The 72,089-nt window shown below is 42.3% G+C and overlaps 1 protein-coding gene across 1 annotated transcript; it reads right to left on the bottom strand.

Annotated features, from left to right (window-relative positions):
• Nucleotides 1-28,773: 28,773 nt before the first annotated feature.
• On the bottom strand, nucleotides 28,774-69,585 carry KCNE4 (potassium voltage-gated channel subfamily E regulatory subunit 4). Its single transcript, XM_079924812.1, has 4 exons — nucleotides 69,398-69,585; nucleotides 64,793-64,862; nucleotides 31,895-31,999; nucleotides 28,774-31,347 (listed from the first exon to the last, which is right to left on the bottom strand). The coding sequence occupies exon 4, from the start codon at nucleotides 31,319-31,321 to the stop codon at nucleotides 30,809-30,811; it is 513 nt and encodes a 170-aa protein (XP_079780938.1). The 5' UTR covers nucleotides 31,322-31,347; nucleotides 31,895-31,999; nucleotides 64,793-64,862; nucleotides 69,398-69,585; the 3' UTR covers nucleotides 28,774-30,808.
• Nucleotides 69,586-72,089: the final 2,504 nt, after the last annotated feature.

The following is a 72,089-nucleotide window of genomic DNA, read 5'->3' as shown; positions in this document are numbered from 1 at the left end:
GGTAAGAAGATCCGAGAGTTAAAGGCTGGCCAGTAATGCTTATTTGATGCTTCTATTGCGGTATTCAATCTTTCAAAAGAACCTTTTACCTCAATTTTTGTGCACCCCAACTGTAGTCTGGATTTTCGGTTATCCAGCCTTGCCTTGAGGGAAATGGGCAACTGTTTGGGAACTCACAGATTTACAGCCTTGGAGTCCTGGACCTACGTTTGTCTAAAGAGTCCAGCGCTAAATGGACACTCAGGGAGTAGGAGTCCTCTCACGTACGGTGTGTGTTGTAACCAAAGTACTTCCTGGGTCCCTCAGGCTTGCACTGGGTCATCACATATCCTGTTTCCAGCAACGCCTTGGAGACAGAGAGGCCAAGGTTGTGGCAATATTCCAAGCAAGAGAAAATGTAGGCTGAAACTAGGGCAGAGGAATGAAAAGAAAGCATTGGACAGAGAAATATTGTGAATAGAAAATCAAGAGACTTTTTGGTGGATTGGGGTAGTGAATAAGGAGGACAGTAAGAATAAGCAAGTGTTTTTCATTTGGGTTACAGGGATGATGGTAACGCTACCAATCAAGATAGAAATTGTAAGAGGAGGTGGAGGAGATAGGTAAGAGGATGAAGAGAGATGTGGTGATTTGGGTTTATGGCATGTTGACCTTGTTGACTCTCTCTCTCCAGGTAGATCTGGATGTCCCTGGGGGCAGGGACACGGATGTGGATCTATAGCTTATGAGAAGGAAGACTGAGGGTCACACAGATGGTTGAAGATAAGGAGCCTCTAGGTAAAATGTATCTTTTTTAATATAATATATACAAACCACATTTTTAATATCTCTAAAGAGTAATTTGGTCATCATAATGTGATGTTGTCTTTAAGTTTACTGCATATTTTTCTTTCCAAAAAAGTCGATCTTAAAAAAGGGGGTTGAAAAAAATTAACCATGAATCTGGTTCATGTTTCTCCAAAGTCTGCTTTCAGCTCTGGCTGTGCATACAGATCCCTGATCAGCCCTAACAACAAGAATAAGTGGGTGCAGCTCTTATCAGCTTTCTCACCTATAATGAGATGCTGAGTCCCAAGAAAATACAACTCAGCAAAAGAAATTGGATCTGCCAGAGGATGTGTGAAGACAGGAAGTAAGTTTCATCGTGCCCACTTAACAGGACAAATCATTCTGTAGATAAATGATGTCTATCTTCTCTAAGCCAGACACATTTTAAGATACCGGCAGTTTTCCTCTCAAGCCAATATTTTTCAATTTTCATAACACAAAATTTGTTTTAAGTACACTTCTTTCTTGTTTCTAACTTAGGGTACCCGGCGAAGGAATTCATCTTTCTGGGCCTTACCCCTTCAGCAAAAGATGAAGGTACTAGGGAAAGTGATCTGGGCAGTCTCTTCTCATCCTAATGTCCTAGTATTAAAAGTTAATGTCAAAAGGGTATCTCTTTAATAAATGGATCACTGCAGTTTTATTATCCATTCAGAGCCTGCTTTCCTTTTACTATGTAACCGAGATGTCAGATGATACCTCTATGTGTCTTGATATCTATATAAGATTGCAACAAAATCTCAATTCCAAACCCTGTGAACATCCTAACCCATCTTCCATAATTTCTGCAAACTCCTGGGAGAGCTTTGGTCTCATGAGAACTTCTGGCATTAACCTTGACTTTCTCAGTTGATGAATCAACTTGCCATTTTATATCTGCCCCCTACCCATTGATCAAGATGTGAAACTCAACCTTTTCCTCCATTTCCTCAATTCCTAAAGGGAAATGGGGAGGTGACTTTACTACAGATTTGAAAGGAATACAAGGAGTGTAAACAGAAAACTAAACAGTCCATGTGAAAATTAGGCATCTCCACTCTCCACTTGAGAAGTCACCTGCCTACTGGGCATTTCCACTGGCCAGTTCACCTCTGTGGTACCCAGTCTCACTCTGAGAGTCTCACTCTGTTCCTCTGAGAGCAGAACAATTTTTAATTTTCTTTTTCTGAGCACTTTTAACTGTCTCTTTTATCACTTTCGCTCCATTTTATTTACCTCAGGCTCTTTCTCACCTGCTATCCCAAATGTCTTAGTAGACAGAAAACAAAGACAGTTTTCTCCCTAAGAAGAAGTCAACTGCCAACTGCTAAAAGAATATATTTTTCACACAAACTCTCCCAACACACACAATGGTAATGGCAACCCTGCTGCTATATTAAGAGCTGTCATATTTCCGTAGCTCCCACACTCATTCCAAGAAGCTCTCATTGTCTGGTTCACAAAATGTCCCTGGCCAGATGTTCAACATCAAACATAAGAACCTTGCAAGTTCTAACAAGCCAGAAAAGGGTTGACGTTTCCCTCCATGGAAAATAGCACTGGCCTTCAACAGGACAGACATTCCCGATTGGTAAGCTACAGCTTACTCTTGGGCTGGGAGTCTTTGTGGGGGGAAGTTGTAGGATGTTTACAAATTAAAGCCCATTTCTAAAACCGTTCAAATACTTCCAAAAATTAAAGTTATATCTGAAAACCATGAGTATGGTTCTTTCTATAAATTTCTAACGTCAGTAACTATGATTCTGGTGCATACAGGGGGCTGTACCAAATAATATCTCCCCTTGACCAACCTGGCAAATCATCCCAGTTAAACTGGTTATTACTTTAGTCACTTATTTATCACCAGGGGTGAGTCTTATTTTGGGAGTGTATGTAATTTTATAAAATTTACCTTGTTTTCCACAAATTTTTTCGACAAGGAGCCGTATATGATTTTTGTCCTTGTTATTGTTACCTAGTGTTGCATGTTCCCATATGAAGTATCATTGATTTTATTTTCTTAATTGTTTTTTCTCGACTTTTTAATCAATAATCTAAATTGGTTTTTGATGTCAACAAATTAGCTCAATTCTGATTCTTGATGGAACTTCAAAAGCATTTTCTAGACACACAAATAACCCCTACACCTTAAAACAAATAATATTTAAACATAATTTCAATAAATAGATTTTAAAGTGTATTATAGACTTCTACAACTTCAGAATATCAATTTTCAAAATATATTTGAACATACATGAATGTATGCAAAAGTGAAATTTCAGAATGTTGATTACAGAATTAAGTGAAAATTTATGTCTCAGTACTTGCTATTTTGCTTACATAGACTTTGTTTTCAAATTTTTTGATTCAATTTAGTTTTTAATGTTCTTAAAAATGCAGTCAACCTAAGAACTTTTTTGAAAAGCCAATTTTTCTGCAACCAAAGAAGGGCTATAATCCTCTTAAGTATCTTGCATTTAAGTAGATTTAGATTTTTATGACATTTATTTTCTCATCATAATGGACAGGACTTTGATTAAAGCCAGAAGGCCATCAGACTCAAAAAACAAACATAGAAGTCCAAGAAATGTGTGAGGCCCTATTTAAGCAATCTACTGAGGATTATCTTAAACTTGAATTTGTGAGACCTGATCTTTCTCCTCCTCTTCTCAGATGACTTGTTTTCATGCTCAAGTTAGCAAGAGAAGCAATGGTGCCAAGTAAACTGAGCCCGGCACCTTGCAAAAACATCCATCTCACAGAGAAAAGGATTTGAACATTTCTAAGCAATTCCAAGTGCAAAGAAAAGAGCAAAGTCCTTTTATGAAATCGGTCTCAGCAGTACAGACAAAATTCAAGAAGCTACTAGTTACAACATCTCACAGTGAACGGCTAATGCCAAAACCCCACATGGTACTACTCATCCCTTATTTAACCAGCCAGTCTGAAAACTCTCTGTGTGTTTGGAAAATAATTCTAAGAGTAAGCTCCCTGACATAATGGCATATGGCACAGAGATAACTATAATTTAAAATAGGATTAAATGCAAAGAATTTCATTACCAGATGATGGATTTATAGGTGTTAGTGGGTTGGAGCACAAGACAGACAACAGTTTGAGTGGGACTGAGGTTTTAAAGCATTGAAGGTGAGTTGGAAGCTACAAAACTGCCCACGAGGTCATTTAGAAGCCTTCCACCCAGCAGAGAAGGTGCATTCAACATAACACAGGCACTGACTGAAGGAAAAAAGAACAATGCCATCCTTATGCCCCCCCATTGGAGACTGTGCAGTAGGTTGAATCTAATGTATCAAATGGTGGCGATAGTAATATGGACCCTGTATGAATCCTATGAGGACTGACTGAGGCCATGTCTAACAAGCACCTGCCATACAGTAACTATAAAGAAAAGGAGGTGGTGGGAGGAAGAGCAGGGGAAATGGGAGTGGAAGAAGGAGAAGAGGCTTGATATTGTGGAAATGATTATCCGGGTTTCTATTCCATCAGTGGTACTCTGGGAATACGCATTGCTCTGTAGCATGGTTACTGATTTAGAGGTTGAGCTTGTCTGCTAAAGTGGACAGGAATCACTGCCTCCTAGAAGGATGCCTAGTGCATGGTAGCTGTTCAGAGGATATTACTGAACAGGTGGCAAATGACAGCCCAGACATGCTCAGTGATGCCCGGCAGCACATGGCCATCCAACCAGCGTTGCTGGAAGATCTCGATTCCTGGGTCCTGGCTGCCGCACACACTCCTTCTGTCAACCAAGGAGATGGGCTCCGATGAGACACTCTTGCAAATATCAGCTCTGCCTCTTTAAATTTTCCTGGCCTTTTTAAGTCTCTGGATAGCTGCCACTTTATGCAAGAGAGAACTGAAGTGAAACGTATCCTCCAGTAACTTTAGAAGAGGTTGTGAGAGGTTTCTGGCTAATTGTAGTGCTCAGTAACTTCTGTTAATGGTGCCTTTCCCATCAGACGTGCTGTGAGTAATGGGATATGGCAGCCTTCGTTTCATTACCCAGTCTGAGGACGCCCAAGAGTAGTGCCAAGAGTCGCTCAGTCTCCAGCCAGCTGCCCTTCCCTCCCCAGTATCCACTTTGCAGACATGGAGGAAAGGCTTCCAGCTCTTCTAAGTTTGATCTCTCTTGGATGGCAGTTGGGAGGAAATCATGGCAGTACAGAGTAGCGGTTAGGGACATGGGGATGGAGCTGAGATTCAAATAATGTCTCCACTGCATATGAGCTGAGCGGCTTTGGGCAGTATTACTGACTGAATTGTGTCCCCTCAAAAATTCTCATGTTGAAGCCCTAGCCTTCCAATATGACTGGATTTGCAAATAGGGCCTTTAAAGTGGTAATTAAGGTTAAATAAGGTCATAAGAATGGAGCCCTAATCCAACGTGACTGATGGCCTTACAAGAAGAGGAAAAGACATCAGAGATGGGAGCGCACAGAGAAAAGGCCGTGTGAGGACACAGAAGGTGGCCATCTGCAAGCCAAGGAGAGAGGCCTCAGGAGAAGCAAAACCTGCAACACTTTGACTTTCAGCCTCCAGAACTGTAAGAAAATTAATTTCTGTTGTTGAAACGCCCCAGTCTGGTTTGTTTTGTTTTGTTTTGTTCTTTTGTCGTGGCAGCCTGAGCAGACCAAGACAGGTAGATTTTCAATCTCAGTCTCAGGTGTCCTCTACAAATGAAGATAATCACAGACTCTACCTCAGTGGGCTAGTGTGAGGATCGCAGGAGATGAGGTCTGTAAAATGCTGGGCCAGTACCTGACACAGAGAAAGGGCTCCACGCTCGTGAGGCATTGATTTTACTCATACAACTCATCCATTTTTAAAATGCATCATATGAGGTCCAGAGAAGTTAAGTCACAACTCAAAGCTGTTAGCTATTTGACAAGCCCGGCTTGGAAGCCAGGACCCTCAGGGTCAGGACTTAAGGGAATGGGACTGATGGCCATGTCATCAGTATCTAATGTTATCTAGTTTATCCCCAGTACAACAGCACCCTACATTTCTCATTCCTAACAGCAGTGTAGGGTAGTGGTTAGGGACACAGGATGAGGGTTCTGACCAAGGGCAAGGCGCTGTTCCAGGGGCTGGGAATTAAGAGGTGAATGAGACAGACAAGTTCCCTGCTGTCACAGGGTGAAATTCTGCCAGCAGGGGGCAGATGTTGACTAGCATCACAGAAGCATGAACATTTCAGAGAAGGATAACTAAGGTACCCTGCTGGAGAGTGACTGCCGAGAGGGTGACAGCGAAGGCCTCTCGGAGGAGAAGTCTCTCCAGCTGAGACCTAAAAAATGAGAAAGAACCAGGCCAGACAAGAGCTAGGGGAAGGGAGTTTAGGCTCCAGGAACAGGACGTACAGAGTCTCTAAAGCAGAAACAAGCTGAGACACTTCAGAAATAGTAAGAAGGAATTGTGATCGTTAGCTTGTCTTCAACATAGCTTATTGATCTTCTTCTAGCTAGAAACCTGGTTTACTCACAGATTGATGTCCAAGAGGTGTTCATTATCATGAGAGAAAAGAAGAAGAATCCATGCATCCTTTTCCAATGTAACTGAAACCCAAAGTGAGGGCTGATTTCAAAGGGAAAAATCAAAAGAAAGGGAAGGTGGTGGCAGGAATTGGCCAGTGTGAGCAGAGACAGAAACCGTGCAAATACACATAGTGCCTCGGAGCTGGGGAGGGACTACCTGCCTCATTTTGAAGACGAGGAGACAGGCCATGAGGGTTCAAGGACCTGATTAAAAGCACACGTAAGACAGTAGCAGAACCAGGACTGGAACGCAGGCTTCCCAACTCTTCAGGCAAACAAGAGGCTCATTTCCCCCTTCCGGTCAATATTTCCCTAAGGGTCTGTGTGGTGCAAAGCTGGGGTAGAGTGACTCAAGCCAGAGACTGATGCCTACACTTCAGGGGCTTATGACAAGAGCAAGGTTTAGAGGAACCAAGTAAGTTTCCTAAGGTTGCACAAGTATAAAGTAGTAGGACGTGCTTAAAACTATAGTCTGTCTGCTTTCAAGACCTGAATTCTTAATTATGTGTTCAGCAAGGTGGTTTTTTGGTACCTGTCAATCATACACACAGGCTTGTTCCTGATGCTTAGAGGAAGTCACAGCTGTGACTTAAGGATGAAAATCAACAAAGGCAAACTCTCCTGAAATTATAGGCTCTTGGTAAACTAAGCCAAAATCCAAAACACCTTAGGAAGTCACCAAGACTGAAGGACTCTCACTCAGCCTTTCCAATTCAGCTCCCCAGGAAGAAGCCTCTTTTGATCTTTTCCTTTGCATCTTCCATTTTCCCCCAGCCATGATGATTACCTGTCCCTCGTGCTGCTCCAGCCCCTTGCACCTGCCTTCATTCTATATGTATTAGAAATTCTTATTCTAACATAATAGACATTAGAAAATTACTCTGAGTTAGAAATAAAATAAAACATCTCTTGGGAAATCCAAGAAAATCAAAACTTCTGACATGAAGCAAAAGCCATTGGAACCCAACATTCTGACAGCTCTCCACCACAGGCCGAGGCTGTGAATATGCCTTCTCATTGTGTCTCTTCACTTTTTAACATTCACAACCCTGTGAATGTTAAAACAACATTCTGATGGGCACAACATTGTGCCCATCAGAAACAAGGTGAAGGGCGGCTTAGGAAAAAGTATGACTAAAGGGCATTGGTAACCCTGAGACCAAAAACTCTCTGCAGACTCTGATCCAAAAGTCAGACCATTTTTGTTCCTACTAAGAAATAAAGATCCAGATGTAAGCACCTTTAGATTCATACTTTAAAATCCTCAAGAACCATGCTCTGTTTCCACAGCTCTATTTTACATGCTTGTTTTATGAGCCTCTTGATGCAAATCTAAACCTTGAACGTTCTTCCACAAACCATTAATATTTGAAATATAATTCAAGGAACAGGCTGTGTGGCAATCAAGTGCTAGCATCCAGAACTGATGAAAACCAAAGGAGGGCTTGAGCGTTTAGAAGAAGTGCCTGCAGGCTGGGGCTGTAGGAGCAAACTCCTCCCGTCACCATGGTAACACACAAGAGGTAGCACAGCCCCAAGATCGCATTCCCTCCTTTCTCCTCTAAAACTGAAGATCATTTAAGGTTACCTAGAAAGGAATAAAAACGAAAAAATAAAGGAGAGAAGCCAGGAAGGAAAATTTTAAGGTGTATATGATTCCCTAGACATTGACACCCATCGTAGAAACTCATAGCTCCCTAAGAAAATTTCCATCTATTTTTCCTCATTTGTGGATTCTCTCTCAGGTGAAAAGGTCAACTACTCTTTCCATGCTTGCTCAACCTTGGATTTGTGTGCCAATATCAACTAACCAATATCTATTTTGTTGAGTACATTGTGTTTACAGAGCACTATGTGGAATTGTAAAAGATGGAGAAAATACATTGTCACAGCATCAGGGTGAGAAATTTTGATTTATTAAGTTTAATTTTCTAAATTGAGAAATAAAATAAACACTCTTGAAATCATTTAAGGATGTTCCTGTTGTAGATAATCTCCAAAGAGGGTTTCATCATTTCCTTCCCTTTCTACATGCATGTTGCTCCACTCTTCAAGAGGGGGAGTCTATTTCCCCTACCCTTCTAACTGGGCTAGCTTTGTGACTTGCTTTTGATCAATATAGCAGAAGTGATATTCTGGGGCTTCTGAGTCCAAGCTTTAAGAGGAAACATAGCTTCTGCTCACTCTCTATGAGGAGCCAGACATCATGTATCAAATAAGTCCAATTACTCTCAAACCACCATGCTAGCCAGAGAGAGAGAGACCCTACTAGCTCCAAGCTATTCCAGCCATCTCAAGCAATGCACCAGATTTAGGAACAAAGAAGCCACCCTGGATGTTCTGGCCCTAGTAGACCCACAAGAAGAACCACACAGCAGAGCCCAGCCCGAATTGCAGAAACTTGAGAATTAAAGAATTGTTGTCGTTTTAAGCTACAAAGTTTTGGGATTCACATGGGGTGATTTGGAAAACAGCAAGAGATAACTGAACCAACTCCAAAGCAACATAGAAACCTGATATCTGGTAATGCATTTAAATGTTATAAAAGGGGTTTATTTGGAGACTGGGGGCTTAAATGTCATTCACTGTTCTAAAAATTTGCATGTGTTAATTCATTTAAACTTCACAATGACCTATATGAAGAACATACCGTTATTATTCCCATTTTACAGGCACAGGGAGGTTGCCTGTCCAAGCAGTTAGTGATAAATTTAAGATTCAAAAGCAAATAGTTGCAGGCTCCAGATCCATGGACATAACCACTGCACTCTGTAGTCGCTCACAGTAGAGGAGACTTTGGGGTTGAATTGGCAGGTAACGCAGTACAAAAATTGCCAAAATGAGAGGACTGCTCCAGGCAAGAGGAATAGCATAAGTCTTGGGTCAGACATAGGAATGTATAAGACATATAGACAGAATGAGAGGGCTGGTTTAGGAAGAACAGAGAAATCTACATAAAGAGGCATTGATAAGAGTCTCAACCAACCGGTAACAGTCTGAAAGTCAAGCTAAGGATATCTAGCTAAGACTTTGCCCTGTTGTGATTGGCCATCTGTCTGGAGGCATGACACTGGTGTTCTGCCTTTTACTTGTTTGGTGTTTTAGAGCAGGGTTTCTCAAACTTTGCTGCACATTAGCAGAAAATTTCCCAGCAGAAAAACCTGGGAAAATTTTAAAGCTCTCAATGTCCAGGCTTCACTCCAGACCACCTACGCCAAAATCCTTGGGAGTAGACCCAGATATCAATAGTTTTTTTAACCTCCCCAGATGATCCCAGGAACGTAGACTAGTTTGAGAACTAGAACTAGACCCAGATATCAATAGTTTTTTTAACCTCCCCAGATGATCCCAGGAACGTAGACTAGTTTGAGAACTAGATCCCAGGAACGTAGACTAGTTTGAGAACTAGTCTTAGAACTAGATCCCAGGAACGTAGACTAGTTTGAGAACGTAGACTACTTTGAGAATGTAGACTAGTTTGAGAACTAGTTTGAGAACTAGACTAGTTTGAGAACTAGAACTAGTTTGAGAACTATCTACACTTTTCCACTCTAGGAGTAAATGACTCAAATGGCAATGATGCCTTGAACTTCTCAGCAGTCTAAGAACACCCTGTCTAATATATGCCATCTCAGAATGCCCATTGTGGGGACTTTACGTGTGACAGTGGACCTGAACCTTGAGGATTTTTCAGCTCACCTAAAAGCTTCCATCTGTTACTGGCACGGTGGATGACTGATTATCCATTTTGATTACGCCTTATTACAGTAGTAACATAATTAATGAAAATCACCACATTTTGTTTTTTTTTAAAGAACGGTGATAAAAATTAATCATGCTACAGCAGGTGCCCAACACCTACCTCCTGAACAGACTGAACAAGAGAGCACAATATTCACTGTAATCTCTTCTCGACTGATTTGACTTGACTTTCAAATAGAACCCAGTGGAGGTAAGAAGAAAAGAGGAAAAACCATTCATCTCCTCCAGAACAAAGAAGAGAAAGGATAAGTAGAACCCAGGATATTTGCAACAGAGGAAGCATTAGACACCCACACACTCAAAACCTGACCCCACCATTCCCCTCTCAGAACCGAACGTGTTTAGAAATAATATATTGGGGAACTGGATTGCTGACATGGCCAGTCGAGTAGATGTACCTTCCTTTCCTCTTGCTCAGTTCCCATAAAATGCAGAAAAGATTATTTTAATAAAAAGAAAATCATAATAGCAGTAGAAAACAATAAAGAATATCATTAGTAGATCAAAAATTTCTAGGAATGTATTAAAGAAGGAAGACTGGTGATATTAGACTGAGGATAAAAAAAGACTAGAGAAAATCAAAGCACTGTGTAAGAGAACACTGTTCTGGACTTGTTCTAAGAGTGCTCTAACTTCGATCAATGGCTGTAAAGAGTAAGAGGAAGCCAGACATCAATGGGGTAATTAATTGAATAAGTGCATCTAAGTTAGGCATTATTATCCTTCATCCCATTTCCATGCACATGTAATGAAACGTGTATGCAGATAATAAAAATTTATAGCACAGTGAATATTTGTCAGTAATCACAATAGAGTGAACAGGTAAAATTTCCCTATTAAAAGACAAAAAGCCCCATATTGAGTTAAAAATATCCATTTTCCATTTACAAAAAACACACCCTGAGAAAAATGAAACAACAAGACGTGGGATAGGGAAGGTGGGAGGGAGACGCAAGAGGGAGGAGATATGGGGATATATGTATATGTATAGCTGATTCACTTTGTTATAAAGCAGAAACTAACACACCATTGTAAAGCAATTATATTCCAATAAAGATGTTAAAAAATTAATAATAAAAAGAAAGATACTATTTTTTTCTCTAGAGCTACCATATCTATTAAGTACATATGGAGTTGCAGTCCACAGATGGAGTCTTGTTTTGGTGTGATCAGACCTAGTGATGTAACTCTGGCTATGTCGTTAAAATAATACAATTTAACCTCTCTGAGTTTTGCCTCTTTAAAATAATGGAATTGGTTGACCACTTGTTCTCAAAGTCTGGTCTCCCAACTCAGCAGTATCAACATTACCTTGGGACTGGTTAGAAATGCAAGTTCTTAGACCCCATGCCAAAACTACTGAATCATAGATTCTGGGAGTGGGACCCAGAGATGTGAGTTTTAACAGGCCCTTCAGGCTTTTTCTCTTTTGAAAAAAATTAACGTCAATGCACATCCCAAAAGAAAATCTTTTTTCATTTCAGCCAGGTTTCCCTTTGAACTTCCATAAGCCATACCCAGTATTCAATACTCACTTTATAACCCCCAAAAATTTTTCTTGCAATTTGAAGTGTTTCCAAGTTTGGAGATTTAAAAAATATTTTGCACTTTTCTCTCCTGCTGCTCTCTTGGTGCTAATTGATAAGCATGCTTGATCACACTGTATAAGCTAATTCGTGATGGTGATTTCCAGCCTCTTTCCTGTAAATTTCCTCATATCCTGAGTACCTATTTTTCGTGGTTGGCTCCATATTAACAGTGCCTGCCTTCAGAGACCCTCTCTCCCCCAGGGTTCTCTAGCGTTTCACAAAATATTAAACAAAGAATGCAAATCCCCACTGCCATAGGGAAACGCAGCTGCCTCAACGACAAGACACGTGCATGACTCAACAAGACAATACAAGCACCACCACGTGAGACCAAGGAGGAACCACATGAGGGACATGAGGGACTCCTGGAGGATACCATTAGCCAGAAGGCTGAGGGGAATCCAAATAGGACATATGTGCACAATTGCAAATCTTCTCTTGCTGTTCCCGAGTATTAAAAACTGAATTTCAAATTTTCAACTAAAAATTCTATTCTCTTTCCACAGTCCCCGCACTTGGATGTTGCCTCTTCCTCTTTCCCAACACTGCTCCCACTATCTACTTCCAAGTCACCATAACCTCATGCCTGGACATTGCTGTGCCCTTCTGAGTTGCCTTCTGTTTTCCCAGTGAAGACTTGATATTGACCAGGTTTTTTCAATGGGTGGAGGTGTACACTGTTTTCGAAAGGACATTTTAAAGTTCTTTAGGGTGGTCCATGAGGAGTTGCCTAATGTGACAGATGAGAGTGGTCAGTGCCAAACTCTCTGTGCACTTTCTCTTATAACTTTTCATTCTCAGAATAGAACTGAGTTTTCCAGGAATATTCAATTGGGATAACTTAGATGTATGTCGGTCCAGCTACCCTGTTTGGAGGCAATCTTTTCCGTCATCTGGGAAATATTTTTTTTAAGTGGATAAAGTTTCAATGTAAGAACCCATTTGTGACAGCTATCTCATGGAAGCTATAAACTTTTTTTAGGTCTTTGTTTACTTGTCCTTAAAAATAATTTGGCAAGAAAGAAGCTAGCTCACTTTAGGACCTGAGGGCTATTGTGGGTAGCATGGTTTTATTTGAATAATGTTAATATTCTGCAGAACTCTCTGGCTCCCAAAGCAATAAAAAAATAAGATGTGTTAACAAAACTAACGGACTGGCAGTAACCAGAATCAGAGGTTGTGAATTTAATTACAAAAAGTGACATCCAAGAAATTAATGAATCAGTGTCTCAGAATATGGTCAGCAGTGGTGATATCCAGGTCGACATCATGACCAATGAAACAGATCAACATTCATCAAGAAATTACTTTGTAATCACAATAATATATGTCCTCATCTAAAAACTGGACATGGGGTTAGGCTGTTTCCTAAGGCCCTTCCAGCCGTAATCTTCTATTATTCTGTGATTTCACAACATCCTTGAGGTAGAGCTGATTATCATCCAAACCACTTGCAGATTTTTTGACCTAGATGCTAGATGAGTTTCCAAAGTACAACCCAGAAGACCGGCGTTAGGCCTGCCTACTCAGTCAGGATTTTGCTGCAACTACAGATATTGCAGTTTTATCAGAAGTCTTAAAATCTTTACAAAAGATTTAGATGCCACTAAACCACAAGCAATCAACAAGTAATGGAACACGGTAAAGCTATAAATTTGGAGAAAAACAGGACCTTTGTTAGAGTACCATTACTTGGCTTGTAAAGTCATTCATATGGCTCTTGCTAGAAGATGGTGTTCCCACCGTCTCATATAAATGGTGTGGAAAAACTTGAAAAGAGCCAACTAATTGAAAATGTCCAAGTTTAAGTAAACTCCTTGGAGAAAACCACTTACGTAATGTGATTTATGGGGTTCTGGGGAAGGTCAACCATACCAAAAACACTACCTACCCTAATCAGCCTTCCACAGGCCTCACACTCTCCTGTGAGTCGTTCTTCTTTGATCTTAGTCCTTTGATTAGACACTTATTAAAACTTTGAGATGTTATCAACCATTACCACCTTAAGATAAATTATGTTTTATCAGATTAACTACTCACACATTCATCAGGAGAGGAGAATACAAACAGGTAAATGTTGGAATGGAGGAAGAATTAATCCATCTCTAGAGCCTGCAAAGGGCACCAGGGGAAAGATGGAGTGCCATAGTAAGGAATCCTGAGATCCTAAAGTAAAGGGAGAGAAATAAAGCGAGTGTAGAAGTAGGGAGAAAGAGAAGGAAACCAGCATTTGATGCAGAGCTACTGTGTGCTGGCCATGCTTCTAGAAACTTTACATTTATTCTTTCATTTTATCCTCAGAATAACCTACTACTTAGATATTATTAATAATAAATGTATACGTTTATAGAGCTAACAAATGGCAGAATCTGGATATAAACTAACTCCAGAGCCTGGGCATGTTTCCCTCCATACAAGGCTTCCTCCATACAATTCAGAAACCTTATCTCTAGGTCTTGTGCTCTCCGCAGTGCCCAGCACAGCGCTTTGCTACTTATTAAGTGCAGGCCCTTGAGGAAAAAAGGAATGGAAACACCAAAAGCCAAATTTACCTCCTCCCCAATTGTGCTTTAAACCAATGGTTTTCAAATTTTGCTTTTAACCGTGAAAACGTGTTTTCAGAATAACCTTAAGCAAAACCTACTCCACGTACCATGGTAGCCCAAAGCCAATTCACCAAACCACATGGTTGCCATGTAAAAGCTTCAAAACCACTGCAGAAAAGATGTGAACAAAAACTCCACAAGTAAGAATATATGAATGACCACTAAACACATGAAAAGTTGCTCAAAATCATTCGTCACCAGAGAAATACGTATTAAAGCAACAGTGTAAAACCACTACACACCTACTTGAAACGCTAAAATTTAAAAGACTATGTTCCCAAGAAACCTAAAAAAGACTTGTATTGTACATGAATGTGCGTTACAGCTCTATTCAAATTACCAAACTCTGGAAACATCCCAAATCCATCCACAGGGGAATGAATTAAACAATTTTGTTACACAATTTTGGAATACTACTTACCAATAAAATGAACTACTGATACACACAGCTATGGGGTTGAATCTCAAAAATATCATGCTGTGTGGAAAAAACCAGAGACAACAAAGTTCAGATGGTATGTTTCATTTATATGAATTTCTAGAACAAGCAAAACTGACCTCAGTGATAGACATCAGAATGGTGATTGATTCTGAAAGTGTGTGTGGGATATTGGCAGAAAAGAGCATGAGGAAACTTTCTGGGGTGATGGAAATATTCTGGATTTTCATTTGGTTGTTTGCAACTGTCAAAATTCTTGAAGTGAAAGGTGAAGATCTGTGCATTTTGTGGTATGTCAAAGATACATCAATTAAAAAGAACAGTACGGTGGAGAGAAAAGTAAATAAATAAACAAATAAAAGACTAGGTTAACAAGGAAGTGGAACAACTAGAACTCTTAAAACATTGCTGGTGGAAATGTAAAATGGTACGGCCGTTTTAGAAAACAGTTTGGTGGTTTTTTTATAGTTAGATCATTATCACATATGAGCCAGCAATTTCACTCCTAAGTATTTACCAAAGAGAAATGAAAATACATGTCTACACCAAGACTTGTAAATGAATGTTCATGGCGGCTTTAGCAATAAGCACCCCAAATTAGAAACAGCCCAAATGTCCATGAACAGGTGAATGGGTAAACAAAAGTGGTATACCATACCATGAAATACTAATCAGCAATTAAAAGGAAAAAACTATGGATACACACAACAATATGGATGAATTTCAACATTCTGATTGACAGAAGGTGGACACAAAAGCGTATACTGTGTGATTCCCCTTATATGTAATTCTAGAAAAGGGAAATCTAATTTGCAGTGATTGAAAGCAGATTAGTCGTAGTCTAAGGTTGGAGTGTGGGATGAGGAAGGACTGTGAAGGGGTACAGTGTTTGGGGCTGATGACGGTATTCTATATCTTAATTATGGGATGGTTTCTTGGATTCATAAATTGGTCAAAACGCAAAGAACTTACCAAATGTACACATTTTACTTCAATAAGGTTAGATTTTTTTTAAATGCCACCATAATTACCAAGGAATTGTTGAGGCAGAACTGGACCCAATTATATAATCACTCAAGTGACATTTTGGTTGTTTCCCTTCGTTGAATTTTTTATATCTTCCAGTCTCCAGCTCAGCTCCGCTCTCCTCTACAGCCCCATGAAGGATGGTAACTCCATCTGTCATACAAACTTTCAGCCGACTTCGTTACAAAAATACCCCAGGACCAAAGCCAGAGCTAATGAACATCTTAGACCACTTGGAAGAAGAAAGGCTATTTTTTGGCTTAGGATAATTGAGCTTCACTTCAAATCAGAGTCTAAGCTATTTTCTCTGTACTGAATCCAAATCACTCAAATTCCTGAAATCCGTCCATGGTTGTTGTCTACCTGTTGCCAAAATATACTGATGAAAAGTGAAACATTCAGCCAGTTGTGTGAATTCTTTGTCCTGAAATCTCAAATCTCAGCTATTTGGCAGGATAGCAGAACAGCTGGGCAGTCAACTGATGTTTCTGCTGTGGATTGAGAAGCCGTAGAATTATGCAGATAAGGTCTTTGGCAAAAATCATAACGCAAAGGCCCAATGCCAATGTCCCTCACGGTTGACCACGTGGGATCCATAGCGTTTGAATCATGGAAGTTTGGCTCATAAATGAATCCTGTCCAACTGCCTCTGTTTACAGATAAAGAAATTGAGGCAACTCCTATTCATCCTTTAAAACCTTGATCAAATGCCATCTCCTCTAAAGACTCTTTCTCCACCCCTCCAGGCTGCTCTCTACTCTGGCTCCCACAGCAGACTAATACTGTTTTCTAGTACTTGCCCCATCACATTCAATTTGCTTGTACATCTGTCTCCTCCACTTTTATTGTAAACTACCTCAGTATAGGACTATGAGCCTTTACACCCAAATTCTAGCACATAGAGGGTGCTCAAAGAGTGATTATTGGGTGAACTTGGGTTGAGAATCTGAACAAACTTGTACTCCAAATACATTCTTTCTCCATACCCATATGGTAATGAAATGGTGGCAGTGGAATTCAGATATTCCAGTCCTAGGCACTACAAATTGAGCATCTTAAGGTTTCATGTTCTTTAGACAAAGAGAACACTAATAAAGTGAGTTGTAATAAGCCAGCATTGTTCCCGGTATATTATAGGAATATTGTAATTTAGGGAAATTAAAATACATTAGTAAGTATTTATTATATTAATATCAATTTAAATGTAATAGTAATAGTAACAAACATTTGAATGTTTACCTTATTTGAGGCACTATTCTGAGAACTATATGTGTATGTATTAATTCATTTAACATAATTAGAAAGCATATATTTTTAGATTCTTTTTTTATTTTTTATACAATTTTTAAAGGTTACTTTCCATTTACAGTTATTACAAAATATTGGCTATATTCCCCATATTGTACAATACATCCTTGAGCCTATCTTACACCCAATAATCTGTACCTCCCACTTCCCCACCCCTATGTTGTCCCTCCCTCCCACCCACTGGTAACTACTGTATCTGGAGTCTGCCTCTTTTTTGTTATATTTGCTAGATTGTTGTTTATTTTAGATTTCACATATAGGTGATATCATACAGTATTTGTCTTTCTCTGTCTGACTTATTTCACTTAGCATAATGCACTCCCAGTCCATCCATGTTGCTCTGTTCTTTTTTACGGCTGAGTAGTATTCCATTGTAAATATATATACACTACATCCTCTTTATCCATTCATCTGTTAATGGACACTTAGTTTGCTTCCATATCTTGGCAACTGTAAATAACGCTGCTATGAACTTTGGGGAGAGAGTATGTATTTTATGCTTATCACGAAAACTATATGGAACTTGATTTTACATTTTGAGACTGATCCTTATGTCTCCTCCAACTGTGACTAAATGAAAAAGAAAGGTGATGAATTTTAACTAAACTTAATTGTGGTATTCATATATCAGGGGTCCTCAACCCCCGGGCCATGGGCCATTACTGGTCCACAGCCTGTTAGGAACCAGGCCACACAGCAGGAGGTGAGCAGTGGGCAAGAGAGCAAAGCTTCACCTGCCACTCCCCATTGCTCCCCATCGCTCCCCATCGCTCCCCATCGCTCCCCATTGCTCTCCATCTCTCCCCATTGCTCGCATTACAGCCTGAACCATCACCCCCATTTCTCACATTACCTCTTGAACCATCGCCCCCCCTCCTCCCCACCCTGCCCATGGAAAAATTGTCTCCCACAAAACAAGTCCCTGGAGCCAAAAAGTTTGGGGACTGCTGATATATATATATATATATATATATATATATATATATATATATATATATATACACACACACAATCATTATATATGTATATATACACATATGTCTGCTTGATTTGATATATATATCAAATCATTAGGTTGTACATCTTAAACTTATACCGTGTTATATGTCAATTATATTTCAATAAAACTGGGAAAATAAATGGACTAGCAAGAAAAATTTTTAATTAAAAATAAAGAAAAGGGCTTCCCTGGTGGCGCAGTGGTTGACAGTCCACCTGCCGATGCAGGGGACACGGGTTCGTGCCCCAGTCCAGGAAGATCCCACATGCTGCGGAGCGGCTGGGCCCGTGAGCCATGGCCACTGAGCCTGCGCGTCCGGAGCCTGTGCTCTGCAACGGGAGAGGCCACAACAGTGAGAGGCCCGTGTACCGCAAAAAAAAAAAAAAAAAAAAGAAAGAAAGAAAAAAGAAAAAGAAATAAATATTTTAAATGACAGCAGTTGAAATTTCCCTAACAATCTTTGTTTTCAGATTTCATGCCCATAGCCTATCATAACTTTCCATTTTTAAAAATCAGACTTACTTAAAAAACTGAAAGTATTCTTTAGAAGCCAAATTGTTCTTCTCAAATGACATTTTAATTAACAGTGTAAGGGGCTAAAAGCATGAGGGTTACATTTCTTTCAATGAAAACATGCACTTTAAAATCTAGAAAAACTGTGCTTAGAGTGAATTTATATGAGGCAAGTGTTCCCAAACTTTGGCCCAAAATATTTCCTTGTCTGTGTTGTCTGTCACCATGGAGCTGGGGAAGATTCAGTAAATAAGACAGAGTATGAACCTGACAAAATGAAATCTAACCAGGAGGACTGGGCTGGAAGTTTCCATAAAAATGAAAATAAAAAGCAAAGGAATTGGTTTCTTTCCATGAAAGACTTAAATTCTATTGAACTGGTCCAATAATAAGCCCCTTGGCATAACAAAATTTTAAAAATTTCTTTTTTAATTCAAAAAAAGATGTTTCCAAGCACTTTGAAGGTACTATCTAGTCATCATTGTTAGATACTTAATATTTCCAACCCTAAAAATGTGTCTTGTTTTTCTCTGAATCATTCAGAGCACTAGAACAAAATGATCTTGTACACAAGACTCAAAAGCGAATGTTTATTGAATTAATGAATACATTAATCCAAATGACTGTTCCCTTTTCCAGTCACTTTTCTGCATCTACAATAAGCCCTGCAGTGACTATTCTATACAGATAGACAGCTGCTAAATTTCCTACCCAAAGAGCGTCTCATTCTCTCTTCAAGCCGCTTCTGGTCTCAGGCAAGCATCTCAGAGTCTCCCTCTTTCCTCTTTGACCTACCTGGTCCTTGACCACCTCAGGTCTCCAGTTGTTCCTCTGGACCACAGTCTTTATGCCCACCACAGGAAGACCATCTGGGGAACGGCAATCTCAGTCCATGGCCTCATTTCATTTCTAACCTGTATTATAATAGTACTGCTCTGTCTCTGTTGAATGATCCTTAGAGGACATTAGAGATAATTTGGGTGGTAGTTCAGAATTTTAAAAAGTTTTACAGCTTTCCCGACTGGTTATAAGTTGTCAAACTCATGAAAAATGTGAGCTGCAGATAAAGTCCCATATGAATGCTATTAAAACAGAAAAAATATAATTACATAATATTACATTTTGTGGAAAGTGAGAGAAGACTCTATAATGGAGAAAAGAAGCCTCTATAATGGAAAACAATACCTGCATTTGCATCCAGTGGGTATGAGTTCAAATCCTAACTATGCTCCTTTTTAGTAATTTGACTTTGGACACTTCTTGGAGACTCAATCTCTCACGTGTACAATGAATGTCACAGTGCCATTGTAAGGACTGAATGAGATTACATGTTGAAAGGGATTAAAGACATAGAATGGGCATTCAATAAATATTAATTGACCTACAACACATACAATTTAAGATGCAAAGGAAGTGACCATTGAAACTACAAACCCTAAACTCTTATGATATCTCTGGTTGAATTTGGGGGGGTATAACACAAAAAGCAATTTTATTTTTCACCTCAGTAATATATTCTCATGGCAACTTTAGTCAAGAGTAGAGTTGACTAAATACAGTGCCTCTTACTTGGGGAACATAGAAGGATAGCATAGAAGTACAATTGCTTTCAGAACAGAAACAACCACAACACAGAGAAAGCACTCATCTATTTTATAGCCAAGTTCAGAAGAGGCACATTATGTTTATGGGAATTCAAGTGTGTGTGTGTGTGCGTGTGTGTGTGTGCGTGCGTATGTGTGTGTGAGAGAGAGAGGGTCCCCCTATGCCCTTCCACTATTTAAAGTCACCCTTAGACTGTGTTACCCAGAGATTGGGAGACCATGACCAAAGCACTCTGAGAAACCACAGAAGTTTACATTTTAAGAGCAGTTAAGGGGCTTCCAAGGATAAATTTGTCTTATTCTCTGATTTTAGAACCTAATCCCTGAGGTAAAATCAGACCCACTTCCTATTAAAAATATTGGTTTCAGTAATAAATTACAAACATTTGATATTCACATGCCAGTTCTAGATTTTTTTCCTTATTTTTGTCTTCGTTTTAATAGTATCATTTGATTTATCTGAAGAGCAAAATTATATTTTACCTTTTTAACTGAAATATAGTAATATCTCTTCAGATGATTTTTCGGCTGTCAAAGTCCAAATACTTAACCATTATCACCACAAGATAAGGCCATTCATTAAATTACAAGGAAAGGGTCAAAATAAATTGACTTCATCTGTGGCTCTTGGTGGAGCAATGTTCCTCTTGTCTATAACATCTGTCCCTGGGCAACCTAAAGCCATTTTCCATGTTGAAGATTGCCACCTTCTTTGTGTGTGATTTTGCAGGATGATGTACTCCTCTTCATGGACCAAGAAACACAAAGAAGATTTTAATGTTATTTGTAATGTTGCTTTTTATTGTGGTGGAAGCCCATGATGTGACCATGAAGTTTGTAGCACTATATAATCTCCACTAGAACATTTTTTTTTACATTATTCACTCACTTATTTAAAGGTAGTTTGAATCACAACTCATATAGGTAAAATACTCGATAGCCATTTTCTCAACAACCAGAAATTAAATACAATGACATATAAAAACGTCTTGACTTCATTATGACATTTTCTATATAAAAAAGCACAATTACATAAAATCATACACCCAATCAATTTTCAAGCACCTAGAAAAATTGAGTTCCTGAGCAAAAATCACTTTGGGGAAATACAAAATTCAGGGCAATTCTAGATAAAAGGTCACCCTATTATCTTTGGTGCTTCTTTATGTAATCTGCAGAGAAAACCATGGCAAGGCAGGGATTTGGCAGCAAAATATTTGTGTTCTGCTATCTGCAGTGGGAAAGAGAAAGTTGTGTTCATTTTACTCTCCTGAATCAGCCCTATAACACATATTCTCCAGGCAACTTCTCCAGGCTGGTTTAATACCTACCCTGGGTGTCTTTGGTGGAGATCCATTATAAACTTGGGAAAACATCAGCCCCTACAGAAACACACCTAGGAAGGAACTCCATCAGCCCATCCTGCCAAAGGGAGTAAAAGTAGATTTGCAACCTAAACTAAGTAGCAATTAATGGCAAGTAAAAAAGAATATGAGCTCTGAATAGCTCCAAATCCATGCATGGTCCACACTATACTTTGCTTTTCACAGCCAATCTTCTCAAAGGGTTAGTTTATAATGAGTGACCTAGTCCTCAATAGTCTTTTATACCTGTCATATCTCCACCCCACGACTCTACAGATTCTGCATTTTATAGATTCTAACCACCAGCAAGTCATCAAAAGAAGCTTCTTTCCGTCCATCTCTCCATGGTGGACCTTCTCTTCTCTCTAGAAAAATCTATGCTTACTCAGCTCCTGGGCATTCTGCCATTCTGATTTCACTTCTTGGACCACTCCTGCTCTTTCTGCCCGTCTTCCTCCAACCCCAAAGAAGTAGCTGGTTCCCGAATGACTGCCCTTTGCCCTCTTCTCCATCCCCACTGATCCTTGGCTATTTCAGCCATGTTCAGGGTTTCGAGTCCATGTATTCATGTGCATGGCTCCCAACGCTGTCTCGAGGTACAACATCTCTCAAAAGTTCTCATACTTATTTTCCAAATACTTTCTGGATATCATGTCAACACCAACTCAAAACGTACAACATGATAGAGCCTTTCCAGGATTTACTGCCCATTTTTATTGTTTGCGCCTCCACTGTCTCAATTACGCAGACTCAAAACATTAGAGTCATCTTTCATTCCCACCCTCTTCTTCATCTCTAACATTGAAGGAGCTGTGAAATCTCATCAATTTCAACTCCTCCTTATTTCTAGCTTCTATGTCTCCATTTCACCTGCCATTGCCCCAGTCCAGGCACCTCTCACCTGTCGCCAGGAATCCTGTTTTCTTTACCTCCCTCCTCTGTCTTCTTTGATTTATCTTACAGAATGGGGAAGATTCTAAATACCAGGATGACAGAGATTGGGTTTTTTTTACACAGCCAGTGCCTAGCACGTGCAATCCTAAATATTAAACTACTTTTTATGTAAGCACAGCTCTGCTCATGTTATCTTTTCCTCTTTTAACATTTCTCTGGTCCTCAGTACTTTCCTGATTAAAGAAATACTTTGGGGGTAAATAATGACCATGTTGATGGAAAGAGGTTACAGACAGGGCCTGGAATATAAGGTAAAGGATAGACACATAGGTAGAAATGTAAGTTGGGGGACAGGTTTACGAGGAAAGGTAGTGAGTTTGAGTTTCGACGACAGGAATTTGAAGTGCTCATGGGACATCAGGTGAATAGAGCCACAGGCATTGGTGCCCACGAGAGACGTCTAGGCTAGAACTGAATGATTGAGACTTGGAGAGAGAGAGAGACAGTAGAGCAGGTTGTCCGTGGCATCAACTCTGTAACCAGATTGCTGGGCTCAAATCCCAGTTCTACTGCTCACTCTGTGAACCTTCTCAATGTTCTCAATCTCTCTATGCCTCACTTTTCTCATTTCTAGAATGGGCTTAAAAATCCCTATATCTTAAATTTTCATGAGAATTAAATATCATGAGAACAATGACCGGCACTTGGTAAGCACTAGACAGGTGGTTGTTCTAATGATTTACATATTAGTTGAAGATTTGAGAGTGAATGAGATCCCCCAAGGAGAAAACATGATACAAAGAAAAGAACATGATAAGAGAGACTCCTGAGGAGTTCCAGCGCAAACTAGGTACTAACTACAAAATAATAACATATGATTCTGGCTCCCACAAGGTGTATAATCCTGTGGGAAAGAGTATAAATTCTGCTGTAACTGAGGCATGAGGATAGTGTGATGGGAATATAAAAAGAAGAAAATTTTGAAAAAGAAACAGAATCTCTCTATGCAAGCACCATGTCCCGTTCTTCGAGAGAAGTTCTAAGTGAAAAAGGAAGATCGAGATGAGCGAGAAATCATTCCTTCCCTATCAGGGCTAAGAATATAAAAATCATCAGTGAGGTGTCCATTGGTTTCTGCATCATGTGCAGCCCCAATCCAGAGCTGAACTTTCAGGGTTTACCTGCAAGGATCATTGCCAGGAACCTAGGCGCATCAGTCCTGGGAGCACCATGCACTGGGGGCCTGCCAGTGACTCGCTCTGGCGCTGGAGCTAAGCCAAAACATGCAAAAATTGAAACCGAAAGCCGAACTCCAGTAAGCTGTGTGCAGGGCAATTACATTCAACCCCGTTTGACTATTTCTCTCCTCCTATTTACAGCTTCTTCCCTTTTATGAAAGTTTCCATTAATGTCACATTGCACTGCTTTGGGGGAATGTGTTTACTTCTGCCTGCTCAGATCCATCCTTCCACAAAGGGCAGTAAGTGCCAGGAAAAAAGAAGCTACTTCTCGGCAGGGGTTGTGGGACCAGTAAATAGAGGCAGTACCGGTGACTCAGTGCTGCTCAGAGAAGAGCAAGTTGAGGAGCTCAAGGGAGAAGACCCTCTAGGTATTTTGTTTTCACTAAGCCATGGCAAAGGCCTCCATGGCCATCCCCACCATGGGGATTAGAACCAACCATTAGGAGACCTGGGTTGTCACCCCACTTCTGCTCCTGTCTCCCCCTGTGACTTTGAACATGTCACTTAACTACTGTGAGTCTTAATTTCCCCATCATTAAACATAGGGGATGGGTTAGATAATCTAGAAGTCACCTTCCAACATTCTGTCTCTTTAATATGATCATACTCTGTATTAATCTGATGGGTAAGGTTATGCTGAAACTGCAAGGAACCCCAAAGTCTCAGTATTTACCAAAACTTAGATTATTGCTGCTTCTTGTAAGCCAGCTGTAAGTTTGGGCAACTCCCCAGAGCAATTGACTTCTATGCAGCAACTCACTCTTCCAGGCTGACACAGGCTTTACCTATTATTCGTACCATCTGGAACATATGGTCTCATTGATAACAGGCAGGTAAAGAGGGCATCTAGAGAATCATATATGGGCTTTTCCCTGACTCAACTCACACGTGACGTACATCACTTCCACTCAGTTTACGTCAAGCAGAATGAGTTACATCCCTGCTCGACCCCTGGTGGTAGGGGAAGAGGGGCAAGAGAAGGGGCTGAGAAGTGGAAATTTCTGCGTTCTCAGAAGGGGAGAAGAACTGGATATTGATGAATGCTAGTGATGTCTACACACAGCCTCCTATCCAAGACAAAGAGATTAATGTCCCTATAAGAAGATTTTGTATTTTTCCAGCTGCTTCCTAAGCCGTTCTGACAATGTTTTTTTGTTTGTTTGTTTTTTGTTTTTTGCGGTACGCGGGGCTCCGGACGCGCAGGCCCAGCGGCCATGGCTAACGGGCCCAGCCGCTCAGCGGCATGTGGGATTCTCCCGGACCGGGGTACGAACTCGCGTCCCCCGCATCGGCAGGCAGATTCCCAACCACTGCGCCACCAGGGAAGCCCCCTGACAATGTTTTGAAGTCAGGAGGGAAGATATTACTATCTCCATTTTACTAGTCAGGAAACATGAAATGTGCCCATAAGGTTGAGCAACATATGTAATGTCACAGTCACCTAATGCCTGGGACGGATTAGATTCTGAGTCTCTCTGCTTCCTAGTGATTTAAAGAACACCAGACTGTATATCAAAAGACCTTCATTGGAACCCTGATCATTCATTACATTGACCTACAACTTCCTTGATCCTAAAATTTCATATGTACATTAAGAGTATTAGAGACCTAGCTCAGAGTTTCCTTGGGACGATTAAATAAGATAATCAAGGGGAAAGCACCCATCACAGAGCAAAGCAAATATTAGGTAAACAGTATATTTTGTCCATTTAATAACACCACTGTGCCCTCAACCTGTTCAAAGATACAAGCTGTGTATTCTGACATCCAGAAGACCCTGCACACAGAAATTCTCAACTAATGTTATAAATTAACCAGAATCAGAGGTATTTTTATTGGAACTTGTCTACATGGAAACTATGACCTCTTGGGGGACTGGGCAGGTGTTACATTTTCCCCAGCATCTAGTGAAGTACCTAGAAGAAGGTATAAGTTTAAGCACAGGATTGTAACAACCGGGTGAAGTGTATGCTTGGCACGCAGTAAGAGCTTATCATGCATTGTGGTTACTCGGTTTTTCCTTCCTTTTGTGTAATGGAAGGAAGTGAGAGGGGATAACAGGGAGGGAGGTTGGGAAAAGAGATGTTATGGACTGAATATCTGCGTCCCCCCAACATTCATATGTTGAATCTAATCCCCAGTGTGATGGAATTTGGAGATAGGGCCTTTGAAGGTCATTAGGTCATGAAGGTGGAGCCCTCATGAATGAGATTAGTGCTCTTCCAAGAAGAGGCCAGAGAGCTAGCTTGCTCTCCTTCGGCCACATGAGGACACAATAAGAAGTCAGCCACCTGCAGACCAGAAGAGGGTCCTCACCAGAGCACATCCATGCTAGCACTTCCAGAACTGTGAGAAATAAATTTCTGCTGTCTCTCCACCGACCAGAATATGGTACTTTGTTACAGCAGCCAGAATTGACTAAGATGAGAGAGAACTTGTCATTCACCATCTCGGAACAGGGGGTGAAAAATCATTAAGGACAGAACAATGTATAGCTACTTATGTGAAGGATTCTTTGATCATGTTTCTTAGCAAAAAAAAAAAAAAAAATTCAACGTAAGAAAATAAATTCCTAGAGTTGGGAGAACAAAATCTTGCCCCATATTGAATGGAGCACAGGAAGTGCAAGGAGAATGATGGGTGATGGGGCTGTGCAGGGTGGTGTGTGCGTGTGTGTGTGTGTGTGTGTGTGTGTGTCTGTTCTCCCTGCGTCCCCTCCTCCGTGCCATGAATGGAGGCTGCTGCGGACTCAAAGCTTGCTGTCTGAGTCAAGGACCAAATCCCAACTTCATAAAGTCGCTGTAATGATTCAGTGCCATGTGGCCTTCACGTGGGCTCCTTCAAACAAGTGACCTTGGCTGGCTATCTCCATGGTAACAGCTCACATCCCGAACTGTTCCTTCCTATGTGGGAGGAAACATTTCAGAAATGGGGAAAGGCAGAACTGAACAGTGGTTTTTCTCTCTTATGACCCTTCTCCTCTGGCAAATTGTGTCATTTCCCTGAACATCACTGTCTCCTGAGGAAACCGTGCACAGAAGAGGAGGTTTCAGCAACTTTATTTGCAGATGTACGCCCGGGATACATTTTTAAAAGGAGAAGCCCGGAGCTGCTTTTCCGTTAGTTCCTTTTAAGTTTCATGCTGTGTTCAGTATTGCTCAGGATGCTTCACCATGCTTTTCATTAGCAGCTCCCCGAAGAGGAAGGCCTGCATGTCCTCATGTTGAAAGACAGAGCCTGCACGTCAGAGAGGATGGGTACCTTCCCCAGAGCTACAGAGCAACATGGCAGCCTCTACGGAAGCTCCACTTCCGCCCTGCCTTCCTGTGGTCCAACCCCTGCCGGAGCCACCATCCTGGTTAGTCAGCTGACATGGGTCCCTCCAGCCCTAGACTCCACCTCCTGTCCCATGACCCATGATACTCCCTGTGATTTCCTCCAACAGGGTGCCTGGATTCTGGGTGAAATGATTAAGCAAATGTATGCTCTCAAACTAGAGAATTCATTGCATTGTAAGCTCAATGTTCTGTCTGTTCCACTATGTCTAGGATCAGAGCAGCGTTTTATAGGATGATAAATGACCCTTCTTCAGCTGAGCCTTGAAAGTGCGTGCCTGACCACAAAACCCTCCAGTTGCAGCTCTCAAATGTACCATGGGGTCTACTTTCCAACCAGAATCACAGGCCAAGAGCACTCACTCCTTGGCCCAGCTTCAGCCTTTCCTGGTAGTTTTGATCCATGATTCTGCCCATGAAAGAAATCTTTTTCTCTGCAGCATCCCTGCCTGACTTTGACGTACAAAGGTGTAATTAGAACAGCATGGAGCAAGCAGGACGATCCATTTACCTCATCCCTAACATTTAAGTGCTTTAAAATATGGTTCTAATATCCTAGGTGCATGGGGCCAAATTCCCTTCTCAGTTTCTCACATGCATGAGTAAATCCACACAGACTAAACCCCTTGGGCCTTAGGTTCTGCTTAGAAGTTTTTTTGTTTTTTGTTTTTTTTGTTTTTTGTTTTTTTTAAGAAAACAAATATTCCGTTAAAACGACATAGTGTACTCTGCATATTTTTAGGACAATTAGAGTTTAGAATTCCCTCTTCCTCCGCCCATGGTAAAAAGTTTCTTCCTTAACTATTTCCTCCCCAAGAATGACATTAAGCTGGGATAAATTGGAGAGCTTCCTTGTCTTTTAAAATAATCTTCTCATCTTACACTGTCAAAGTACCAACTGGTGGATTGAGATGCTTGATATGGGAAGCATCCAGGCTCCCCTGTACCTTTGCCAGATAAGTCCTTTAGGGAGACAGTTATTTGTGAACCTAAGGGAAACATTTACTTCAGACAGGAAAACCAAACACACAGGAAGTGGAGAAACATAAACGTCAGGCCACTGTCTACCATCTGCTTAATTCAAAGTGGGTCACCGGTTTGGGTAATTTTTCTTTAGCGTTTCCAACTGTGCAAATAGAATCTTAAAGGAGACAGGCTGGCTGTGCTCAGAGCTATAGCAAGACCAGGGGGAGGAACCTAGACAGTCAGTCTTCATGTGGAGGTGACGGTGAGAAGAGAGAGGGCCAGCCCTAACTCATGGCCTGTGTGCGTAGGTACGTTCGTAAGCTTGTGTGTACACAAAAATCTCCCTCCCCATTATGTATATGGGTATACGAATGAATATACAACATCTACATACAGCAGTTCCCTGCCCATTAGTCTGTGCCGCTGTGGCCACGTGTGGATAATATTTGTCCAGGCAACATGTAAATCCAAGGTTTTCTTGCAACCAAATTTGGAAGAACATCTTCACAACAGTTGTCATGTCACTGCATGTTCACCCCACGGCCACCAAATTTAAAAACAGAAGTGGACGTAAGACCTAAGTACAGCTTATTTTTTATTCATTGCAAAGCATATCAAAGGAAGGAAGAACCTAGCCCTGCTCACTTTACGATTTAGGCAGAAATAAGATACGCCTTCATGGGAGTCTGACTTGGAAGATGATCCAGATTCAGAGATGTCTTGGAAAAATGCATCTGGGATGTCTTCGAAATTAGGAGTTATATCGACGGATCAAAGAAAACGCCTAACTTCCTAGGGAAAATGTGTTTATTTAAATTAAAAAATACTGTGAAAATTACAAACTGTTAAATACAGAAGACAATTTTGTACAACTTAATAGAATAAGAAGGAAGTATATACATCACTTTTTAATAGGCGCAGATAGACTTGCACCAAACTTCAGGATTAAGCAATGGAAAATGTGACAACGCACATGTCCATCGCAGTAAAGTTTCAGAATTCAAGTGATTCCAGGCAAGGGGCCAAACTTAACTTGGCTTCTTTCACCTTAAACAGCCCCCTTTGGAGTAAATCCACACTCTGAATTTTAAAGTGAACGGAGGACCTTTTTTCCCCCAAACATAAATTTCCTCTAGCACTGTGTTAAGGCGAACTGATAAACCAGCTCCTACACTGTTAACCCTTCCATGGGAACAGTAGTTATTGCTGTCTCCAATCCAGGGAGAGCGTATTAAAAAAAAAAAAAAATAGTTTTTGTTTTTACTAGAATTAAATTTGACCTTTTGGTGTGTTTCTCTTCTGCCTTGTCTTCAAGGGCCTAAAGCGTCTGCTGCAAAGCGACTGACCACAGGAATACAGGGAAACATTACCAAGCATTCCTGAGCATGTTCTCTTAGATGTCTCATTCCCTTAACTGGAGCGTTAATAGTCCACTCCCCAGACAGCCTGCAGAGTGAAATGTGGTATCTGCCGCTTTGATTCACTGCTGGGAAAGTGACAGCAGGGATTGGTTAGTGATTCACCCTGGATTTCCCAGCTACATGTGTTCTCCGTCTCCAACTGCCCCTTTAAGCAGATCCTTTTTCAGACTAACTGGCCAAGGGGGAAATATTTTGTCCAAACTTCCTCACACCAGGCCATGTAGGATTCATCGCAGAGTCTTAAAACCTAAAGACATCCTCCCAGCCCTCTGGGGATCTAGATCATCAGGAATCTCAGGAAGGCAGTAAGCCTCTGGATGACATGCCCAGGACCACACAGCAAATCAGATTCGGGGCTCAGTATTAAGAAACAGAGAACTTGGACCCCAGCTGTGCACAGTCTCACCGGAGTATGCCCTTCTAAGTCTCAGCTACGTGAAGAAATGCCATGCTGTGGAGGCCCACATTATATCCTCTCCCAGCTCAGAAAACTGGGCTGGAAAAAAAAAGCAGCAGCGGAGCTAACGGTTTGGGTTTGTTCAACCTCACCATCACCCCTTCTGGAAAGATTGGGAAGCTTCCCTGCATGGCTGTTCGGAGTGCAGGTTAGATTCTGGGGAAGCCCTTCCAAGCAAAAAAGATGTCATGTCAGCATGTGATGCCGGATGGTCCCAGATCAGAGTTCAAAGCCACAGGTTAGACAAAGGGTCAAAATAGCAGATTCGTTTTATAATCCCAGCCAACGTTAACAGGTTTAAAAATTGCCTATGTTTTCCTTACAGAATGCAAATGGACCAGATTCAGATCTCCAGCTCCCTCCCATCAAAAGTCCTCCGTCAAATATCCCCCCTCTAACCCAAAAGACCTCTAAAAGAAGCTCTGTAACCCCAGGGGGAACTAAAGCCACAGGTTCGCAGTAGAGGTACTTACAGCCAATCAGATGTAGAAGAACAAAGCTCTAGGCAAATTGTCAAATGGAAACTAGTCCCTCAGGATGCCCTAGGCATTTGGCAGCCCTGGGAGTGGGCAGATGTTGCAGGTGTTACCCAGGGCATCCCGTGCGGAGACAACCGCAAGCACATCGACCTGCCGAATTCTGCACAGGAACCCCGACCCCCAGATCCCAAGGAAAGGTACACACTGCACATCTTCAGGGCTGTTTCAGCGGCACGTCCACACCACAGGCGCGTCGTGGACTGCGGGCTGCTGCTGGCTCCGCCTGAGACTTGTCCCCCACCCCCCACCCCCATTCAGGGGCTTGCCGAGGGTCTCCTGAAAGCGGCAGTTGCCCTGCAAAGGTGAAACCAGACGCAAAAAGTGCCCTTCCTCGCTCTAAGGGTGCTGGCTGATGGGGCCTCCTCCAGAGGTCCTGGGGGTGCTAGGAGTTCTGGTGGATGTTCTCCGAGGAGCCTTCGCTGCTTTCGTTGAGGGGCGTCTCCGAAGTCTCCTCCAGCTCGTCGTCCGCCGCCTCCTCCTGGATGGTGAGGTGCACGTCGGGCGAGGAGGACTCGGAACTCACGCTGTCTCCTTCCACGGAGCAGAGGGTGCAGGACAGGGCGGGCGCCACGCTCTCCTGCAGCACGTTCAGCACCATGGGCACCTGCACCGACCTCAGGCCGGACGTGGTGGGCAGCGGCTTCATGGCCTCCCCCCAGAGCCTCTCTTCGTCTTTGTACAGCAGCAGGAGGCTGGATTTCTTCTCCCGCCTCTTGGATTTCACGTAGCCCAGCATGATTCCAATCAAGAAAATGCCGTAGAAGGACATGACCACCAGAACGTAGAAGTATTCGTTGCCGTTGCCGCTGCCGCTGCCCGGCACATGGGACTCGAGGGGGCCGCTGGGGGCTGCGGTGCTAGCATGCGTGCTGTTCAGAGGCTCCATCTTCAGCATTGAAGCTCTGCTCACACAGCCAGGGTCTGGGGAGAAACGTGCAGGTTAGAACTCTCCCACGGGGCGGCCACAGTGCAGGAAGGAAGGAGGGCGAGCACGAGATTTGTGGAACTGCAATATCAAAAAAGCGTAAAGCTGCGTGGAGAAATAGCTGCAAGAGGTCCCACCAAACAGTTAACAGGGGTCAGCTGCGAGGAGCTGGGGTGCATGGGGACACGGGGAGGTGGGAGGGAATGAGAGGAAGACTTTTATTTTTCGTGTATACATGTCCATCATATTTTTATTTCATAAAGGGAGCATGTAAAAAGCTTCGCTTTTATCATTTTAAAAGAAAAACGATCAGTGTAAGACAAGGGTGCATAGAGAAAAGAAATAACATCTTAATCACGGGGAAACTATTTGAACTGATTGAGCAGAAAAAAAGTTTGCATTTTGCTTTCAAACGTAAAACTATTTTTAATTCAGGACACAATTTCCTTAGGAAAAAAAGAAAGGAAAAGAAAACTGCATCTACAAATTGCTAGAAATATCCTTTCGTTATGTTTCCGAAGCAAAGCAGCGTTGCTAACTTACCAAGGGCTGGCAAATTTGTCCCAAGTCCTGAATTCCTAGATCGTCAAGTCCAAGAGACTTCTTGCTCCGTGTGCGGCTCGGCGCTCTGACAGTTCCGCTGCCGCCCTTGGGATATACAGTCAAGAAATACATCGTCACGTGTTCAGGGAGGAAAATTTACAACAGAGGTTGGTCGTGGCAGAGTGAACAGTGAACTCACAGCACGGCAGTTCAACTCACTGAACTTTGCAGCTGTGAACAGAAAAGGACTGGGAAGCAGAAACAGCTTCCCACCCTGCCAGCACCCAGCCAAAGTTTTCAGGTGGCCATGAAAAAGGATAAAACAATGTGCCCAGCTGGAACTGTTCCCCCAAAGTCCACTCTCATTGAAAATTAGATCACGCTTCATCTCCCTCTTGGGGAATAACCATGATGTCTCTCAAGGTTTTCAGAGACAGACAAATACCATCATCTAGATAAAAGATAGTTGCAAGCAGCGCAGGATTTACTGTCAGGGAACCAGGGCTTAAGTTTCAGCTCTTCCGCTGACTATGCAAATGTAATAAAGCCTCACTGAACCTTTCCTTACCTCAGGTTCCTGATCTGTGAAACTGTTGGACGTAGGGGGCTTCAAAATGTAGAATTATATGAACTGTGCGAGCTTTTGAGTCCCTGTCAGCTTAATCATTCTAAGATTTAAGGCTGGTGAGTGTGGGTTAGCCCTTTAAAAACACAGAGAGATTCTACCTGTCTTCTGCATCATAATCTCCTAACGCTCATAAATCTATTTTGTTAACAATAATAGATATATATCTTCCAGATGCTTTCCAATAGTCTGTGTGAAGTGGAAACAGGTTACAGCGCAAGATACTGTAGGCAAATTTTTCTCCAGTTCTACGACGCATAACTGCTCCTCCGGGGCATCACACAGAGACATTCACACATCTCTTTGCTGTCAGGGGAGGAGCAGGGATTCTTCTGGTGAAGCAACTGAGCACAGTTCAAGCTTCTAAAACCTAGCAGACCCTGTGTTAAAATGGTCACAGAGATCAAAATTGGTGAAGGGAGGGCTCCACTGGTGGCGCAGTGGTTGAGAGTCCACCTGCCGATGCAGGGGACACGGGTTCGTGCCCCGGTCCGGGAAGATCCCACATGCCGCAGAGTGGCTGGGCCCGTGAGCCATGGCCGCTGAGCCTGCGCGTCCGGAGCCTGTGCTCCGCAACAGGAGAGGCCACAGCAGTGAGAGGCCCGCGTACCGCAAAAAAAAAAAAAAAAAAAAAAAAAAATTGGCGAAGGGATTGAAGACTTTGGTGTCAGTCCATCTGCTGCCCGGGATGCTTATTCTGAGAAGCTTTCATCCTAAACTGAAGTAAAGCAGGAAGAATGCTCTGCCCCCAGTTGCCTGTGGCCTGTGAATTGCAGCCAGACTCTCTTGGGGAATCTACTCTAGGGAAGACATCTCTTGTGGTCCTGCTGTTGTCAAATTGAAGCTGAAGGGAAACATGGTACCATCCCTCTGCTCCATCAGGCACATATACAGCCCAAGCATGGGGACTTCCACTGCTGCTACATGAACCCACTGGGGTAGCGCCTGGCTCTAATTCTATTTGGACACCTGTGGAAAAAGCAGTATGAGGAGTGCACATTGCTGTTTTCCCCACTGGTCTACTCACCTTGTGGTTTGGGCGGTGCTGGCCCATAAGTCCCCAGCTGGCTATCAGGTATCGACAGCTGACCATTCCAACTCCAAGATCATCCATACACTGGAACTTTGCTCACACCAGTAAAGACATCCCCAGAGTTACATCTACTTAAAAAGCTCCACAGCTACCTTGGTCAAGGTAGACATGGCCTTTTCAACCTGTACTTACTGTAAGTACCTGAAGGCTTTCTTCTTCAGCTATGCCTACCGTGGTTTGCCAGGGACACCAGAACAAGAGAGACCCATGAGAGTAATGCCTGTTGATCGTGTAGTGTTGATTATGTACCCTGGGATGTATGAGATTAAAAATCACCCAGGGATGGTCAAACATTGCAGTTTGGAAGCTTTGAAGAGGCAGAGAGGAGGTGGGAAAGGGGTTACCAGACTTAAGGAACAAGGAAGTACAAAGCCTGGTGCCAAGGAGCCAAACAGAGGCTGAAGTTTCAAACAAGATAAATCTTCAAAACCAAGCCAACAGTCCCAAGACGGTAAAACCAAGAAAAGACATGGATGCATCTAGAATGGCATCCAAAGGATAAAGCAATACAGGGACATAGGAAGAACGCAATCCATTGCAGGTGTCACGGAGGGAACAACCCAAGTGAAACTCTGCTGGAGGCCTGCTTGCTGTCCCTGCTGCCTCTGGGACCTCGTGCTGACTCCTACATATGTTTCTCTTACAGTTAAGTGAAATGATGCAAGTTAAGCACTTAGCACCGTATCTGGAGGAATGTGTATGCTCAGTCTATGCTATTTGTTGTCATTGTTGACAGTGTCCTGTTGTTACCAAGGGCTTCAGTTTGCTTCCTGATTGGACATGTGCCTGTCTTCATATTTTTCATTGTTGCTCTTTTCTCTCCCACCAAGGACGGAATTTAAGATGTAAGGCTTGCAGCCTCACAACACGAAGCTCAGTCTTCTCTCCAGCCCCCACTCATAAAAATATTATGAGAATTATGGCAGTGAATAATGACATAAATAGTCAGGGAGGAAAGAAAAGCATCTAGAAAGTGCACTCTATCAGGGCAAGGATGGGGACACACAAGAATTATTGATTACATCTACTTTATACCATAGTATCAAGAGACAGCAATGTTAAAGAAATAAATCCTTTCTACAAATATTTTCTCCTAGTCTGTGGCTTCCCATTTTCTTAGCAGCGTCTTTTTGAAGAGCAAACATTTCTTGATACTGATAAGTCCAACTTATCAAAATTTTTCTGATTTGTGTTTTTTGTATCCTAAAAAAATATTGTATAAACCAAGGTCACAAAGATTTTCTCCAATTTTTCTCCTTGAAGTTTTATAGCTTTAGCTCTTACATTTAGGTTCACGATCCATTTCAAGTTAATTTTTGTATATAATGCAAGGTATGCGTCAAGGTTTATTTTCTTTTTTTATATGGGTGTCCAATTGCTCCAGCACCATTGGTTGAAAAGACTACCCTTTTTCCCATTGAATTATCTTGGGACCTTGTCAAAAATCAGTGAACCATTTAATTGGTCCATTTCTGAACTCTTTAATCTGTTCTGTGGATCTATCTATCTACCCTTGCATCAGTGTCATGCTCCTTTGATAAGTCCATTTTGAACTGGGGTTTTTCATGAGTCTAAAATATGCTGCGGTCCATCCCCAGCTAAGTGTCTATTGTGAACCAGGCATTGGAAGAGGCTTTGCTTACTTCAACCCTGTGTGGTAAGTATCACCATAACTATTCCATAAATAAGGAAACTGAAGGTTAGAGAGACTAAGTAAATTGCTCAAGACCACCTCATTAGTAGTAGAGTTAGGATTTGACCACAGGTCTGTATAATTCCAGAACCCATTCTCTTTCCACTACTCTTTGCCTCACTCAGTGGGAACCAGGAAAGGAACTGAGAAAGAGTAGAAGATAAAAGATGATGGGGCTTCCCTGGTGGCGCAGTGGTTGGGAGTCCACCTGCCGATGCAGGGGACATGGGTTCGTGCCCCGGTCCAGGAAGATCCCACATGCCATGGCGCGGCTGGGCCCGTGAGCCATGGCTGCTGAGCCTGCGCGTCCGGAGCCTGTGCTCCGCAACGGGAGAGGCCACAACAGTGAAAGGCCCGCGTACCGCAAAAAAAAAAAAAAAAAAAATAGCATGGATTTGGAAGAAACACTTTATCACTGCATGTTTGCATTTATGTTTGAGAATCTGACCATCTAGGGATTCACTTTTTTAAAAGTTTTATGAAGACTCAAAAGAAGTTTAAAAAATACTCATCTTTTTTTTTTAATTTTAATTTTTTTTTTTTTTTTGCCGCTCTGCCGCATGTGGGATCTTCCCGGACGGGGGCACGAACCTGTGTCCTCTGCAACGGCAGGCGGACTCTCAACCACTGCACCACCAGGGAAGCCCCATGCTATCTTAATTGTTGGAGGCTACACCAACCTTAATATATTCTGGAAGTTATCAGTGAGCTAGTAATAACTTTATCCTATATCCATATTTTCTATAATGAAACAATTTCCCTTTTGCTTATATATACAAATGACTTCTAGTCTTGTTTTGATTTTTTTCCCCAACTTTATCGTGACACACAACTTTCTCCAGAGCTTTAAGTTTTAAAATTTCCTGGTAACGTCATTTTCACCCGACGACCCGAGGGTCCCTGACCACACAGCTCTGAAATTATGTTAGCAGCTTCTGTGACTAAACAAACTCCGTGCTGGGATAATAGTGCGGTGGTGAATCTCATCAGATTAAACGTAAATCTGGAGTCCAGAGATCTGACCCAGCTCAGCCCCACCCATGCTACGTGACTGGCTCAGTTGCATAATTTCTCTGTGTTTCAGTTTTAGCCCCCTCAGGCATGTCAAGAGTAGGAAAATTAATTGTCTCAAGATACTCAAAAATGTCCCATAATCCATGAGGCCATCCCTGTCCTGAGGAGACAGTAAGGAACAGAACAGAACAAGATGTGGGATAACCAGGCTGCAGAGCTGGTAGAGTGTTAAAAAATGAAACCCTCAATGCCCACCCTAATTTTGTTTTTCCCAGAAACCCTTTCTGAAAAACTGTGTCTGGGAACTCTTGCAGTGGTCATTCGTCCTAATGCCCTGAGTCACCCTCCCTAGACACATACATTTTAGCATTTCTATCACTTGGAATAAAACAGGACTGGGTATCTTATAGTGTTTAAGAAGACCTCCAATCCCTCCTATAATACCAGCTATGTCTCAGGGGGACGTGGCTGCAGGCAGATCCTACTTGGACATCACCCAAAAGAGATTAGGATGAAAGAACGCAGAATGCCTGAAATTAAAGAGATCCCTTCCTGGTAAGTTTGCCATTAACTTGCCTTTGCTATTTATTATTCAGACTATTTTTCACCTGGTATTTATTTAACAAATACTTGCGTAGTGCCTAAAATGTCTCGGAAACTGCTGTAAGCACTTTACAAATTTTATCTTATTTAATCGTCCTAAACTTTCTAGGAGACAGGCTTTATTATCGTCCATTTTATACAGATCAGGAAACTGAGGCACAGAGTGGATAGAGTAGGCTGCCCAACATCGCACAGCTAGTACATGTCAGAGCTGGCATCGGAAGCCAGGGCTGAGACTTTGAACCCAGAGTCTTTGGTTCTAACACCTATACCATGCGGTCTCTTCTAGTTATTGAGTTTTTGCACTATGCAACGGAACTGTAGTAGGTGAGAGAAAAGAGAGAGACAGACAGACAGAGAGTCTAAGTGTTCCCTACAGCCTACAACCTGCTGGACACACAGGAGTGGGCTCATTTCCACACCTGGGAAAACCAGAAGGGGACTATGGCCCCAGCTCTGGAGAGAGGTTCCTGAGTTAGGGAAGCCCATGCTTCCAGAGTTTGTCAGGAAAAAGATATGGGAGTGTTTCGGATAGGCCAGATGTGTGCCACACAGAAGGGAGCACACAGACCTGGGATACGGCTAGCTCTTGTCCAAGACGACAGTCCAGAGGCTAAGAAAGGAGATGCATTCCCCACAACCAAAGGAAGTGCCTGGAATGGGGTCAGAGGTCATAGCCCTGTCCACCAATGGCACCCAGTCTACCCAAGGCCCAAGGGGTAAGGGGGAACATAGAAGGGGGAGGGGATGTAGCAAAAGAAGCTTTAACTTTAAATGAACTTGAGGATTTTTGACCATGATGTGGGAATGAACATTTTAATTACTGAACTGAGGCTGTTTGGGGAAACTAGGGGCAGCCAGGGGATTTTTATTACCTAAGAGAGACCAGAAAAGTTGTGGGATCTGCACCCAGATTTCCATCACAGGGCAGGGGAGGAGCTGGCCCTAGAGAAGGAGTCTGAAGAAGCTGTGGGACTCAACATAAAGGCTTGCTTTACGATGACACCCTGCAAGTCCTGCTTGTTTATCACAAGATTATGTGTGCAAAATGCTTGGATCTGTGCCTAGAACTAGCAAGAGTTCATTTATCATAAATATTAAAGAACATTAGAAAAATGCAGAAAGACAATATTTGGGGCACTCCATGGCATTATCTTAAATTTAAGTTGAAGAACCATAAGTGGTTGTTCACTATTTTATTCCCGGCACCTAGAAGGGTACTTGGCCCACAGTAGACCTTCTAGAAATATTTGTTGAATGAATAACAGAAAGAAGGTGCTAAGTACTCTTCACAGACTTTCTCATTTAATTTTCACAAGAACCCACCCAATAGGGCTACCATGTGCAGAATTTTATAAATGTGGAGACCTATTGAAATCTCGCCAGACACGTACTCCATTTCTGGGACACACACTACTCAGTGGCTGTGGGTCACTTCCTCTGACCACAGCTAATAAAGAGGTCAGGACCAGCTTCAGAGCATGATGGAAAAAGTGTGCTAATAAAGGGCTTCAGGGATTTCAGCTGAGGAGGGCAAACCTGACTCTCTTTAAAAGAAAGGTTTTGAAGTCCTTAAAAGATTTTCTTACACCTTCCAAGTACCAGATTATCAGATGATACCACAGAATCCAATAAAAACTGAGAGATGGACTCTAGTTAATAATACAGTACTGTATACTTAAAAGTGGTTGAGAGTAGATCTTAAGCATTTTCACCACACACACACAAAGTTAACTATGTTACCTATGCGAGGTGATAGATGTGTGAATTACCTTGCTCTTGGAAATCATTCAAATTATATGTGTATCAAAGTATCACCTTGTACACTTTAAATGTATACAATTATATTTGTCAATTATTCCTCAGTAAAGTTTAAAAATTAAAATTAAGAGATGAAGCTGGAGTCCAAAGCACCGGGCAGCCCAAGGCCAACAGGCCATGAAGAGCCCCAGCCATGGCCGTACAAGCAGTCAGGGTCCACCCTGCTCATGAAGGAAGGCTCACCCAGCAATGTCAGGCAGGCAGGCTTTGCCTATCTGGTCACAGCTGGAACCCAAAGATACCAAAGCCAGCTCTTCACACACGGTAGCAATTGGAAAGAGTGGCACACGGCTTCCCACAAGTGACCCAGGAGAAAGAAGACCTGGACGCTGGATGGCTGAGAGAGAAGCATTCCTTCTGAGCTCAAAAAAGACTTCACTCCTGCCCATAAGCAGGAAGCAGTGTCCGAAAAGATTATCCCTGCTGAATAGTGAGCATAAGGATAGGAGAATGTAGCCCCAGCCTGCCAGGGGAGTCCTGGGGAGTGAGGAAGTCACATGATAAATTGGGGAGACTCAGAGCTAGATGTCTCAGATTAATATTCCCAGAAATTTCAGCCAAACCCATGTCATGGTCCTGGCCCCATGCTCCGCTACGCATAACCTCGATTCATGATATATTCACTTGGCCTATAACTGTTCATTTATTCATTCGCTGATTCGTTTAGTCAAATAAATACATATGGCCTGCAACCTTAACTAATACATATTTCATAAAATTAAAGGATCAAAACAACAAAAAAAAAGTGATTGATTGCAAAGAAATAAGTCAAAATAAAAATTAGTGATGCACAACAGCGGCTGGCGTTGGGGCTTTGTCAGGTCCTAAGTTCCCTGGCTGAATAATGCTGGCTTCCTCTTTGAACAAGACCGAACATTTGTCTACAATGAATCACACTCCAGCTCCCAGCAGCGCAGACGCAGGGCTGGGATCTCAGAGTGCTGGATCACCATGGCGCTCCTTAGACTCCAGCGACTGCCTAGCGTGAGAGCAGGAGGGCTCATTAGCCCTGCTACGACAGTATGACTAGCAACACAAGCCCAACCTCCAGAAGGCCAGGCCCTTGAGGCAAGTCTCCTGGGAAAGGAACTCTTCTTTTTTTTCTATAAGAAAAAATTATCTGAGGATCATTTGAAACTGTACTCTATGCCTTCACTTTTATTTCTGGTGTAAAGAGTCAAGTTTTTCCTCTGGAGTAGCAGGGCAAATTTTAGCTCTTTCATCAGTCTAAGAAAAGGTTGGTTAGATTATCCAAGCCACCTAGGCGTACAAAGAAAAATAATCATCACCGTAGCAGCAAAGAATGGGTAGAAGAGCAACAAAGTGTTTAGAAACACAGATTCCAGAATTAGATGCCTGCTCTTGAGTCCCACTTTCTGCTACTCACCAGCTGTGTGGCCCTAGGCAATTTATTTAACCCATCTGTGCCTTGACTAAGGTTGTAAGAACTAAATTAGATCATGTATAAGCACGTTGCACGTTGTCTGGCACCTACTAAGCACTCCATAACTTAGCTATTACTATTAGTCCTGACCAGGGCAGGGCAATGTGCCTAACATTTTTAATTGAGATATCATTGGCACACCATAACATTCACCATTTTAAAGTGTACAATTCAGTGGTTTTTAACTTATTCATAATGTTCTGCAACCATCACCACGATCTAATCCCAGAACATTTTCATCCTTCCAAAAACAAACCCTACACCCAATACCAGTCACCTCATTCCCACTCCCCACAACCACCAGTCGTCTTTCTGTCTCTATGAATTTGCCTATTCTGAACATTTCCTAGAAATAGAATCACACAATATGTGGTTCTTTGTGACTGACTTCGTTCACTCAGCATAATGTCTTCAAGGTTCATCCATGTCATAACATGTATCAGTACTTCCTTCTTTTTACGGCTGAATAATATTCCATTGTATGGACATACCACATTTTGTTTATGCGTTCATGGATATTTGGGTGGTTTCCACTTTATGTCTATTGTGAATAATGTTGCTCTAAATATTTATGTATAGGTTTTTGTTTGAACATATGTTTTCAGTTCTTTGGGGTATATACCTAGGAGTGGAATTGCTGGATCATATAGGAATTCTAAGTTCAATTTTTCAAAGTACCACCAAACTGTTCTCCACAGAGGCTACACAACTTTACATTCCTAACAACAATTTTTGAGGGTTCCGGTTGATTTACATCCTCATCAACACTTGTTATTTTTCTGTATTTGATTATAACTATCCTAGTGGTTATGAAGTAGTTTCTCATTGTGGTTTTGATATGCATTTTCCTAATGACTAGAGATATTTAGCATCTTTTTATATGCTTATTGGCCATTTATGTATCTTCTTTGAGAAATGTCCATTCAAGTCTTTTGCCCATTTTTTTTTAATTGGGTTCTTTGTCTTTTTATTGCTGTGTTGTAAGAATGCTTTATACATTCTGGATAATGAAACCTTATCAGATATATGGTTTGCAAACATTTTCTCCCATTCTGTGAGTTGCCTTTTCATATTCTCGTTAGTGCCTTTCATGCACAAAAGTTTTTAATTTTGATGAAGTCCAGTTAATCTCTTTTTCCTTTTGTTGTCTGTGTTTTTGGTATCTTATCTAAGAAATTGCTGTCCTGTCCAAGGTCAAAAAGATTTACACCTGTATTTCCTTCCAAAATGTTATAGTTTTAGCTCTTACATTTAGTTCCTTGATTCATTTTTTATTTAATTTTTGTATATGGTGTATATGGTGTATATGGTGTAATTTTTGTATACCTTCAAACATGAATTTGAAGGTAGAGGTTCAAATTCATGTTTTTGCATTTAAATATCCAGTTGTCCAAACACCATTTGTTGAAAAGACTATTCCTTCCCCCAATGAATGGGCTCGGTACCCTTGTGGAAAATCAATTGACCATAAGTGTATGAGTTTAATTTGGGGCTCTCAATTCCATTCCATTCCACTGATCTTATATATCTAGCCTAATGCCAGTACCATATTGTTTTGAATTCTGTACCTTTTGTAGTAAGATTTGAAATCAGGAAGTGTAAGTCTTCCAATTTTGTTACTCTTTCTTACAATTGTTTTGGCTATTCTGGGTGCCTTGTAGTTTCATATGAATTTTAGAGGATCAGCTTGTCTATGTCTGAAAAAAAAGACAGTTGGAATTGTGATAGTGATTTTATTGAACCCATAGGTCAATTTGGGGAGTATTGCCATCTTAACAATATCAAGTCTTCCAATCTATGAACAGAGGATGACTTTCCATTTATTTAGCTCTTCTTTGATTTCTTACAACACGCTTCACAGTTTTCAGTGAAGAAGCTTTGCACTTCATTTGGTAAATTTATTACTAAATATTTTATTCTTTTTGCTGCTATGGTAAATGGAATTGATTTTTTCATTTTATTTTCAGATTGTTCGTTGCTAGAGTATAGAAATACAATCAATTTTACATATAGTTTTTATATCCTGCACCCATGTTGAATTTGTTTATTAGTTCTAACAAGTTTTTTAGTGAATTTCTTAAATATCTCTCTATATACAATGATGTCATCTGCAGATAGAGATCTCTTTACTTCCTCCTTTTCAATCTGGATGATCTTTATTTCCTTCCCTTGTCTACATGTTTGGGACTTTTTGTTTGTTTACTGAACTCTCTGGATTAACTCTGTACCATCTGTATCCTTTGTCATGTGTGGCCACTGAAGTCTTTACTCAGTTGGTTTAGTGGTTAGCTAGTGACTGGACAGAGATTTATCTTACTTAAACTCCTAGAACCAATAAATTTCCTATTCTTTACCATAGGGTTCTGTGTGCATGTTGGGGCACACATTCAACACTTAGCAGGCAATTTACAACTCTGCCTTGGCCTTCACTTCCCACTTGCACAGAGCCTCGCAGTCAGCCAGAGGTGAGAGTTTAGGGCCTACTTAAGAGTTTCCTGAGCATGCCCCTCCCCCTATGCGTGTGATTTTCTAGATTCCCAGGAAGAGGTCAGAGCTTTTCAAAGCCCCTGTGAATAGCTCATTCCTCAGTTTTTTTTTTTTAAGTTTTTATTTCTGTTTTTTGGAGGGGGGTTTGTAAGTTTATTATTTGCCCCAAACATTATTCACTGCCTGAGGCAGTCACAAAGTTAATCAATTGTCTCTAATGGTTTCAACAAGTTATTCTGGATAAAAAGCTTTCCTCACTGGATAACTTCTAAGTTAAGAAACTAAAGACAGCCTTGCAAATAGTGTCTCCCATGAAACAAACAGAAAGGTAAAATAATGACAATTCTCTAGAAATGAGGCTTTGAAGGAGCTCCCATCCCTCTCCGCTCCCTCTGGTGGCTGCCAGACTACTAGATTTCAGTGCGATTTCATTTTCAGGCTGTTAATTTTTTTTAATAGATTTATTTTTTTGGATATAGACCATTTTTAAAGTCTTAATTGAATTTGTTACAACATTGTTTCTGTTTCATGTTTTGGTTTTTTGGCCCCGAGGCATGTGGGATCCTAGCTCCCCAACCAGGGATCGAACCCACACCCCCTTTATTGGAAGTCTTAACCACGGGACCACCAGGGAAGTCCCTAGGCTGCTAATTTTTAAGGCTACTGTACAACTGAAGAAGATGGGAATAAGGCAACTTAAAACACCATAAAGCTTGCTGTTCGTACTGAGATTCAGCCATCTTTCTTGACCATACACTTCCCAGATTGCTGCAAGACTTTGGCTAGTTTCCAGAGTTCTGAAAAAGTCAATTCTGACCACAGTGCCAGATTTCTTGTGGCTTTTGTGGAGGAGAGAATTTTCAGAGGCCCTTACTCTGCAATTTTCAATGACATCTCTTCTGCCTAGCATTATGTATGCAGTATAGCATTGTGGTCAGAGCTTGGGATCTGCCAGCCAGACTGCCTGGGTTCAAATCTCATCTCTACCTGTTGCTAGCTGTGTCACCTTGCTAGGTCAAGTTCCTCAAATTCTCTGTTGAGAACTACCTCAATTTCCTTCTCCAGGAAGTAGAGATATAAGAATAGTATCTACTGCATAGGATTGTCATAAGGGATTAAGAGTTAACACGCGAAGAAAATCTAGTACAGTGCCTGGCATGTAATAACTACTTAATAAATATCAGTATTATTGACAGTGCTGTTATTATTATCTCATTCCTCAACGCACTGCTAGGGGAAGTGCTATCACTCTATCCTTTGACAAATGAAGAAACGGGAGCAGAAAGAGGTTAAGGAGCTTGCCAGGGGTCATGTAGCTAGTAGTCCCCACTGTGCTGCTACAAACCAAGGTGCACGGTGATCCCCAAGTTTATGTCTTCATATGCCACTGACCAGCCATAAAAGGAGTCAGGGTCTGGTGGCAAATATAATGAAGACTGAGCTCCACAGCTGTGAACACTATGATGCCCCAAGGCTGGAGGCTCCCACTGCACTTTTCTTTTCTCAGTACAGAGGGTCCCCAAGCTGTAAAAGTTCAACTATAATTTTTCAGCTTTACAATGGTGTGAAAGTAATATACATCCAGTAGGAACCAGACTTTAAATTCTGAATTTTGATCTGTTTCCCGGGGCTAGCAAATATATGGTAAGATACTCTCTCCTGAGGCTGGGCAGTGGCAGCTAGCCACAGTTCCCAGTCAGCCAAGCAAGCATGAGAGGTAAAAAGGAATACCTCCTTAGCTCCTAACCCATCAGGGACCCAAATGCCCTTAGAGCATGGGCAGCTAGAAAACCTAGTGGGAATGGTCCAGGGGTCCTGCTGGGGCTGGCAAGGGCTGGGATGCTTCTGATATTCAGTCACCCGCAAGAAGTGTGGCCCAGTCCAGCAAGAAATGAAAAAGAAAAAACAGTTGGGAGGATATTGCTCTACTCCTGGGAAGGGGACTTCAGCGGCATCAGTGAGAAGACAAAGGAGGAGCTGGACGTGAATGATTTGATGGGGTCGTGCCCCAGACAGATCAAACTGTGCTTTGCTTTTTTTTCTTCTTCTGAAATCATCTTCAGGGCACCGATGCTCACTTCCTTCCCACCACTTGTTCCGTTCAATCCCCTCAAGTGGGCAAGTGTAGCTATGAGAGCATCACCTTCAGGGCATGGAAGGTAAGCACGCTGAAAGATGAGAGAGGACTAATGCATCCTAAACCTCTAAGTGTTTAGGCTTAGAGAAGATGGGCAGACCTTGGGAAACTGAGACCTCGGGAAACTAAGGGACCAGTGTCTGGATACCTGGCCTCCAGGGCACCCTCTCCCGCACTGGAGCCACGGGCAACATCTTAGGAGGACCAAGCCCCTGTGAAGAGCAGCGAAGAACATCCTGCCACGTTAGGGCTAACTTGAGGAACTTGAGGGGCACTGAGGGTGACCCCGCACCATAACAGCTCAGACACAGGCTGCCCTTTGCTTGAGGTGGAACACCGCTCTGCCATGCTTCCAGACCTCACTGGGACCTTGCAGGCCATCTAATGAGAGGGGTAATTGCCACCTGCACCTCAAAACTTTTTTCCAAATCACTCAGAGAGGCTTCGACAAACTACCCCCCAACCACCACTGTATACATGGAGCTGGGTGGTGTGTAGGTGTAGGAGGAATCACCCATCAGCCTACCTCGAAGCTGGGCTGGGGCACCTAGAGCACAGCAACAGGTGTGGAAAGACGGGAAGGAGGTAAAAGGAAACATGAAAGTTTGCTAAGCTGGGCAAAGACAGAAGTTGGAAGGAGAAGCTCATTTGGAAGAGAAAGGGTGTGTTCCCTGTGGGCGCAAGTGCAGGCTGTCTCGTGTTGTGCAGGAAGCTCTCAAATAGTAACATGCCTTGAGCAGCCATTTCCCAGCTCCCCGTACTGTTCACTCTGGACCACTGTCTCCATTCCCACATCATCACCTGCTCTATACCTTCAAAGCCTAATTCAAGTGCCAGGACCTTGTACCACCCGCATAACCACACCGCCTCTTCCTTTAGCCTGAGACAGCTCCCCTCTCCGCTCTGCAGAGTGCTCTGCTTACGGCTGACTTATGGCTCTGCAGAGGGGCCTCTAACTATTTTGTGAAGCAAAATGTGTCTACCAGGCTACAAACGCCTGACTGTAGGGGTGACATCTTATTCATGCCTGTTTCCCCCGTAGAACCCAGCCCAGGGCCCAATTATATTTACATCATATATTTATTGACCTAATCAATTACTCAGTATTTGACACCTTTCTGGACAAAGAGCTTCCTCACAACATGGCTGGTTGTCAGAACGTTCTTATATCAGCCCCAGACTCCAACTCTATAGCCTCTGACCATTGCTTTCCCCCTTGTGACTATCTTAGAATGCTTTCCTTCATCTTCAACATGATAGCCAACAAATATTTAAGTCAACATTCATCCCTTGCCCACCCCCACCAAAGCTCTCTTCCTCTTCTAAACTTACTCATAGTCTGAAAGGGGTCATAAGCTTGACTCAGTAACTAGATACTAGGAAGAAGAAAAAAAAAAAGCAAAAACTGAGTTCAAAGACAGTGAATAACTTGGACTGGTTTGAGGTTTGGATGAGATCCAGCTCCCTGATTCCACGATTCATTCTCAGGGAAGAAAGACACAAGTCCTTGGAATGCTCAGAGGAAACAGTGGATTTCTGTCACCCCCTAAAAGAGCACCCAAGGAAGAACAGTTCTGTAACTGGACACAGCAGTCTGGTGATGCTTTCAGCTCCCCAGCGGTTGAGTGGAGTTTTTCTGCAGACCAATACTACCTTAGTGGAGCCATGGAGACCTAATGGAAGCGCATGTTTTACTAAACAGATGGAAGGGACCTTAGAGTTCATCTAATCCAGCCCTTCCCATTTGCAGGCAAGAAGACTGAGGCCCCCAAAAAAGAAATGAATTAAACAGTTCCAGATGTACCTTCAGAAATCTAAATCTCCAACATTACTACCTGGGCTCATGTCCAGCCCCCTGCAATTATAATTTCAGGCAAAAACAGAATGTCTCCTCCTTCACCTGCTCAGTGATACTTCACATCCTCACCAAAGTACAGAAACTCAAGACTAGCATTAAAAAATGCTTTAGGGCTTCCCTGGTGGCGCAGTGGTTGAGAGTCCGCCTGCCGATGCAGGGGACGCGGGTTCGTGCCCCGGTCCGGGAAGATCCCACGTGCCGCGGAGTGGCTGGGCCCGTGAGCCATGGCCGCTGAGCCTGCGCGTCCGGAGCCTGTGCTCCGCAACGGGAGAGGCCACAGCAGTGAGAGGCCCGCGTACCGCAGGAAAAAAAAAAAAAAGCTTTAAATGATGTCTTCAGCTCCACTGAAGCCTACAGGTAATACAAGTTGTTGTGATGTTCAAGTTCTTAGGTTGACATATAGCTTCATGAATGTTAATTATGTTCTTTTAATTTACAACATATCCATACATTATATATTTTAATAAGTATAAAATGTAATATGTTTAAAAGATCATAAAGGAAACACTGTGTGAGTGACTTCTATCAACATTCTTTCCTCCAAGAAAAGGGGAGAGAGGGAGACAGGAGAACATTTACAAGGGTTTTTCCCAGAAAAGAAGGGCATTTTGAGAAGGCTGTTCAAACATTGTTTTTTTATGACCATACAATGTGCAAAATAGACATTACGGACCCCACTCCAGGGGTGAGCATATCTTTCGCAAATATGATTTAGTAGAATGTTTTTATACCTGACAGGTTAATGGTGTGTTTTTAAGCCACATCAAAATATTGTGTATCCATCATGGAGACCAGAACAAAAGGTGTTCTCATAGGTCAGCAATAAGCCAAAGGGCTTTTCCTGCTCTCTTTTGCCAGTACAGCATCTCACTGGGGGGACATGAGGGGAGAAATTTAAGGAAGGACAGATGGAATAAAGTATGGCAGGAAGAAGCTGGAGAAAGAAAGTCTACCAGAAGAAAAAAAAGAAAACACATGGGATACTTCACAGCAGTTAAAACGGATACACTAGTGACACACACATCAACACGTAAATCTCAAAAATATAACACTAGACGTTGAAAGCAAATTGCAGAATGATACATACAATGTATCATCTATCTAAACTTTAAAAGCTTGTAAAATAATACTGTAAGTTGTTGGTGGATAAGAACATGACAGTAAAAGTATAAAAACTTGCACAGGAGTGGTGATCACCCAATCAGGCTGGTGGTTACTTCTGGGGAGGAGAAAGGAGAGAGGAAAGAAAGGAACATAGATTATAAAAGAGTATGAAGGTGACTTCAGTTGACCTTGTATGGTTCTGCTTCTTAAGCTGGATGGTAAATACATATGTATCTGCTAAATTAGTATGTCTTTTTGTATGACTGAAATATTCCATAACAAAGAAAACTAAGTCAAAGTATCCCAAAAGAACTGAAACACCTCTCCCACCTTCCTCTCTTTCTCACTACCTATTGATCTATACATGGTACATATTTTACATAATATAACATATATATGTATAATAAGAGTGAGAGAAGAGCACAAATAGGTAAATAAGATGATAGAGGATAATTTGGTAGGTAAGACTGATAGATAAACAGATGATAGATAATAGATGCTGATGACAAATAAATAACAGAGATTGATGATGATAAAATAGAGCAATAGATGATTAAAAATTGAGCACTAGAGAGATGGAAGATAGACAAGGTTGGATAGGATTATTTTTATGTGCCAAGTGCTTTTCATGACTATTTTATTTAATACTAACAATGACCCATCTTACAGATGAGAAAACTGAGGCACAGAGAACCTATGCTCACAAAGCTATGGGGTAGCAGATGCCCAAATCCAGCCCAGGTGAACCTGCCCCCAGCACTATGCTGATTTCCTGCTCCATGATGCCACCTGGAATAAAGGGGCCAAGGAGCATTCAAAGGTTCTGGTCCTTCCTTTAGAAATCCAGAGAGAGGGGAGCTTGAGAAATTTTTTGTAAGTAAATAAAAATAAATAATATAAATAAAACAAGCTGCTCTTCAGGCAGACAGGAAAACCATCCCCCAGGACCTATCTACCCACTGTTATCTGATTTCTGCCCACAGCAGAGTGAGGTCTGGCCCTCTTCCTCACTGTCCCATGGAAGACACCCTGTCTCTTCACACACACAGATAACTGCAGAGAGCATCTTAGTTGTCAACAGTTATGCATCACAAATCTTCTCTCCTGTTTTAACTTACATCAGTTGACACTTCTGCACCAAAATATAGATGCTTTTCTGCATTTACAAAACCGAAAGTCCTGTGAACAGGGATGAAGCGAGCTGGGGAGGCCTTTTTGGAGGAAAATCTACTTTCCTGGACCAAAACGAATGATTAGCTGCATTGCCCCAAAGGCTCTGGATCAAATCCCATATGGGCAGTGATTCAGTAGGAAACCTCACCATCCTGGTACCTTCACAACTATTTGTCTTTTTAAAAACCAACAGTGACACAAAATAGCTGGAGAAAGAATACATTCTTAGAAAAATTTGATCTGAGACTGAAGTTCAAAACATAATTCTCAAAATTCATATCTGTAGTGGCTTAACGGGCTTATTCTTATTTGAAAATTGTCTGTGTAGGTTGTTTGGGATTAAAACCTTAAAACACATGCCATTAACCATCTGCTTTGTGTTTTCTCTTAGTATTAAAGTTGTGGTTAAATGATCCACATTTTACATATAAATATTTGGAAACACGGCCAAGAGTCATTAAGAAAACCATACATTTAGCTCCCCATTTCCTCTAATTTTTAGAACACTTTTGTCTACATCTTTCCTGAAGAACAGTCCTTAATCACACCAAAGACAGATATGTTCATTTCAATGATTTCAATAACAGAAGAAATGAAACTCATATTGCCAGACTACAGGTATCAGAGATAATCTAATCGAACAATTTCATTCTGCAGAAAATCTCTGAGGCACAGATAGAGAGTCATTTTGCAGACCTACATGGAAGAAGCTGACTTTGCTCGCGCGCATCGTCCTGCAGGGCTCACCAACGTAAGTATTTGCCCTCAGTAATACTAGGTTAGATAGATGGGACATTTCTACAAGGCTTAAACTGTGTCATTTCCTTAGGCATTTTCCCCTCTTGCTTTGACTAAGGTTGATAATGCCATCAACTTGAGTGTTTATGACGTAAGGAGCCAAAATTGCACGCTTAGTTTGATGATTATGCAACACCCTTTGTTGTTGTTGATTGTGGCAAAGATAACTTGTGCTTTCCTTCCACCGTATAGAGCTTTTCTTGGGAAATGACTGCCAACTCAGGATGATATCTCCGGCACTTCTACACCTGGTAGGGTCAGTTCTCAGCAATGGAGCATGAACGAAAGTGATGAATAGCACATCTCAGCTACTGTGGGTAAGAGTCCAGTGTGCCTTACCCCTGAATCACTCCACGGAAAGCAGGATGCCTAAACCCACTGTGGACTCTATGAGTGAGCAATAACTTCTACTGTGGGAAGCCACTGAAAGTTTAGCTTTACAGCAACTTGCCTTATTATTAACACATGGATCAAATGAGAAACATCTCAGAAACGTAAGAATATTGATATATCCCAAGCCAGTAAATTACATGGGGGCCCTGTCTACATGTTCTGCTTCTTGATTAAATGATGAGATTGCAGTTCCCAAGGCTGTGCCATCAGAGCCCTCACCTAAGAAACAGCAAAAGATCCAACTCAGATCAGCCCTAGGAAACGCCCTCGAGAACCACTCTGGATGATTCTGCTTAGTCGTTCAAGACACAGCACCCGGAGTGTGTCAGTACAATAGCCCCAGAATGAGTTTTACCTTTCCTTAAGAGGAGGAAAGAATGCAGAGGAGATTAAGATACACAAATCATTCTGCTCTTCAATGTCTAGAAGTCCCTTAAGCCCTCTGTTTTACCCCAGGAAATAATGAAAGGCTTAGCTAAAAATGCTCTTTCTTAAAAGGTTCCAAGTTTTTCGTGTCTGGACTTTTCAGTTGGTTCCTTCAACTTCATCAGACAGATCACTATTAAGATCAGAAGGAAAACAAGTCAAAAAGCCATTGAATTCATTTGGAACATAACCCGCTGAGGAAATGGCTACGTAAATACAGCCCTAGCTTAAAGCCCTCTGTTTGCTCAGCTGTGTTTATTTACATTAAATATTGGCCCTAACTAGCTCCAGTATTTACTGCTCACCTGAACTTGGGGTTCTTCGTTGAAGAGAAATCAGATGAATGACTTAAATGCTTATGATGTGCTTATTGGCATCTGAATTCACTTGAACCCCCCAAAGTTTGTTCCAGGGGTTCCCCAACAGTTTGGCCTCAGAGACTTGAAGCTTCAGCCAGCCTTGAAGCAAAGACCAGTACTTTTCGAATGTTTTTTTTAGCACTGGAGCCCATATTTCTAGGGAGAGTTTACACAGAACCCAAATAAATGAAATAGGCAAATTCCCAGCTGTTATAATTGAAGCAGGGTTGGGGGTCCCAGAGACCCCCCACCTTTGGGTTGCAAAGGTACATCTGATTCAATCCCTTTCTGTTACCAAGAAAGAAACTGAGGCCCAGTGACATGCCTATATCCACTCAGCAAGTGAGTGGCTGGGCCAGGACTGTACAGCATCCCCAGACTCCCAGCCCAATGCTCTTTCCAGACAATGGGCTGCTTCTCACGCTGCTTCTTCTCCAGGTGTGTTCACGCACTCTCTGTCTACGAATTTTCTTCCTAAGTTGGGAGATTTCTACAGATGCTTGTCGTCTGGTTCTGAGGTCAATTCATGCAGCCATCTCTGCTGAAAACACCCAGGGTCCTGGTGTACAGAAGTCTCACACAAAGGTGGTCAGCGTGTCCTCGGCATGGGAGCTCTCCCCGTGAGGTGACAGGCAGCGGTGTCTGCACACTCAGCTACCCAGCCCCTCCCTTTCCTTCTTCTGGTAACTGTGGTTCATACAAGCCCTCGAGAGCTTGCATACTGGTTCTGCAAGCAAAGAAACACCACTTCTTGGAGATAGAAGGGCTCCTGGAGATCATCTAGATTCTGCACCAACGGCCTCATTTTACAAATGGGAAAAATTTATGTCCTGGCATTTTATAAACTGAAGAAGACTTCAGAGACCTAAATAGCCGTGTCTTCCAGGCCACTTGGAGTAGAAAGGGGCTTCTCAAGGCGAGTGTGGTGCATGAACCACCTGCTGGAATGACTAGGGATGCTTAGTAAAATCGTATGTTCACGGATGGAGTATGAATCTGCATTTTTACCAACCATTTCAGATGCATCTTCTGCAAATGTCACTGGAATAGTGGAAAAAGCATAATCATTCGTGGGAAGTAGACTTGTGTTCAACCCAGCTCTTCAATCATCTAAGTAGTATGTTGGACCAAACCACTTAAGCTTCCATGTGTCCCATGACAGGGCTGTGATGTTCTGGGGGGTAGTGGTGGGCAAAATCCTAATAAAATAGTAACCTAGAAGAAGGAGCTTCCATGCCTTCTGGGAAGGTTCTCTGGCCCCTGTTCAAATACCCTGAGTCAGTTAGTTCAGGCCTCTGGACCAACTCCCTCCTGGAGCGGAGTGGAGCCCTTCAGGGCAGCTGACCTGCCTCCATCAGTCACACATCACCTTCCTCCCCGCAGGCACAGTCCTGAGGTTCTGATGCCTGGACTCAGCTTTATCAACCTGAGGCTGTCCAAATGGATCTCTTCTCTGCCGTCCATTTTACTCTCCCCTTTCTTCTCACGCCTAACTTTTTTTTTTTTTAACAACAAGGCACGCTCGTAAACAGTAAGCTGCCAGACAAATGTCAACCACCGTTATTATTACTACAAGCCCTGAAGGAGTTGTAAGAGGCAGCTTACAACTCAGCTAGAGAGAAAGGCTCCACACTTGAGCCACAATTTAAGATGGAAGCTGGTATAAGACCATGTTGAAAGTGGTGAGACAGAGAATCACCCGAAGATACTGTGGGTTCAAATGTAAGACCTGAAACCGTCAAACTCATGGAAGCAAACATCGGCAGAACACTCTTTGGCAGGAGTCATAGCATTCGTGGGATCCTGGTTTTCATTTATTTGCAGGACCACAGTTGCAGGAAGCTGAGAGGTCACCTGAGCCCAGTGCCTCTTTTAACAGATGAGGGAAACAGAAATCCAGAAGGTGGCTTGCCCAAGGTCACCACCTCCTGGGCTTCACCACCACTTCACCCCACCCCACATGGTCCTCCTCCAATGGTTGAGATCATCCTGGTCAAAAACAAGTTTATCTCTACTAAGATGCAACTGAGGTAACTTGACCATACACCCCAGTTGTGTGGGATGATTCCAGTTTACATATATTGATAATTATTAACAGTATTCCCTTTCATTACCAAAAGGGTCCCAGCTTGAACACCACATTACATGGTCACCCAAAGCTTAGGGATCTGATTACAATTCTCCCCATTCTCCCTCAGTGGTAAAAATTAATTTGTTTCTGAATTCTAGCCTTGACAACATTATATAATCCTACTGCACAAAAGCCTGCAAACTGGCCATCCACAGGCCAGGCGCTGCTCAGAAGTGTATTTGGGGACTGTTTTAAAATTCTCTTAAATGGTTGAGTTAACATTTTTAATTTGAGAAATCACTTAAAACCTGGATTGGGCAACTTCTTTTGGAAACTTAGGTCTGCTTCACGGAGGCCATATTTCCTCCTGACAGCAACTGCCTGTCCCAGACGCTCTTTCAACACAGCCCTCACACCCACCACACTGTGTGTTGCTTACACCTTCACTTCCTGCTGTGCGGGCTTCCAAGTCTGTGGTCCCTACATTTATACAGACTTATACATGCTATGGGTTGAACTGTGTCCCCCCAAAAATTCATATGTTGAAGTCTTGACCCCAGTATCTCAGAATGTAACCTTACCTGGAAATACGTTTGTTGCAAATATAACTAGTTAAGATGAGGTTTTTAGGTTGGGCCTCTAATCCAGCATGACTGGTGTCCTTTGAAAAAGGGGGATTTTGGACACAGACACATATACGTAAAAGAATACCATGTGAATACGAAAGCAGAGATCAAGGTGATGTGTCACAGACCAAGGAACACCAAGGATGGTCAACCAGCAAACCACCAGAAGCTAGGGGAGAGGCCTGGGACACATTCTCCCTCAGCCTCCAGAAGGAACCAGCCCTGCCCAGACCTGGATCTCACACTTCTGGCCTCCAGAGCTGTGAGACGATAAACACCTCTTATGTCACCCAGCTTGTGGTATTTTGGTTGGCAGCCCTAGTAAACTAATACATTTATATAAACTTACATAAACCTGTGATTCTCAGTCAGGGGCGACTTTGTACCCAGAGAATTTGGCAACGTCAGGAGACATTTTTGGACCTCACAACCTGGGGGTAGTGGTCCCACGCTCATCTAGTGGATAGAGTCCGGGGACCCTGCTACTAAACATCCTACAAGGCACAGGAGAGACCCCAGCAACAGAGAACTATTCAGGCCCAAACGTCAACAGTGCCAAGATTGAGAAACCCCGAATTAGTGGACCTTGATCCCCTCCTTTGTTTCCTGCACGGGCAGGGTCAGATTTATGCCCAGCTCACAGGTTAAAAAGCCAGAAGCAGGCAAGAGAGAGGCACGCTCTGATTTAAAGCCACAGCAGAGCAATCGGGGGTTTGCAAAGTGCCTTCCTAACTGTGCCCATTTCTCACTATCCCTTGCTCCACAGTTTTTCATTAGGCAGCTAATTGCCAAGCCCTGACTGTGTGCTGGGCGTGGTGCTAGGGGGTGCAGCAGAACACCAGACAGGAACAACCCTGGGCCCCTGGGGCAGGAATTTTTTTAAAAAAATTTTTTTGCATGCGTGCATTCATTTAATCCTCCCCAAGTCCTATAGGATATGATACCATTATCCCCATTTTGCAGATTTATGAAATGGGGTTGATTAACGTGCCAGCATTTCAACGCTGGCGTTTTCAGAGCCTTTATTTTACCCTTATACCACACGGACATCCCAGCAGGTCAGTCAGCTGAACCCCAGAACTAATGTCCCCTCTTTCCATCCTGTCATTTTATCCCAGGGCACGCCTCCTAAAGCTCTCACTCTTCGGTCTAGAAACTCTGAAAATGCCCATTATCACCTCTTTTGTCATGCTGATCCCAGCGTGTTCTGTCTGGCAAAAGGGATTGAGACTAAATGTAATCAAGATCCTCTCGTTCTGTGAAATTACCAGGCTATTCACGTCCCACATCGTGAAACTGGAAACAGGAGAAATTATTCCCAGGCTTTCAGCCTGATGCATTCCTTCCTTATTCAAATTCTTGTTATAAATATTTGAGAAATGGGCGCAGTCAGCTGTAAATGGACACTGACTTCATCTCACCTCAGTTTTCCCTCAATAGACTAGGGCACCACGACCCGGACAGCATACAGGGGTTACATTCATATGTAAATAACAAATGCTGATGCAGGATTCTACAGGGCAGTCAGCAGGGACCACCTCTCATTTAAGGGGTGGAACTTCTTGTTCCACTGCCAGGGGTTCTCCTGTGTGACACTTACCTCTCAGTGTTTTCATTTCCCCTCCTGTAAAACAGGGGAAATAATAACCCCAATACAAGTAAAACGCTTGCAGCAGCACCTGGCACATAGTAAGTGCTCAGTAAGTGTCAGCCATTAATAGTAGACAACTGCTTCCGTCCTGGGTGATTTTGATCAGCTTTCTGATCTGTAAAATGGGAACAATACACGATACCCTCTCCACAGCATCAATAAAACTTTGTGAGACTTAAGTGGAAACGCTGATTCAAAATCAATTTGTAAATTGCAAGTACTATATGAACTGTTGACTTAAAAAAATATGCACAACGTGAGGGTTGCGAGTTAAGTTTTATTTGGGGCAAAAGGAGGACTGCAGCCCGGGGGAGACAGCATTTCAGATAGCTCTGAGAAACTGCTCCAAGGAGGCAAGGGGAGGAGCCAGGGTACATAGGAGTTTTGCAACAGAAGGGCAGGTAGTCAGGATGTCAAAAGATTATTGTTGATTAAAGAAAACCAGACATCTCAAGTTAAGGAATCTAGCGCTTTTCTGTGTATGGGAAGATGCAAGACTCTGGGCTCATTGAAATCACTCCTTTGATATGCACCTCAGCTCTCTGGAGCCAGTATCTTGTATTTTCACATCCTGAGTTCCCTCAGGGCTCACCGCAGGGAGTGGCTGCCGTCTGAAGGCTGGCTGCTAGACGGCAGGTATTCTTTCCTTCCTGAGTATCCTTAGGGTTCACCGGCCCACGTTGAGGGGTGCAATCGCTGACGACTGTAACATCCTTTGTTTATTGATACGGCAGGAAATATTACATTTATAAATATTCCATTGATCAAAATGGAAAGGTATTGGCGTCCTGGTTCTCTGTGAGGGATGAGAATAAGGTCCTAGCTCCCACATACAGGCATTAGCAGGAAATTCAATACAGAACTCTACCCCTTAACTCCCAGACTAAGTCCTGAAATTCACCAGATGCGTTCCAGAGCTTGCTTGCTCTCGCACACCGACCCCTCTACCGCCTGACTTGGCCATGTCTCTTTCTACCTCCAAGATGATTTTGTCTCGGCGCCCTTCCCTGTCACTGGGCATTGGTTGGAGCCCTACCTGGATACTCTGAGAAATTTCAGTGCCTGTACATCTCAGGCAAATATTCTTGAGGCCCTATTCCTTTCCTCTCCAAAAGCCCCATACAAATATTCTTACCCTCCGCTGAAGCTTCCATTCCCCACAAATCATTAGTTTCCTGCATCTATAAATAAAGTTTTGATTCTCCAGATAACCTGCTTCACACTCAATCCAGAGAAAACCATTTCAGTCCCTTGCAAAGATGGTCCTCCCCCTCCACTACCCTCTAAAAATGCCTGCTCAGAAGATGGACAACCAGGGGCTTCCGTGGTGGCGCAGTGGTTGGGAGTCCGCCCGCCGATACAGGGGACGCAGGTTCGTGCCCCAGTCCAGGAAGATCCCACATGCCGCGGAGCGGCTGGACCCGTGAGCCATGGCCGCTGAGCCTGCGTGTCTGGAGCCTGTGCTCCGCAATGGGAGAGGCCACGACAGTGAGAGGCCCGCGTACGGCAAAAAAAAAAAAAAAAAAAAAAAAGAAGATGGACAACCTCATAGCCAGCCAGTCTCTTAGTCTGGGTAACCCAAGTTCTTCTCTAACCTGGGTTCTCCAGAAGACATGCTTCTGTGAGAAAACACTATTTGGGGAGGGCTCATGGGAGGCCCCAAACACCCTGGAAATGATGTAAGTGAACCTAAATCCTAGACGTCCAAGGATTCAATCCGAAGGACTCAACATTGTCTAGGAAACCACAACCCCCAAACTCCCACGACCACCCAACCTCCTACGCACCTTGGTTTTAACTAACTCTTGATGAGAAACAGACCATTGCAGAGGGCTACCATTTGGAAAGGAAACAATGGAAGTTGGCACAGCAAAGTGCTTTCAAAAAAGACAAAGTGCACCCACTATGATATTATTTGTTCATTCCGTCTTCTAGGTTGGCTCTTCGAGAAAAGGGCACATAAAGCACTTAAGACATTTGGTGCACTGTCCGGTTTCTTCTGCCAGGATTCACCCGGGCCTCCTGTGAACTAGGTCTGTACTTCTCTGTCACTCCGGCTCTACTGGAGACAATGATGGCTTGTCTGCTGTCCTTTGCTTGTGTCAGAGCTGGGCAGCTTGCAACAAGATCACCTGAAGACATGGATTCTATCTGCCTAGACTTGGACTAGCTGGCATCCAACCAAATGTGCCAGAAATTCGTGGAAGAAACAAATTTAAGAAATGCAGAGTGTAAGATACAGACTAATCAGGTAGCAAAGCAAATATAGGCTTCTCTCCTCCTGTTTAACAAATGCAATCCTACAGTGCTGTCCTTTACACTAGGATTGGTCAGAACTTGTCTGCATTGGACTGACAATTGCCTCTCCTCCCATTAACAAGTTAAAAGGCCTGATACACAGAACCCCAAGGCGAGCCAGGAGTCCAGCAAACTCATGTGGTCCTCACCAGAGTGTAGAGAGGATGCGTGCCATCCTAACGTGATCTGGAGAAAAGTGAGGGCACAAAAAACTCTTGAATTAAATTAATTCCATCAAAGGAAGGGCTTTGCAAATACCCACAAGGCATGTTCCAGTTTTCTGTTGCTGCATGACAAACCACCCCGAACGGTAGTTTAATACAATAACCATCTCATATTATTTATTACGTGATGTTTGCAGGGTTGACCGGGCTCCACTAGGTGGTCCTGCTGCACTTGAGGTCCCTCCAAGGATGCCGTCAGAGACCATCTTGAAGCCTCATCCACTCACACAACTGGTGCCTTGGCCGGGAAGGACCAAACAGTTGGGGGTGAATAGCTGGTAATCCTCGGACATCTCTCTCTACCTCTAGGTGGTCTCTCCACATGACCCCTCCCTGTGCGGTGGCTTCAGCGCAGGATGTTCTTCTTGGGTGGCTGCTCAGGGCTGTGAAGGCCTGGGGAAAGGGAGCAAGAAAGAGACCCAGAGAGAGACAGAGAGCGAGGTGGATGCTGTATTGCCTTTTATGATGTAGCCTTGAAAGTTGTGCAGGGGGGCCTCCACTGCATTCTACTGGTTAGAAATCAGCCACTAGGGACTTCCCTGGTGGTCCAGTGGTTAGGACTCCTTGTTTCCACTGCAGGGGGGCGCAGGTTCCATCCCCGGTCGGGGAACTAAGATTCCGCATGCAGCGCAGCAGATCCAAAAACAAAAAAGATATCGGTCACTAAAATGGCCCATAGTCAAGGGGAATTAGACCCACTTGTTGATGGAAGGCATGTCAAAGAATTTGCAGACATGATTTAAACCCACCACAGTGATTTCCAACCCTTATGCTATGGAATCACCTGGGGAGCTTTTGCAACTCCAGCTGCCCAGGCCACATTCCAACCAAAGTAGAATCTCTCAGAGTGGAACCCAGCTAAGGATTTCTTACCATAAACCCAAGTTTAAGAACCACTGCTTTAGACAATAGCGGTATTCTTGTTCAGCGTGCAAAATAAAAAACCTACCTAAAACTTACCTCTAGGGACGCTCGGCAAACCTTTAGCAAACCTCAAATCACCCTAATGATCCTCCACCCCAGCAAACCCAATGCCGGCCTTTCGTGATAAATATTTTTAAATGTCTTCATTATGTTCTGAATTAAAATTCACAGGTAATACAACTTGCCTATACACATAATGTCCAAAAATATTACTATATTAACCTAGCTATCATTAAAAGTAAAATAGAGAAAGGCAATTCGTAACATAAGTATAGGAATGTCATTAAGTGAATATTAAGACCTGATGGTATCAGGCATAAGGCGATCAGAATGCTTGCACTATATGCAGACTCACCGTGAATGTGACAGCTACAAATGCAGACTGACACGAATACATTGCGCTGGGGACTCAAGTGCAAAAAGCGGCGTTAACATCATTAGTGTGATTTTCTAAAAATAATAAAGCAACTGTGTTAGTCTGCTAGGACTACTATAATAAAAGACCATAATCCAGATGGCTTAAACAAGAGAAACGTATTTTATTTATTTTATTTTTTTTTATTTTTGCGGTACACGGGCCTCTCACTGTTGTGGCCTCTCCCGCTGCGGAGCACAGACTCTGGACGCGCAGGCTCAGCAGCCATGGCTCACGGGCCCAGCCCTCTGCGGCATGTGGGATCTTCCCAGACCAGGGCACGAACGCGCGTCCCCCGCACCGGCAGGCGGACTCTCAACCACTGCGCCACTAGGGAAGCCCGAGAAATGTATTTTCTAATAGCTCTGGAGGCTGGAAGTCCAAGATCAAGGTGTCGGTGGGTTTGGCTCCTTCTGAGGCTTCTCGTCTTGGCTTACAGATGGCCATCTTTCCTGTGTCATCCTTCTGTGTATCTGTGTCCTAATTTCTTCTTATAAGGACATCAGTCACACTGGACTAGGGCCCACCCAATGACCCCATTTTAACTTAATTATCTCTTTACAGGCCCTGTCTCTAAATACAGTCACATTCTGAGGTACTGAGGGTTAGGGCTTCAACATATGAATTTGAGGGGAACACAATCAGTCCATAAGAGAAACTAACTCTTCATAAAGTTCTAAACAGAACAAAGTAGTATAATCTCCCCTCAGTTTTCAAAGTAATTGCATTCCCATGAAATTTACTGTATATTATTAAAACTATGCCTTCCCAACAAATCCACATTATGTTTATATGTAAAATAGGGTTGGATTCTAGGCTCAGCTCAATAAAAACAGGTTTTTCACCTGTGTGAATGTCCCTTTGGGCATTTGACAATTGTAAAGGCCAAGAGACAATTCATTTGTGCAGGACTGTGACACAGTCAGGCACCACCAGCTTCTTCCTACTAAATGCTAGTAACACTACCTCAATCACTGTGACACGAAAAATGCCCCCTATAGGGCAAAACTGGTTCCATCGAGGATGTTTGATTTAAAGGAACCCAAGGATGAATCGTAATCAGAATATTTCTCTTGTCAGAGAAGCATCACCATCCCCTACTTTATTTGCTTCGTAAGATTTGATTTGGTGATTAGCTCTTCTAAAATTGGGGGCAAACTGTTACTGAGTTCAATACTTGAACTTAACTGCAGGGCTGTCTGACATATTGGAAATCACCCAAGTCAAAGAGCATCCCAAACAAAAAATTGTTTTAGTTTTATGCTGTTCCAAATTAGCCACACTGATGAAAATCTGTCAGTTGGTCTAACAAATAGTCTAAAGTTGATGGCATGCAATAAGGGAGTAGAATTTCTTCCCTTATTACACTCTTGGGAAAAAAAATAAACTAAATTTGCCATTGATCTAATCTCCTAAAAATGTTTCAAAGCTTGAATGGTAATTTGAATTTTTGGTATGTATATACATAATTGAAAAAAGATCAAGAACAATATAAAGAAAAGGCTTCATTGTTTAATGAGTAATATCGTGCCCAAAATCCCAGAGTGAATTCAACCCAGATTTGTCTGACTCCAGAGCCGTTCTCCACCTCCACTCAACACCAGATGGATGGGATGTCTGGGAAAAGGATGAAAACAAGGCAGGCACACAATGGATCATGTAGTATTTCTCCAACAAACCTCGAGAGGGTTCTCATAGCAGATGGAGCATGAAGGATGGTCCCCCCAAAGCACCTCATCTTCCATCACCTTTAGATTTCAGTTTATATTTGGACAAGACTCAAATTTCACTCATATTTTCAGTGTCTAGGTCGAGGGGAAAAAGACATACTAAAACATATGTGCTTCAAACAATTGGGCTGAACAGAAACTTTAAAATTTTTAAATGTTGAATACATTATTGCTTTAATGATTAGATTTGATTGATAAATGGCCTGAATATCGACATTACTATTTCATGTTTGGCTCTTCCCTTCTCCAGAACACAAAAGAGCTGGGTCTTTTGAGACATGCCAAAGTAATTATATTTTTGCACAGCTGGAGACGAGACTATTCCACTTGACGAGGTATTGTCCACCAAGACCCCGTCTGTTCCTTCTCCCAGCATTCAGGAATTTCTTCCACAGAGAGAAGTGAGTAGGGCACAAAGTCTTAATATTGTTACCTCCTTTTAACTGATTTTCCTTTAATTACAGCTATTGATTTATTTACAGCATGAGAGGAATTATATATAGTTGCGTCTATATGTTGAAAGATAACAGACATATTTTATTAGCTCAAATAGTTTTTATAGTTTCCATGCAAGAGATGACAATAAGAGTTTGACCCACTTTTTGAATAAATGAATGGCTATGACAGATTAAAGCACGTAAAAACACTGGAAAAGTCAAAATGATCTGTGATGGTGAATATGGTGACAGACATGACAAGAGTCTCATCTGAATATTATCATCTAGGGAACAGAAATGGGGGTTTTCTTTTAGCAAAGGAATTCAAAACCATGTGTTTTGGATAATCTTTTTAGTCACCATTATTTGTATTTTGAGTCACTGAATGATTCTCAAGGACTTTAGTCTGGCCAGAAGAGATATTGATTATAAACCATTAAATGTATGTTACAGTACTTTGTATTCTGCCATCTCATCCTGAAACCCCAAGAGTCCCCACCACAGATTCTGTCCCTGTGGTACTGAGAAGGTCGTTAACAGTGTAGGATTAAAGAACAGGATCTTTGCCAATGGTGCATAACCATTGCTCTCAGAGGTCCCACAGGTTTTCCTTGTGACCCTGAACCCATAGGATCATTGTGTACACGTTACCCAGCAGGGGTTACAAATGCTACAGGAGTTCAGAGATGACAGTAATCAAATAACATGCGATTTAACTAATCCCTTTTTTCCCTCCACTTCCATCTTCTCTGAAAACATTCAAGGATGCTGTCCATGATTGATTAGATCATGTGTGCATGGCTGATTCATCTAGGTCAATGTCATGAGAAAAGTACCTGAAAAGTGTTCAATTACAGTGCAATCATTATAGTCATAATGTATTCAAAGTATTATGATAATTTTACAACAGAAAAATGGAATTTGAACAGTGTAACTCATCTTCCATCCAGGTCATTTTTATTATGCACGCCGCATTGACCATTTGGCAATGGATTTACGGGAACTGTTGAACATTATGTGATAGCTTGCACTGAGGCTACCAAGGGAATTTGACATAAAAGGAAATATAATGGTTCATTTGTGGGCCCAACATTCATAGATTCCCAAGACTTAAAAATTATTCTTCCATTCAGCACACATTCACTCAGCTCTATGTTCCCCACATAGGACTATATAGCAGACATCAAAAGGTGAATAAGGCTTAGCTCTTGAGAAACACATCACTGAACCAGAAGAGAGACAAGAAAACAATGACCTATAAAATAATGTGACTGTCCCACATGGTAGTCCTAGCCAAATGTCGCTATTGAGCACTTGTAATGTATTTAGGCTAAACTGAGGTATGCTGTAAGTATATAACATACACCAGATTTCAAAGAATTTATTATATCTTATTGGTAATTTTTACACTGATTACATATTGAAATGATATTTTTAGATATATTGAGTTAAATAAAACATATTATTAAAATTAACTTTGCATGGTTTTTTTTTACTGTTTTAATGTGGCTACTGGAAATTTTTCATTAAGTATCTGGTTCATGTTATATTTCTATTGGGCTGCACTGATATAATGTATGTGCTATATGTGTGGTATGTATAGAAAGAAAATTGTGCACAGAGGAAAAGGCAACAGATTCTGCTGGGCAGAGATTTTGACCTTTAATATTGGTCTTTAAGAGATTTCTCTGGAGGAGGCAACCCTTGAGGAGAAAACCAAAATGGAAGAAGCATGAGCAAAGTCACAGAGGCCTTAAAGAGCTTGATGTGTTTGTGGAATAGCAAGCAGTTTAGTATGTGTGTGGGGTGACGGGTGGAAGCAGGTAGCAGGAGACAGGCTGGGAAGGCGTGTGGAGGCCCACATGGGTAGGGTCTTATTTGCCATGGTAAAGAGTCCAACTCCATCTGTGGACTGAGGAGCATCCTCAAAAGTCTTTAAGCAGGTGGTTGACATGGCCAGGCCTTGTTTATTCTGGGAGCAGAAAGAAGAGCTTGAAGAGGGAAGAAACCAGAGAAGAAAGACCATTCGAAAATTACACCAGGAATAATGAGAGCTTGAATAAGATCCATGATGGAAAGAGCAGAGAGGAGTGAGACTTGATAGGTAATTTTCAAAGCAGCCAAGGATATGGTGCTTGCCTTGAAATCAGAAGGGCAGATTTTTTTCCCCAAGCTAATGCTTATTTTCTCTCTGCTAAATGCACTTGTTATCAACCAATGACAAAGAATAAAACTGTTGACAATCAGATTCATTCTTGGATTCTTTTGATTTTGTACCATATTTAGATTCTTTAGGGCCTTCTTTTCCCCATTCATCCTGAGTCCACTGAGGATTCTAAGAGCAACTACTCGCTCAGCCATCCCACATGGAGCACTTCCTCTTGAGTCAGGCCCTCCTTTTTTCTCATGCTGTGCTATCGTATCTTGAAAAAGGCTAATCCACGTGGCCGGGCCTGGACTTGAATTGCTCTTCACTTCCGCTTTCCCTTTGCACAAAAGCCACTGAAATCTGTTCTGTGATTCCTCTCTTGTTTACATAATACTACCTCTGTCTTCTGTCATGTTTTCATTTTCCCTCGGGGAGAAAATGCTACTCTCCCCAGGATTCATGAGAAAAAATGAGGAGTATAGTTCAATTAGCAGTAGTCAGAAGCAAATCTTGGAGTGTTCCAAGTAAATAGCAAGTGATGAAGCTAATGAAAATGTTAGTGGAGGCTAAGAAAGAAAGACAGAAGGCACCACCACCACAATAGTTTATCCCAATAAAAGGAGGTGGGAAGGGAAAGAGAAAAATTTACTTTTATTGCAAGAGAAATAGCAGATGAAGTAAGTGGGGGAAAAAACCCACAAGACAGCCACTGGCTACAGCTGTAAAATTAAGAATCTTCATTTTTTTAAAATCAGACCATATCTTTGTTCTTAAGAGTCTACAATATGATTGGTATTATCTTCAAATCTTCACAACACCCTTCTGAGTGGAACCTCTTGGGGGTCATGCATAGCAAAACGTGATACTGAGTTATAAAGAGGAACATTCCATTTCTAGACATCTCAGTTTATGACTCAAGTAGTGAAACCGCATGGTCTGCTCATAAGGAAAGTGTAGGGGATTCCATTCTCTAAAGTAAACATTCCAAAGAATTCTGAAATCAGCTACTGACCAGCCAGGACATCTTAAAAAAAACTGCTAGGGGCTGGGAAGCTGGAAAATGCCTAAATCCATCAAGGTTTGTTGGTTACAAGGAACAGAAATTGACTCCTGCTACATTAAGTAAAAAAAAAAAAAAAAAAAAAAAAAAAATACTGAAAGGCTACAGAAATGCAGGAATAGCAGAGTGGTCAAAATTTCAGAAAATCCAGGAATCAGGAAAGCTCTGGAGAGCCAGGTAGCAGCAACCAAGGAACACTCCATTCAGGGCACTGCCATCAGGATACATGCGTTTAACCGAATTCTCTGGAATTCTTATCCACATGCTAAGAAGAGAACATCTTACCAGTGTAGCTTGGATCACCCATCCACTGTCCAGGGAAGAGAGAAGTCCTTGACTGGCCATCCCTCCAAGCCTGAAAGCAACAGAGAAAATGTAGGTGAGTCCCCCAAAGGAAGAAGAAGGGGTGCTGTGAAGGCAAAAACAGGTGTCCTCTACAGGACCCGTGCCATTTCTTTATTCGTGCTCTTCACTATTCTAACTCTCTCATCTAAAACCTCCCACCCTCATGGTCTACCTTCAACCCACCTTCTTTAAGAAGCCTCCTCTGGATACTCCAACCCTTATTGACCTCTTCCTCTTCTTAACACATACAAGTAGTCATTCACATAATCATTCACTTGACAAATATCTTTGGGCCTCCACTACGTGCCCGGTACTCTATTGGGTACCCGTTCTGCAACTGACAGTCTTGCTTCTCCTCCCCGTGATATTCCAGGTATCACTGTTCGTATCTGAAAACTCGATTTAAGACTTAACAGCATGTATTGGTTGCTCATCGGTCTTTGATACCATGATAGGGATCAAGTTTGGGCCAAATGCTACAACCTAGATACAGGCTCTGAAATTTTTTTCATAACTATATGATACAACTAATAAAACCAAAGTAATTAGAGATATTTTCAAGACAGATCAATTCTAAGTGATAAAAGCAGAGATCCTCGGTTTACATTTAATTTGTAGTTATTAATCCGTTCAATAAACTAATATTATCGAATGTCTTTACTATATAGGACACTTTACTAGGCAGAGCTGATATGCAGCAGCATACACTGGTACACTTGGATCAGTTGCCGAAATAGTGGAAACTCCCATGCCGGCTGGTGAATAGCCACTGTCCCAGGCCTTCAAGTGCCCCATCACCACCCCAGCCAACCCCATTCCTAAGGCACCTCTCCAGGACCCCTACATTCCCACAGTCCAGTGACTAGGAGTTAATCTCTGGCACACGACTCTGCTCCAGCCCTTAGGCCAGTGTCTGTTCTGATAAGTACCCTGTCATCCCTGTTGATAAATATTTTTAATATCACTTTGGTTCTAAGTACAGGAGTGGATACAAAAATGGGCAGGTCCTAAGGAGCTTATGTGTGGAGTACTGCCAACCATAAAAAAGAACAAAGGGGATGAATCTCAAAAACATTGTGCTAAGTGAGAGAATCCAGACACAAAAGAGTGTATCCTGTACGATTCCATTTATATGAAGTTCTACATCAGAGAAAAACAAACTATGATCATATAAATCATCCCTGGGATGAAATGGAGAAGAGGGTTATTGATTGGAAAGGGATCCAGAGAAACTTGCAGCAGTGATGGAAATGTTTTATAGAGGAGGGGTGTTTAAATTGCATGTAAATTGTCTATTAAAAAAAGCGCTTACTGTCCAATAAGGAAGATAATACCTCCAAAAATTAGTTTAACACTGGTCGGAAAGCCTAAGTCCCACAAGAGAGGCATAGCTAGAGCCTGCATAGCCAAGTGTTATAACCACCCTCTCTTGGGTTGTACAGCACTGTCTGGATTGAGATCTTGTTCTTGTGACAGGAAGAGTTATTTTAGCTCCCTCAGTTTTCTCATCTGCAAAATGGTGACAATAATAGTAGATACCTAAGGGGTTGTTGTGAGGGCCAAATGAGTTATCCGTCGAAAACATGTAGAACATTTGGCACATAGTAGGTACATAATTAATGTTCACTATTAATAAAACAATTATTGGACTCCAGAGAAAGAGGGCCATGTTCAGCTGGGAGAGCACTGAGGAAGCAGCGTTTGAGCTGAGTTTTGAAGAACTGTTTATACAATGTGGGCATGGGAAGATGGGAGGAAATTACATACATGTCGCTCACCTGGGTACTCCATCCAAGAATTCTCTTCAGTGTCACTTCCTCATTATCCCTTTGGCTACGTTACCGCCCTCTCTACATGCTCTCAGAGCTCCCAATACTCTCTTGTACAGCACTTATTATATTTGCATTTAATCAATAAATTAATTGGTTAATATTTAAGTATTTATTCCATATGTATCACACTTCTCCAGCAGACCAAAAGCTGCAGGTGGTCAAGAGGCTTACTTTTATAGACCCAGGTCCTAGCACAGAAACTTGCAGAAATTATTATTCAATAAATTAATAAATACATTATTTATCTTATATAAATCAAGTTATCATTTTACTCCATTCACCTCAATTCGGAGTATGTTTAGTTAACTGGTGGGCTGGGGTCCCTCCATGAGCTTAAGGGCTATCCCTGCCACTTTCTCCAGGTGAACGCGGGGCAAGCTAGTTCTTTATATTCTAATCTCCTGATATGCAGACTAGGGTATAGTAAGAGTTCATCTGCATAAATTTCTTGTTACATATAAAGGAATGTTTGTAAAGCATTTTGCACATTTTGTGATGTGCCTATCATATAGTAAGTGCTTAAAAAATGGTAGCATCAAGATCATTCCCTTCACCCAACCTAAGAGAGTGGCATCACTCTACCCATGATGCTGTTATGCATCAAAATGTATCAAAGCACTCCTGACGATATGACTCCTCCTTCTCAAACTCCTCCCCCCAACTCCCAACTGACAGACTGTGGGATAAGGCTCAGTATGCTTTGTCTCCCTTGTACGTATCTTGCCCAAGAACGCATTGCAAAAAAATCTACTCCAATACCAACCATTTGGCTTCCCTTTCCTTTTCCAACCCCAAGATTGTATTTTCCAATTTTTCCAATAGTGAGTTAATAAGTTTTGCAGAAGCGTTTTAGAATTTACAGAAATCTCACACCTACTCTATCTCATTTTACATTTAAATCAACCTCATTATAACATTTTTCAATATGAGATAAGAAAATTAGAAAGAGGTAATATAATCCATCCCAGGACACAAAGAGAGCAAGGAGTAGGGCCAGGATTTCAAATCCAAGTCTTCCAGCTCTGAACCTTACATTCTTTGGCTTCTGGCCTAGAAGTAACTTTCTAGAAATTTCTACTGTAGGAGAAGAATGATATTTCTGAGTGTCTTTCAGTCTGGGTATGATGAGGCCCAATACCTGATGCCTTCCGACCCCAGGTCTAAACTCCAGGGAAATCAGATGGTACTTGATAAGCACAGCCTGAGGCTTCAAGACTTTAATCAGTCACTGTCCTCGTATGAATTTTCTGGAGCAAGAACTCAGCTGAGTCAAGTCCAAGCTCCAGCAAGTAAACATCATTGGAAAAACTCCCACCTTGAAGAGGTGGTGAAACAGACTGTCACATTAGTAGAGAAAAATAAAGCACTAGGTATAACGGCCTCCAGAGTTGACCAGATAGGATCATCCAAACATTGCTGGTCTCTGCTTCTATTTTTTTCTCCTGCATCAAATTTTATTCAGATCCAATGAGGTGGAGTTATTTCCTTTTTTTACCCTTGTTAATTATCTCCTTGGGTATATATATACATATATATATATATATATATATATACACACACACACAAATATATATATATATTCAAGACTAATTGTAAGAGTTCTTTTTACCTTAATAAGGATACTAAGTGAGGAGATAAATGTGAAAGTACCTAGGATTTTCAAGGCACATACGGGTATTTAATAAATGCTTATTAACCTGGAATCTGCTGAAGTTTCTTTCTGGGGCCTTTCAACTTTTCACAGCAAACACCAAGGTCTGCTTTTGTCCTAACCCTACCATGGAATTAAATATACCCATAATGCAGAGTTCTTTTGAAGCCTTAGTCCCTTGCCTAAGGATTTCTGACACATTAAAATACTATTAAGTAAAGTTTCAAAGTCAAAATAATCAGACTGCTTTTCACCACAAACCCTGGAGAAATAAAACTGCAAACAACTCATTAGAAAGGCTGAGAAGGATTCGATCCCTCCGGAGAAGTGATGAAGTTCCTGGGAGAGGGCAACTTTAATTTATAAAGAGTTGTTAACATTCACTTCCTCCAACAAAAGCCTTTAAAGCTAGTAAGGCACAGATACAGTATTTAAAATCAAGTCTGGAAAGTCTCCCAGCCAGCTTCCGGGAAGATGGCGGAAGAGGAAGACGAGGAGATCACCTTCCTCCCCACGGATACACCAGAAATACATCTACACGTGGAACAACTCCTACAGAACACCTACTGAACGCTGGCAGACGACCTCAGACCTCCTAAAAGGCAAGAAACCCCCCACGTAACTGGGTAGGGCAAAAGAAAAAAATAAACAGAGACAAAAGGATAGGGACGGGACCTGCACCAGTGGGAGGGAGCCGTGAAGGAGGAAAGGATTTCACACACTAGGAGCCCCTTCGCGGGCGGAGACTGCGGGTGGCACAGGGGGAAAGCTTCGGGGCCGTGGAGGAGAGCGCAGCAACAGGGGTGCGGAGGGCAAAGCGGAGAGATTCCCGCACAGAGAGTCGGGGCCGACCGGCGCTCGCCGAGAGGCTTGTCTGCTCACCCGCCAGGGCGGGCGGGGCTGGGAGTTGAGGCTCCGGCTTCAGCCGGAGCACCGGGAGAGGACTGGGGTTGGCGGCGTGAACACAGCCTGCAGGGGGTTAGTGCGCCACGGCTAGCCTAGCCGGGAGGGACGCCGGGAAAAGGGCTGGACCTGCCGAAGAGGCAAGAGACTTTTTCTTACCTCTTTGTTTCCTGGTCCGCGAGGAGAGGGGATTAAGAGCGCTGCATAAAGGAGCTCCAGAGACGGGCGCGAGCCTCGGCTAAAAGCGCGGACCCCAGAGACGGGCATGAGACGCTAAGGCTGCTGCTGCTGCCACCAAGAAGCCTGTGTGTGAGCACAGGTCACTATCCACACCCCCCTTCCGGGGAGCCTGTGCAGCCCGCCACTCCCAGGGCCCCATGATCCAGGGACAACTTCCCCGGGAGAACACACGGCGCGCCTCAGGCTGGTGCAGCGTCATGCCGGCCTCTGCCGCCGCAGGCCCGCCCCGCACTCCTTACCCCCCCCCCCCCCGCCAGCCTGAGTGAGCCACAGCCCCCGAATCAGCGGCTCCTTTAACCCCGTCCTGTCTGAGCAAAGAACAGACGCCCTCAGGCAACCTACACGCAGAGGCGGGGCCAAATCCAAAGCTGAGCCCCTGGGAGCTGTGAGAACAAAGAAGAGAAAGGGAAATCTCTCCCAGCAGCCTCAGGAGCAGCGGATTAAAGATCCACAATCAACTTCATGTCTGTGGAATACATGAATAGACAACAAATCATCCCAAATTGAGGAGGTGGACTTTGAGAGCAAGATTTATGCTATATAGCTTTGCTTCCACCATTTGTCCTAGGGTTCTATCCATCTGTTTTTTTTGTTTTTGTATTTTTGTTTTATTTTTTTTCTTAATAATTACTTTTTTATTTTTATAACTTTACTATATTTTATCTTACTTTATTTTATTTTACTTTATCTTCTTCCTTTCTTTCATTTTTTCCTTCCTTCCCTCCTTCCTTCCTTACTTCCTCCCTCCCTCCCTCCTTTCTTTCTTTCTTTCTTTCTTTCCTTCTTTCTTTCTTTCTTTCTACTTCTACTAATTCTTTCTTTCTACTTTTTCTCCCTTTTATTCTGAGCCATGTGGATGAAAGGTTCTTGGTGCTGCAGCCAGGAGTTAATGCTGTGCCTCTGAGGTGGGAGAGCCAACTTCAGGACACTGGTCCACAAGAGACCTCCCAGCTCCACATAATATCAAGTGGCAAAAATCTCCCAGAGATCTCCATGTCAACACCAGCACCCAGCTTCACTCAACGACCAGCAAGCTACAGTGCTGGACATCCTATGCCAAACAACTAGCAAGACAGGAACACAGCCCCACCCATTAGCAGAGAGGCTACCTAGAATCATAATAAGTCCACAGACACCCCAAAACACACCACCAGACGTGGACCTGCCCACCAGAAAGACAAGATCCAGCCTCATCCACCAGAACACAGGCACTAGTCCCCTCCACAAGAAAGCCTACACAACTCACTGAACCAACCTTAGCCACTGGGGACAGGCACCAAAAACAACGGGAACTATGAGCCTGCAGCCTGTGAAAAGGAGACCCCAAACACAGTAAGATAAGCAAATGAGAAGACAGAAAAACACACAGCAGATGAAGGAGCAAGATAAAAACCCACGAGACCTAAAAAATGAAGAGGAAATAGGCAGTCTACCTGAAAAAGAATTCAGAATAATGATAGCAAAGATGATCCAAAATCTTGGAAACAGAATGGACAAAATGAAAGAAACATTTAACAAGGACCTAGAAGAACTAAAGATGAAACAAACAACGATGAACAACACAATAAATGAAATTAAAAATACTGTAGATGGGATCAGTAGCAGAATAACTGAGGCAGAAGAATGTATAAGTGACCTGGAAGATTAAATATCGGAAATAACTACTGCAGAGCAGAATAAAGAAAAAAGAATGAAAAGAACTGAGGACAGTCTCAGAGACCTCTGGGACAACATTAAACGCACCAACATTCGAATTATAGAGGTTCCAGAAGAAGAAGAGAAAATGAAAGGGACTGAGAAGATATTTGAAGAGATTATAGTTGAAAAGTCCCCTAATATGGGAAAGGAAATAGTTAATCAAGTCCAGGAAGCACAGAGAGTCCCATACAGGAAAACTCCAAGGAGAAATACACCAAGACACATGTTAATCAAACTGTCAAAAATTAAATACAAAGAAAACATATTAAAAGCAGCAAGGGATAAACAACAAATAACACACAAGGGAATCCCCATAAGGTTAACAGCTGATCTTTCAGCAGAAACTCTGCAAGCCAGAAGGGACTGGCAGGACATATTTAAAGTGATGAAGGAGAAAAACCTGCAACCAAGAGTACTCTACCCAGCAAGGATCTCATTCAGATTTGATGGAGAATTTAAAACATTTAGAGACAAGCAAAAGCTGAGAGAGTTCAGCACCACCAAACCAGCTTTACAACAACTGCTAAAGGAACTTCTCTAGGCAAGAAACACAAGAGAAGGAAAAGACCTACAATAATGAACCCAAAACAATTAAGAAAATGGGAATAGGAACATACATATTGATAATTACCTTAAATGTAAATGGACTAAATGCTCCCACCAAAAGACACAGATTAGCTGAATGGATACAAAAACAAACCCTTATATTTGTTGTCTACAAGAGACCCACATCAGACCTAGAGACACGTACAGACTGAAAGTAAGGGGATGGAAAAAGATATTTCATGCAAATCGAAACCCAAAGAAAGCTGGAGCATCAATTCTCATATCAGACAAAATAGATTATAAAATAAAGAATATTACAAGAGACAAAGAAGGACACTACATATTGATCAAGGGATCGATCCAAGAA

This window comes from Stenella coeruleoalba (genome assembly GCF_951394435.1).
Source record: "Stenella coeruleoalba genome assembly, chromosome: 6".
NCBI classification, from domain to species: domain Eukaryota; kingdom Metazoa; phylum Chordata; class Mammalia; order Artiodactyla; family Delphinidae; genus Stenella; species Stenella coeruleoalba.
Note: the sequence above shows the minus strand (reverse complement) of the source record. Positions and strands in the feature narration are given on the sequence as shown.

What these genes read in the sequence shown, in the direction of transcription:
- KCNE4 (XM_079924812.1), bottom strand. Translation starts at nt 31,321, where the DNA reads ATGCTGAAGATGGAGCCTCTGAACAGCACGCATGCTAGCACCGCAGCC.